The sequence below is a fragment of the Pistacia vera genome, unplaced genomic scaffold, assembly GCF_008641045.1.
Source record: "Pistacia vera cultivar Batoury unplaced genomic scaffold, PisVer_v2 Contig266, whole genome shotgun sequence".
In the NCBI taxonomy this organism is placed as follows: Eukaryota; Viridiplantae; Streptophyta; class Magnoliopsida; order Sapindales; family Anacardiaceae; genus Pistacia; species Pistacia vera.
Genome location: NW_022196075.1, coordinates 463420 through 535508, shown reverse-complemented (window position 1 = coordinate 535508; position 72089 = coordinate 463420). Strand labels below are relative to the sequence as shown.

The following is a 72089-nucleotide window of genomic DNA, read 5'->3' as shown; positions in this document are numbered from 1 at the left end:
ATACTCTCTTCCACCCTCCATCTCACCCTGACTGTTTCTACTCAACTCAAAATCTGACATTGGGTATTCAAATGTTGAACTTCTTACACCACAATCGGCTCGATCTGACAGACCGATTGGATGGTCGAATCAACTTTCATTGCGAAGAAGTTATATGTAATAACTGCTTCATACTAGGGTACTCATAGAAATACATCAAGTAAAATGCATTTATATTAGCAAAAGTAAATGGGCCCAAAATTTTCTTTTAATACATATAATCATTCTTTATACAAAATAAGGTATCATTTGTAAAAGTTATCAAAAACAATGGACAGTATAGCTATTGCTCCTTGCTTGCCGACGCCCATTCGACCGCGTCCTTACCTAGATCCTGCAAACACAAAGAGAAACAACGGGGTGAGCACAAAATAATGCTCAGTAAGTAAATCCTCTACTCGTTTGTCCCCGTAACTCTTTCTCTTAATTCTTTCCTTATACTCATCTCATCTCATTTATTTTCTCTTTTTGTTTCTCTTTCACATAGCTCTTTTCTATTAACTTTCTGTCGTATGTCACGGCCTCATCTTACCGGAGGCATGGCTGAGTGGAGATCACAAAGCACCCATCCACTCTTCGTGACTTCTACTCATTCTCTCCCTCTATTCTTTCTCATATTTTCTCATTCTTTCTCACTTGAATGTCACGGCCTCATCTTACCGGAGACACGGCCGAGTGGAGTTCACAAAGCACCAACCCACTCTTCGTGACTTTTGGGTGGAGTTCACTAAGCACCAACCCATTCTTCATAACTTCCAGGTGGAAGTTCACAAAACACCAACCCATTCTTCATAACTTCTGGGTGGAGTTCACAAAGCACCAACCCATTCTTAGATTTTTCTCATTCTCTTTACTTTTAGAGTAGCTCATTCACAAAGTTCTCTGCTCTTTCTCAAACCACTTCTCAATGCACAATTAATGCATAAGGATGGTTCATGCTTAAAGTTTCTTACTTAATGCACTTATGAAATGCACAAATGCAATATTGCATCAAGATAGTCATTCTGCAGAGGTCACACTCAAGAAGACATAACTTGAGTTATGAACATTGGATTGATATGGTTTTGGTCTAGTTTTAAAGCTTAGAGATAGGGCTACAACTTTTATGTTTTGGTCTAAACCCAGTTCAATCTGTAAGATGCCCAAAAATCACTCAGAAAGTCATGGCTGTGATAGGACAGTTTGGTAACATGTTTTCACTTAGGCATTTCATCAAACATTAGTTGTGCATAAACAAACCCTAATTCAATTATCATTCTATTTATTTCTTAAACCATCCAAAATGAGAGAAAAACTCTCTTGTAGCATCACATACCTACATGGCAAACACACTCCCAAAAATTTTCTCCAATTCTTCCAATTTCAACCCATCATCAAATCATCACATATACTTCTCATATTCAAATACATCCAACAACAAACATAATTCATCATCAATCTCATCTCAATTTCTCAATAATCACAACATATGCATATTTAAAAGAAATCTCTACTCACTTAAATTCTTAAATTTTAGCTTGAGTTGGATTTTGAGTGGAATTTACTTACCTTGTGCTTGAATATTCTCTTCTAAGCTCTCTACTCTTGTTGGATTCCAATCTTCTCTTAACCCTAAGCATAAACTTCATAAGAACTTAACTTTTACACAAATAAAACATAGATAAAGAGCATGAATTCTCACCTTTTGATGCCTTGAATCAAAACCCTATGAAAATCTACTCAAAAGCCCTCAAATTCCTTGGAGAAGTGAATGAAAATTTGAGAGAAAAAAGGAGGAGGAGTGTGGGGGGGTGGAATGAACGAAAATAAGGGTTTCAAACCCTTAACACTTTAATTTATAACCACACTTCCCCATTTTGCCCTTGCTCTTTCTTGGAAATTTCATCTATATCCCTTAGTCAATTACAATAATGCCCTCATTTTTAATGCCTCTATGAAATTCTATCTCTTTTCACTCCCCACATTTCAACTAATTTTGAGTGAAAAGACCATTTTACCCCTAATGAAAGTTTACGGGATTTTCTTCACATTTCTCTCAGAATAACTTTAACAAAAATTCAACTAAGGGCCAACCAACCAATATTAACGATATATCAACCCAAATAAAAACAAAACAATAAACATTCAAGCAATACACCATAACTTAGCTACGTACCTCAAGTGGGGCGTTACACTACAGTAACTCCAGAAGTTATCACTCGACCCGGACAGGCACCGCGGGCATGCCAAGTGGAGATGGTGAGCAAATCGACTTTTTCTTCTTTCACCCACAAACCAAACTCCCAAAATTTCTAGACACTTTCCTAGCAACACCCGTGCTTCTAAACCAAATCCTTTAAAGCCCTTTTCCAAAACTTCTAAAAAACTTAACAAAGATTGTCCCAAAAAACTGGTCCTAGCCTTGGAATCTAGCCAGATCTAAAGATATCATCACAAACCTACGAGAACTCCACTAAATTCCAAAAAAACCAAAAAGAAAAATCAGCATTTCAAACTACCCAAAGGAAAACGATCCTAAAACGCGCCTAAACTACTTGGAAAACTGAAGGAAAGTAGAAGCGAAAGAAAGAAATCGATTTCTGTGAAGGAAAAGAGATTTACCATGAACAAATCGTTGAAAACTCTAGAAGAAGCTTCTATGGCAACTGAAAAAAGTTTTTAGAGGAGTCGAGAACGAAATGAAAACAAAGATGAATAGTCGCCAAAACAACCTCCCCTTTTAATCACCCAACCTGTCAGGACAACATGTGGCAGCGACTCTTCAAATTTCCGCTTAAAAGAAAGAAGAAATCCTAATCACACATATGTCATATGATAGGATCGCCTCGAGAACCATAATGTCTCGTCTCCTGCTCAAAACACATGAAACCCTACAGTACATGCGTCCCGTTCTCCTAATGCCACCCTATTACACTTGGACGACTCGCCTAAGCTAATCGACTCGACTCCCAATCCGAGGAATAGACAAGACTTACTTTTCAGAGTAAAGAACGCACAAACACTCGGCCTGACTGGTCGATTGAACTCTATAAAGGGTGGTGCCTCATACCCTATCATTTAGTTCAATTTAGTTGACCCGATGGACTCAACTTCAAGGGTTGCTTCTTACACCCAATCGCTCGACTCAGTCAACTGAGTGGACACAACTACAGGGATTGCGCCTCTCATCTTAGCGCTCTACTCGATCAACCAAGAGGACTCAACTACATAAGGTTGCAAAAATATAACCAACAGTCTTCTCGTAGCTTTCGCCAAGACAAGACAACTTATTCAATCAAAAAGAATACTCGACCAACCTGGCAGGCTGCCTTCCAGCGAGGTTAGCTCCTTTTCAGACCAGCTACTCTCCAAGCCAAATACTTTTTAGCTTAGAGAGTGGGGGGCTAACTGTAGGGGTCAAAAATCACCCGGGGCCTTATGAGGCTCGAACAGGCATGTTCCACCACAGCGGCCCAAGCTTATGATCCAATTTCGGTTGGGTCAGCATCGGAGCTCATGGCTTGGGCAAAGACACGATCCCTAGATCCAACCTTCTTCTAGAATGGGCGACACCAGCGGCCCATCTAAGGCCAAACCTTCTAGACCAAAGTAAGTAGCACTCTTCCTATTTGATTCTATCCTGATTCACCTAAGATTTCATTTTCTAGGCAAATTAGGACTCCTGCTACTATTAAGTCAAGTGAATCAGGACCTTTCCTATTCACGAGACCTCCTCCCTTGAGGATTCAGAGTCTTAAAACTACTATATAAACAAGGGTCACTCATTTGTTTAGGCATTTAGCCTTAATATCTTCTATCAACACCCAAGCTCTTACTCTTAAGAACTATACTACCACACTGTGGTTCTAGTTTCTGACTTGACCTTTGATAACCCTTCATTCCCTTACCTTTACTAAATTGCCTTATTCAACCTTACTGACTTGAGCGTCGGAGTGCCTACACTAGACACCGAACTGGTGTCCAAGTAAGCTCCACGATTGTTTGCTTTGTGTGCAGGTGCTGCAGATTGTCAGTGGCCTCAACCTCATAGGATCAGACCATACTTCCGCAACCGTAGATTTTAGCATCTACATTACTAACACTATGTTCATTTTCCTTGTTTATAGGAACATCAACTAAAGATAACACTGTCGAGATGTCTAATATTCTTGTAAAGTCGACATCAAATTCAAAGGTAACTTCTAAGCAATCTACCAAGTTTGATATGTGGCAACATTTTGAAAAAAATTGTTAATGAGACAACCAATAAGACTGAACAAATGAAGTGTTATTGTGAGAAGGAGTTGATGTACAATATGGCTAATGGTACTTCTGCAATGTGCAAGCATTTGTCATGTTGTAAGCAATACCCTCAAGATGTAGATAAAAACCCTAAACTTCTCTCATCTTTCAAGACCAACAACAAAGGAGGAGGAGGGGATAATAGTTCTCTAACCACTTGGAGTTTTAATCAAGAGTATTATAGGTCTATTCATTGCAAATTTACAGCATGAAACATGAAACATGAAACATGACAATCTTGCAAAGTTGAAAATTGGGGTTGATGTTTTATTTTGATTTTATTTGGCAATGTTACGTTGTTTGTGTGATTCAAATTTATGAATTATGACTAAGACAAATGAATTATGACTAAGACAATTTCTTGTTATTTGAAATATTTGTAATTTTAATTTTGTGAATAGTACAGGGATATATTTGTAATTTTAATTATGTGGACACTAAAGAGTATATTTGTAATTTTAATTATATGAACAGTCTTAGCCTTGAAATTTACCAGTATTTGGTTAATTTTAAAAAATATCCTTGATGAATTACCTCAATGCCCTAGAATTGGTAAAATAATTTCACAGTGTTAGTGATGAAGGTTATTTTTGATGAGTTTTTGTAATTTTAATTATGTGAACAGACTCAGCCCTAAAATTTACCTGTATTTGGTTCATTTTAAGAAAATTTCCTTGATTAATTACCTCAATGCCCTGGAACTGGTAAAATAATTTAACAGTGATGAGGGGTATTTTTGATGATTTTTTCATTTTTTTGCATAGTCTCCATTAAGGTCAGTGTTAACAAAACCTCAGTGGTAGATTTTGAAATTTCCCCTATTCTTTTTGACCTTTCTGAAAATGCTTGATGCGTCTAAACCTAATCTTTTAGTGGGCCAATAAGAGTTATAGGGCCAATAATGGGCTTTCAACAATTAGTATAAATACACTGCATTTCCCCTCCTAGCGTCCTTGAGAATTGAGAATACGAGAAATTAAAAATATACAGAAATGGAAGAACTGAGAAAGCTGGAACAAGTACAGAGAACGTTGTCATTCATGCAAACTCGTGGCTTTGTTTCTAACGATCAAGATTCCGATCGCTTTCTGGCCAATCTCATTCTCCTCTTGGTATACAATTTTAACTTCAACTTTTCTTTGCTTTCTCTCTTATACATTATGTGTTTATACTAAATACTAATTAATTCAAGGTACAACCCTGTGGAGAACTCAACTTTGACAAGAAGTGCAGCTTGATTTCAAAACACTTGCCCAGCGTCAGTGTTTCTTTTCCTTTTTAATTACTTGTGCTTATGTTACTATAAAGTTTGATGAAACGTCACTTATGTCTTTAGGAGAAGTTTATCTCGTTTTTAGGAAGGTTATTTTGATGAATTTTGTAATTAGTTACGGTGTGTTAGGAATAGATTTTTTTTCCTTTAATTTTTTTTTTTTTTTTTTTTTGGCAGCTTTCAGCTTCTTTCTTGAGGAAGCATCACTGTGGCTGGTCAGGATGGTATATGAATAGTGCTTGTTTATTGCATTCGCTGGATGAAGTGTTAAAAGTATGAATAAAACTTCACTTTCTTGCAGGCACTCAACAAAACTGTATTCCAAGTAGTATTGTAGAAGAGAGTGAGTGCGATTGTTGCCAAGTAATTAGATGACAGACCTATGGTTGGACTTGCTATGCAGCGAGCGAATTCTACGCTTGAGGATTTTGTATGCACTTATTTGTTCTTACAAAATATGCTTGATTTATTTAGCTTAGTTGAAATCTATAATTCTTTATTAAGTAGATTCTATGAACCGTTTCATAATCTGACTGAATGGATTGATAAATGTAACAATCAAACTGAACCTTGCTAATTTAGTAATGAACTTGAATGGATAACAGTGCAGATCTTATCTCATGTTTCATGGAATGGAGCTAGCAGTCCCAAGCAATATTCAAATATTTGCCGGTGCTGTCATTCACAGAAAGTTATATATATCAGGTAATAATTGAATAAATATATTGAGTGATAACCCTTTTAATAACATGAAGACATTGGGAAATAATTTATTGATTTTGTCAGTGTATTATGGCTGCCAAAACACTTTTTTCTAAAGCAAGCAAATGAGCTGTGCATGGCCTGTGCTTAAACCTTTTTTCTGGAAAACAAAACGAACATTCTAATGTTAGAATGAATTTATTTCTCAACTTTTGCACCAGTAAATCTTTGATATTAGTATCATGCTTTTTTATCTTTTTACCTCTCAGCAGTCTTAATGAAGCTGATTAGTTTGTGGAATAATTCTTGATGTGCCAACAGTGGACCCTAGCTGCTTTTTTTTTCCTTTTACCCCTAACGTTTTTTTTTTCTTCATGCAGCTGGATACGTTGAATGAAAAAATTCTTGATGTGCCAACCAAGGATTACTAGAGGATCTGAGGTCTAATTCTTCAGACTTTGGGCGTTCAACCACAAAAACCTTGTAGTTGTTAATCAACTGTAACCTAACCTATGTGGTTTACCTTTATGATGCAGGCAATAAATCATAAACGGTTTCAAAGTTAAGGATGTGTTCAAAACTGTTCCATTCAAACAACTTGTTGGTCTGCTAGAACATCATGGCCTTTTGACAGGAGGTAAAATTACTCACTCTGAATGTATTCTTTTGCAAATAGAAAGGAGTTCAAGTCTGAATCTGAATTTTGTTGATATTATCTTTGCTTCATGGATGAAGGATCAGAGAAGAATTAAGATTTGGAGAAGAGTATTGGGCTCTGGAAAGAAAGTATGTTGGGAATTGATGAGCAAAAAGCAAGTAGTATGTTAGTGGGGTCATTTCTGATCAATGATTATATGTTCATGCTATTTATACATATTCTCTTTTTGCCACAGTTCCTTACTTAATAATTGCTTAAGGTAGGATACTTATGAGACACTCCATAGGAAAGTTTGTTGAGCCTTGATAGGTAGTCATTTGCAAAAGTCATTCTGTTCTGTACTTTTAACTTTAACTTTTTCATTGTAGATTTGAGTTACTGGGTTTTAATATTAATTTCAAATGTCTATATATTGCCTAAAAAAGGAGTGTCTGCAAGATGTCATCTTCATGAATTGGGACTCTAAATTCTTATTTTCCTGTTAATGCACTTTGAGTTTGTGAAGTTATTAGTTCATGTGCTTCGCGGAACTAGTAAATTTCTTTTTTTTTTTTCTTTTGTTCTCTGTTTGTTCTTTACTTTTTGTGTTAGAGAGACATGATTAACTAACTCAAATATGGCAAGAATAAAGTTTATTTTCTAAATTTTAGCGATTTATTGTTGTCAACACAATCCTTGACCCTAAGAATAGGTTGTGCTAAAACACTTCGCGTGTTGCAAACAATTCCAAATCATACATGAATCTTGGAGTTGCTGAAGATAAGCATGATTGAATTAGTCTGGCAAGTTGTCTAGTCCTTTCTAACAATCTACTTTGCAAACACCATGAAATTGGTGTCCACTCCACATCTTATTAACCAGAGATAGTCCATATAAAAGAAACGTGAACATTACAAACTGTTTTAATAATATGATTTTTGTGTTGATTGAATTGCTGTCATGAACACTCTTTCATGTACATTTTTTTTTTCTCTGTTTAGTTAAAGTCTATGGCGTAAGATATTGATATTTGTTCAGTTAATCGAATGGATTCTTTTCTCTTTTTTTTTTCTCTCTCAAATGTGAAGAACTTGTGTTATCGTAAAGCCTTGGCATGCTCAAGAATAATAGTTTGATTAAAAACTGAAATCTTTTTCAGGTATCTATTGAAAATGTTATGAGGGCACATCTAAATCATTTGATTATCGGGTGCTGAATCTTCTGTTGTATCAGTTGAGAGGAGAAAGGTGATTTTTGTTTGCATTATATCTCTAGTGGATATATTTTTGTTTTACGAAAATTTTATATCACAGTGCATAAACATTTCCTGTAATTTAATGAGATGTACATGATTTGTTGAAAAAAATAAAACTGAATCTAGTGTGAAACTACACATTCCATCATAATTGAGTCTGAGCCTAACCTAACGTAGGAATAATTCTACCTATTTTACACTCCCAGCACCGATTGGATTCCAACACTCCGCCAAGTGTGGAGCATATAAGTATATGCACCAACTGGGACAAAGAAACCACGAGAACCCTGAGAGAGGACGGGGAGGCGAGCAACTGGTGCGTGGGACGGACACGAGGGCAAGTCCCCAATAAGAGACTTTCTCTCGACAACAGTGACATATACAGCCGATGTTTTAGTCCTCTCATGAAACCTGGATTGAAGCAATATAAAGGGTAGCGGGACACAGGGTAACTTCTTTGTGATACTTCGACAAACTCAACTCTGAATTAGTTGTTTTAACAAAACCCAAGCCCAAATGGGCCATCAGCCTGCACATATCTTGCTTCAGCACTGACCTTGTAACAACGCTTGTTCTCTTACTTTCCAGAAACTAGGTTCCTCCAACAAGGACACAAAAACCTGAGGTGCAACGTCTATCAGATTGGAATCTGCCCATCGTCATCTGAATAATACGTTATATGTATGACCTTAGTTTAATACCGTAAGCCTCTCACTGGTGCTCCCTTGATATACCTAAAATCCGACAACTGCCATCCCAGATGGACATTACAGTGGATTGCACGGAACTGACTTACAACACTGATAGAAGAAAAAATCTCATGGCTCGGTGATAGTAAGAGGTTAATTTTCCAAAAGTCTTCGCATACCTTCCAAGATCAGTAAGAGGCTCACCCTTGGTCGGTGAGAGTTTTAAATTATGAGTCATAAGAGGAAATCATTGGGTTAATCAACTCCTTGTTCCCTAGAAATCCCAATGCATACTGTCCTCTAGGATAGACACCATAACCAGATTGGACTGTACGACTTTTATGCCAAGAACGTATTTGAGCTAGCTAAGTCTTCGCGACACGTGTTTGAACAAGTTTGCTTACAACTGCCAATGCATGATTGACTCACTACTCTGTAGGGACAATATCATCGACATAGAACAGATAGATAAATTGCTTCGCTAACTCGGTGATGTATGTCTAAGAAAACGAGTGATCATACTCACATCGAGTAACTACCAAACTAATGATAACGTTACTAATCGTCCAACCAATCAGAGGAGACTGTTTGAGCTCTAATAGAGACACGAGAAGTTTACATACCAAACCAGACTACCCCTGAAACCAAAAACCAGGGAGTTGCTCCATGATAAATGCTTGTGAGTTCACCATGAAGAAAACATCTTTTCCATACACTGATGCATAGGCCAATGTCGAATGTGCAGCCAATCAAAAGCTGAACAACCGGACGACGAAGACTCTTAGAACAGGGAAGAAAAAAATGTAAAATGTATATCCCATAATCTGAGTGCTCCTTGGGCCCTAAATAGTTTTCAAGCCGATCAACCTTACACATCTGGCCAACCTTCCCCAGTAAAATCACCGCAAACCAACGTCCGAAAATGGACCAGGAGTACGGAAACTAACTCCAGTATGATATGATGCAAATTGAGCATTTCATCAACCATTGCCTGACGCCCACTTAGGTGAGAAAGTGCCTCTGAACAGTGCCATGACAGAAAACAGAAGATAGGGTGGATACAAGGGCATATTATGAATATAAACAGGATGAAACTCAAAAAAATTGTAGATGGCTGATGGTTGCCATGTAGACCGCATACTTTTACGAATACAATAGGGAAAAGTGATCAAACTTGATATAGGACGCGTGGCATTGGAGGAATCGGGCAGCCTCCGCGTTATAGGGATCTCAGGAACGACAACGGGACACTCAGGGATCACCTTAAAAGGAACAAACTATTATCGACCGTGAAGGTGGTATGAGATAGATTGAGGTACTCGAAACAGAGAAGGTGGGGAAAGCAAACGTATAGAATATGAGTGATGAACTCTACTATTGTAGACTCCAGGGGGATAAGCAAAAAATGGAGACGACTTAAGAACATAACCATTAGTCAGAGATGAAGTAGCGATGTGTTGCGGAGGAATAAACCCTTGTGCCCTTCGGAAGACGTGCAATACCTAAGAAAATACATTTCGTTACGACCTGGCCGCAAGTTTATCCTGGACCCAGAGAGAGAGAAAAGTGTGAACAAAACAGGTGCTCCCAAAGACACGCGGTTGGGAAGAGATCAAATAAACTGGAGTACTGCGAGGGAATACATATGCGTGTGGAACTCTGGTCTTGCAAGACAAAGAAAGCATGCATTTCATTAAGTAACAGCTTAGAACCGCGTCAGCCCAAAAAAACGCGACAGGGGGAGGAGTGGCCTATGTAAGAGAGAAGAGTGCGAACAGTTCAATGGAGGTGTCTATTTTCACGCTCAGCAATGCCTCTTCGTTGGGGACTAAAGCACAAGAGAACTGGATCAAGATATTCCTTTGAGATGGTCATCATGTATGTAAAGGAATCAGAGAAATCTCTATAGCCATTATACTCTATGTACGTAACAATGCGTCGTATTGTGGTTCTTAATTGATTCAGAACAAAATGATTGAAAATGGAAATAATCGACGAAGCCGAGAGCGCAAAAAAATAACCAACGTACAACGAATAGTCATGCAACTAATGTAACAAAATATTTAAATCCCAATAAGTTAACACGACAAACACTACACATTATCGAATGCACTACTCAAATGGGGATGCAGCCCGTTTATTGACACGCGTTGAAAAAGAACTACGATATGCTTTCCAGATGACACGCCTCACAACTCAGAACGATTAATTTGATAGACCTGGGATCATTTTCGAGTTTGGAAGACTAGGATGGCTCAAACGATTATGAAGGAGATCGTAGAATCGGAACAATGGCATGTTGTAGATGGGATATGGAGATAGAGACCTTGTGACTCAACGCCCTGTGCCAACTATCCATCCCGTGTCGCTCGGTGATATAACACAGAGTTTAGTATCAACCGAATAGAGCACATTTAAGGAGGGGTAAGTTATGACATAACACTGAGATTAATGGACATTGTGGAATATAAAGCACAGAGTTCTAATGCTAAGAGGGGAGGGGTTTGTGCATAGCCAATAGCTTGAAACATGGGCTTTAGACCCATTGTGCTAAATACAGATGGTTAAAAGATTACAGGATATTTTGTAATGCTGAGTAAGTAAGAGGGTTACCAGGAATATGATCAGGCCTGATTAGGAAAAACCCAGGTCCTAAATCGAAGAGAGAAGGAAGCAACTGAATACCCGTTTGACGCGAAAGGCAATAAGATGAAAGACTGCTTACTTGCCTGATACTGTAGTAGTCATCAAATCAGTACTGTGCAGAGTTAGGAGGGCTGTGATCCGGCACTCTAGAGGATCGTGAATGCAGATCAAACAGTGATCAGCCTCGGCAATATAGAGCTCGGGTAGGGTCGACAGCGAACCTTAAAACATTGCTCTCTGTATGTCCCCACCGATGACAGTAACGACACTTGGGCCGATTTCCTCTGCCAGTTCGAGCGCGGCCGTGATCTCTAAAAGTGTGGGACTCGGCGAAAAAGGACCGAAGGTCACTTGGGGAATGCACAGTAGTAGGGGAGGAGAACCCAAGTAAGCTGGAAACAACTTCAATCAAGGAAGCCCACGGTGAATCCAGAAGAATTTGATCTTGAACAGAATGTAAGACTGGACAAAGGTCAAAGTGTAAGGAACATAAAGATTGTCCCCATGAGCCAATCCTTCTGTCGCTGTTTACCAAGCTGGTAACGCAGTTGAAGTTTGTCTTAAGGGAAGCCCTCCTACCAAGGAAGTCCGACATATCATATCCTGTTGGTTTGAGATAACTAGGTGGACACAACAGAATATAAATGTTGAATGTCCATTGTATAGTAGAAGTCTGAAGCCTGTACTCCAATCATCACAACAAGTGCGATAAAGAATTTGTAGAATAGGGTGAAGGGGGGGATCAATAGTTTAGCCATACAACATGCCACTACCGACCATACATCAATTTTCAGTCAAGAAGGACGTCATCTTACGCCATAATATCACACAACCTTGGTGGCCAGTCCATCCTCAGACCTGTCAACCCATCCCTTAGATCGACAAGGCAGCCCAATGATGAATAATTAGGCAAGTCCAATTCATCGCTCCAGTGTGATGGGGAGGGAGAGATAAAAAGAAAAAAAACCACTTGGTCGAATGCAGAGGCGTTTTTGAGAGAATCCATAAGTTCTTGAAACTGACAGAAAAAAATAAAAACTTACGCTTGCCGAAAAAAAACTTGAACACGTTCGTCGAAAAAAACAGACACTCGCCGAAAAAAACAGATCGGACTAGACGCTGCGGAAAACACCTTGCAGGGGTTTGCCGTCGAGGTGGAGAGGAACAAGAGCTGACGGTGTCGGTGAGAACTCAGCTCGCTGGAAAAGCAATTGGAGGACGGGGCTTGCTGAAAAAAAACATCGGACGCGTGAGAGCGCGTGCACGTCGCAGTCGACGACGAAAACACTCGGGTTAGACGACGGAGAGACATCAAGGTTGGTGGATTAGACTAGCTTCTGATGCTGTTGCTGGAGAACAGTGCGAAAAAAAAAAAAAAAAAATCGACACGAGAAAGCAGAGAATTTTTTTTTTTGAAATTCAGAGCCAAGCTTTGATACCATGTAAAGAAATATTTCTTGTACATTCATAAGGAGAGTACAATTAATTTATAGCAAAACAAAAAAACTAATCTAGAAGAAAAGAAAATATTACATTCCTTTTAATTGCTCTGATTCCTAACCTAATATAGCGATAATCTTATTTCCTATTTTACACTTCAACAACATCATTAACTTTCTCCTTAGATTTTTATCTGAAGCCTTTGTTTTTTGAACTTGTACCTTTTAATAAAACTTCAAATTTCTACTTGTGTGACAACTACACCATGTCATCATAATATGTTGTTGTCTCTGTTTCATAGTTACATAACCACTTCTCTTTGTCTTCTCAAATTGCCATGACATTACTTTTATTGTTATTAGCATTTTTAGTTCATTTGCCTTTTACCAATGTTTCTCAATCAACATTTAGATCTGATACTCTAGTAGTAGTAGTGCAATTTAGTTCCGTAATGACACTCTTCTTTTACTGAAATGCTGCTTTTGTTGTTATTTCTGGTGTGACATTAGTGTTCCATACTTTTATTGAAGTCTACTGGAACTGGTATATTTCATTAGGCTAAATGTATTTTCTTTGAAGCTACTGTGAAGGTGAATGACTTGCACATGGAATTTCTTTCAATCTCGAATTTCTAGTAGAAATATCTGATGATCTGTAAGTATGTTTCTTTTGTTTCTCCACTGATTTTTCCATAGTTCCATGTAAACAAGGGTTTAAGCGATAACCATTTAGTTTGTAAAATCTTCTGACTCTTTATCATATACATTATTTATATTCTAATCATGTGGCAAGCATGATTATTTTAGTACAGAGTTGCAATGTTGATGCTGCAGGTTTGACTATGAGGTTAGTTCATTGATTGACAAGGTTATAGCTACTACCGTCCTATTCAATAAAACCATATCTGACTCATAGTCATGGTATTTCTCTAGGATGATGTTTTGGAGAACAATTTAACATTTTGCGGATGTTGTCAGAATATATGGACCATCAACAGGCCCAAACATGCTTGTGAGTACATCAATCTGTTCATTTTGTTTCTATTTAATTGTTATTCCTATAAGAACTGAATTGTCCACTGTTTCTGCTTCCTTTGAATAAATCTGAACCATTATCCCCGAGGGTTGGTTTCAGTGATTAAGGCCTTTTTCGTTTTCTTAAAAAATCAAGAGGTTCAACACTCCTTGGAGACACTTATTTTAACTATTCCCTGAGTTTCCTGACTACAAAGGTTGTAGGGTATAAGTCATTTAAGCTATTGAATATATGGTAACAGTCAGGGAGTTTTTGCCAACAAAAAAATAAAAATTGAAGAAAAGCATCAAGTTGTTTGTTCTAATATTATAGCCTAACACTATCATTTTGTTTAAAATAATGTTTTGCTTTAGGCAAAATGCATTACCGAGCTGAGAAAAGTACCAGCTTTACTGAATATTAGACCCGAACTATCAATTAATACACAGAGAAGATGCGAAGAAGCTACTAAGAGGGTAATTTTTGGAATCCAATATAATGTGAAATTAGATTTTTTTTTTTTTCTCCTTTAAATCCTGGTTGACATTCGAGTTATTGCTTGGCAGGTGGATGATATATGGACATCCTCCGGCACATGGAGTATACCCCCCATAATAGCAGACGAGGAATCATATAGATCCAACTTGTCAAATTTGAAATGAGCGATTCTTCCTCTAAATTGATTCTTCTGATGTTTACGCATCAGGTTACTAGTTCATCTAAACATGGCAACAGCTCAATATACATTTGGATTTGGTTTTGAGACATCAATAGTTTTAGTTTCTGCGTGCAGTTGTTAGAAAGGCTGTGCGATAACTAAAAACAGGCAGGTTATTTAGGGATGAAGAATAAAAAGCGGTGTATCATTAAGCTCAAGGCTGTTTTGTTTCAGTTTTGGGAATACTACTTTAGTATTCCCCAAAAAGTTAAATAGGAAATACCCAACACTCAGATTTTGGGAATATACTCCCATATATTATTCAAATTTTTAAACCTTTAAATTTGATAATTTAATTAAATAACCTTAAATATTTTTTTTAAAAGACAAAAACACCCCAATATCACATTAGCAGATTTGGGCCACCCCCACGGACGGAAAATGACCAAAATCTGGTAGGATGGCGGGCACTACGCGGTAATCTGGCGGGGGGTATGGCGCCGATCTAGCTTTTTGTGTCAGATCTACGGTGGATCTGGCTGGAAAAGGCAGATCTTTGGCGTACAGTCTGTCACGACGGCCACAAACGGTCGCGGTGACCATCAACACGACCGTTGTTGACCGTCGTTGAGAGCAAATACGGCATCTACGGTGGATTGGCTGAAAAAGGCCAAACTAAGCCAAAGATCTGGGCCTTGTGAAGGCCAGATCTTTGGTCGTCAACAGTTGGTCGACGGCCACAAACGGTCGTCGTTGACCATCAACGACGATCGTTTGTTGGCCGTCGTTGAGAGCAATACGGCCAGATCTGGCAAGTTGCGGTCAGTCAGATCTGGCTGTAGATTGGCCTTTGTCGGCCAGACACCGTGGATCTGGCCAGAAAAGGCCAATCGGCGATGACGGCAAGATCCAGCGTCACTGATCCATACAGGTGACTTCAGGCACCTCGTGGGGGTGGTGGCTGACTGGGGGTGTTTGAGGGGGGATTAATTAGGGGATTTGTGGTTAACTTTTAATGTTGTTAAGGGGGTATTTGTAAAAAAATAAATATAGAGAGTATTTTATTTTATAAATCTACATCGTAATACCTGTTTAATTTAACTTTTTTTAAAAAAAAATTGTCTTGAAAACCCCAAATTTTCACCAAACGGAGACCAAGCGTTTTAGCAGGAGTTTTAACTTTTAACTTTCCTTAAAAATCTGCTGGAGTACTTTCAGTCCATTTAAGGACCCAAAATCGAGACAGCCATCCAGGTGTTTCAGGTCATTTCAGCTTTTTCGTTTTCAGCATTTGTACTAGTTTGTCTTCACTTCTTTCCTCTCTCTCTCTCTCTCGCCTCTCTGCCTTCCCTTTGGACTGTCCAGCGCACCGAATTCTATTTGTTGCTTATTGCCATTTTATTTATCTAATTGCCTTCACCCACCCAAAAAAAGACAAAATCGCTCTTCTTTTAGTTTCTTGTAGATGTCATTTCTGTCTTCTGCGATAAAAGGTATAGATAGATGGGTAAGACGAGAGCTTAATGAGTTGTGGCAATCCTCATGCAAACTGCACTTTTGTGAAATAATGTTTAGTTTTTAATTCGTAAGTCGAGCAACGCACTGAATAAGAAAAAGTAGTGAATTAATGTTTTGGGATTTTATGAATTATATGTATCACATAATGTAGTGATTTTATTTTTAAAAAGGTCAAGATTAAATTTCAGTATTGGCAATAATTGAGGACAGAAAATAGCATTTTAATGATTAATGTGGTCAAAAGGCTAGAATATGCCTAAAGGATTTGTTAAAACCACGCAAAAATTATCTGCATTTGTATGAGGATATGTATTCTTGTGCAGGTTTGCTAGAACTAACAACGGAACAATCTGCCAGATTTAACCCGTACTAGCCTTAATACAGCTTCCTTTAAAATTTATTTATTTATTATTGCTAATTTATAATATCAATTATATATTATATATATATAAAATATATCTATATATAACTAAGATATATAGTATATAGATTAATTGTGGTTCATGTTCTGAGTAATGTTATTGTACCAATTAAAACTCATGACTAATTCAAGAGTAAGTAATAATCATATTAATTCAAGTTATTAAATTAAAATTTTGAACTTTTTTTTTTTATTTTATAGTTTTTAGGAAAACTGACGTGACAATATAAAAGGTTTGTCACATCAATTAGTATTGGATTAGTATGGGTTTGGGTTTGTGTAGCCATCATTATTCTTATATTCTTGCCATGATAAATGAATGGATGACAGAAATTTATACCATATGAGCACGATACGAAAGCAGAAATAGAATGAGACGCAAAACGTTGTGGATGTGCCGCGTAGAATGAAGACGGCCATATATATATTTCACGCTCATACAATAATTCATTCTTTGCTTTCATTTATTTGTATTTTGTATGGTACTAACTGGCTTCATCTCTCTTCCAAACTTCAAATATTGATATTCTTCACATTTTTTATTCATACAAATCTAAGGCCATAATCCAGGGTTAATGAAATTCAATATTTATGATTTAATGATCCAAACTGGTTATGTTTATAAGATATGATAATGGGTTGGTGTAAACTATTGACTCAGAATAAGTATAAACTTTTTATCGTTTGAATTCCATAGTTTGAATGGCTTTTGTATGCTTTGTTAAAGATATTCTATGATTTTAAGTATACAATAAGAATACACGTTATATTCATCCAATCTTGATATATGTTGTTGGATGGTAAATTTATGCAAGTTGAATAAACGCCACGTGTTCCCAAGGTGCCTATCATTAGAACGTGTGTCAACTCCTTAAAAGACAATTTCTTTAAGAAGTGAGCTGCCTCTCAAAAGTCATATGTCCGTTCGTATGAGAAAATCTTCACCGTTAAAGTTGCAAGTTGTCCTCCAAGCTACGTATTAATTCACATGTGGACTACTTCATTCATAAGCCAAAGAATGCAGTGTCATATGTCAGGTTGTACTTGGATTACTTCATATTTAATATCACTCTCGGAACACTATAAATAAGGGTCTCTCATCCCAAATCAATGATCAATCTTCTGATTTTCTAAATAGATATAGAGCAATTATCTCTATAGAGCAAATATCTTTTGTAAACACATAAATAAAATAACAATAGACGTAGGAATTGCGCTTTGCATTTGAACTATTTTAAAATCTGTTTTTGTCTATTCTTTCATTTGTTTTCACGCACTATTTTTATTATCACTTATAGGTTTAACATCATATTTCGTTTCTTAGTCTCTCATAGGCTCATTGCGTAATCCTTTTTAAAGCTAGTGTACCTCTCATTGGTGTGAGAATCCACGTCAACATATGTATTATATATGGCATTAACATATAAATAAAATGGTTACACATTAAATGATGTCTATGTAGATTTTATTATTTTATTACAATTTATGATATAGAATTAATATTTTAATATTTAAGCCTGTTGTAGATATTGTGTTCAAAATAGAAGTCTACTAATTTATCAAAGTATCAAGATTTTATTTTTATCTTCTGTGAAAATAATAATATGATAAATGGCTATAGTATCAATGACATTATCAAGGTTATTACTATATGTAATATGAAAGTATAAATTAGTAACATCATATCATAATACGTAATATGAAAGGATAAATTTTTGACACATTAAAAGTAAAACTAAAATCCATGTTATAATATTTAAAATGTAATATGAAAAATAAAAATTTAATTTTATACAATTAATATTACTATAAGTAGTAATTAGTAATATTGAAATAGAATATGCATGTGACTTTAAAAATAAAACAAATTTGCCAACAATTAGTGCAATTTACCGTATTAATATCCTTCACCAGATCTCGGTACAGCACAAGAATATACGAAAGATTATTTAATTTGTGACCGGCAGTATAACCATAGCACCATACGATTCTGCATCTGCCACGTGACACCATTTAATTTACAACAAAACACCATTGAACGTTGTTGGAGTTTAAGACCAACCGAATCATAAAAGTGACACTTACACCCCTCACATTGATGTTATAATAGTATTGATAATACTACACTCACAAACCTTTTTTATTAACTATCTCTCACAAACGTGATATGTCAGCTCATAATTAGTCAGCTCACAATGGGTCCAGCCTGCCCAACAATGAATCTTGTCTGACTAAATGCGAGCTAACTAATTGCAAGCTATCACGTCAATGTTTGTAAGAAAAAGTTGTGAGAAGTGTTTATCAACATATTTTTATTCTAATAGTGTTTCAAAATACTATTCATGGTGTCTGTTACTTTTAATTTAATAGGTGGTAGTTTTTTTATTTGAACTCATTGGTGGCTATTATGAGATTGGCAGTTTCAAAGTAATTGGAGCTATTATAATATTTATAAATTGTAGTAATTTGTCTGTTACTATATTAATTCTTGGGAGAGTAACATCTAAATATTTTTGTGTATAAAAGGACTGATTCCTTTTCATTTGAGAATACACTCCAATTATTATAGCTCCCATTTTCATATTATGTCAAAACACCTTTTAGCTCTTATGTTGATATCATATCATCACTGTTTGGTTATTTCTCTATTACTATTCTAAACCTCTGTTAGAGTGTGCACTCTAAAAGGAGTTTCGTCATTATATCCTGGAGGTCAGTTCACTGTTGAGCCTTTTTGCACCATGAAAATTCTTCCAATAGGGGCAGAATTCTGATCTTAAGGACAATGCTTTTGCACGCCTTGACATTGTTGTTTTTGTTGTAGTTTTCCTACTGTTTTCCTGCTGTTCTTCCACTATTTTGCTACTAGATTTTCTACTATTTTTCCTGCTATTTTGCTACTAATTTGTAATAAATTTCAACAATCTTAAGATAAAAAATAAGTGAAATATGCTGAAATGGACGCTACAATTATCACCGCCAAGTCTCTTCCTGACATCTCCAAAATTGAGCCCTTTGTCGAAGCTCATTTCGTGAGGTGGCAAGAAAAAGTGTTCGACTCCCTGGACGTGCTCGGTTTTGTAGAGTACCTCACATTAGAATAACCAAAACCTGGAGTGGACAATTTTGATCAAAAACTTGACACACGAAAGAAAGGAAATAAGGTATGTCACCATACTATCCTTAGTACATTATCGAATGAGTTTTATGATGTTTATTGCGCTTATAAGACTACACATGAGATATGGACAACACTAAAAAGGAAATATGTTGTTGAGGATACTAGATCACAAAAATATGCCATAAAAAATTTCCTAGATTTTAAAATGGTAGAAGAAAAAGAGGTATCCATGCAAGTCCATGATTATCACTTACTAATAGATGACTTGAAAATGAAGAAATAATTCTCCCTAAAACTTTTGTAGCTGGATGTTTAATTGAGAAACTTCCAGATTCATGGAAAGTTTATAAGAACAGTATGAAACATAAGCAAAAGCAAATGAGCTTAGAAGATGTGATAGTATATATTAGGATTGAGGAGACAAATAGGCTTAGAGATAAAGCTGATAAGGCCAAGGAATTGACATCCAAGGCTAATGTTGTTGAAAACCAAGTGGTTCCTCCTCAACCTAAGAACAAGAAACCGCAACATTTGAAGAACAATAACAAGAAATGTTTTAACAAAAAGAAGCCCAATGCTTTCAAAAAGAAGGTTATTGTTTTGTGTGTGGGAAAATTGGACATTTTGCTAGCCAATGCAGATACAAAAAAACTAGAGACAACAAAAATCCTCCTAAAGCCAATCTAGCTGAGGGAGACGATGTTATTGCTGTTGTGGTTGTCTCACAAGTGAACATGGTTACTGAAAAGAAAGAATGAATAATTGATTCTGGGGCCACAAAGCATTTTTGTGGAGATAGAAACTCTTTCTATGAATACATACGAGTGAGGGATGGAGAAGAATGTGTTCACGTTGGTAATTCCCGCTCTACTCCTGTTTTGGGAAAGGGGAAAATTCTTCTCAAACTTACTTTTGGGAAAACCCTCTCACTAAGTAATGTTTTACATGTTCCAAACATTTTGAAATAATCTTGTATCTGTTTATGTATTGAGAAGGCTGGAGTAAAAGTCTCGTTTGAGGGTGACAAAATTGTAATGTCCAAAAATGGGGCTTTTGTTGGGAAGGGGTATTGCTCTGGAGAGTTACTTAAACTCAATGTATTTAATATTATTATGAATTAAAATTCATCTTCTTCTACTTATGTTATTGATTCAATAGATTTATGGTATGGTAGATTAGGTCATGTGAATCATGGTTATCTGAAAAAGATGAAAGAACTTGGTTTATTATCAAATGTCAATATTTCAAATATTGAATAATGTGATGTCTGTGTGGAATCTAAATCTACTAAAAAGACTTGTAAACCAGTTCTAGAACGAGAAAATGAGCTTTTAGGTTTAATTCACAGTGATCTTAGAGATTTGAAACAAACCATGACTAGAAGAGGAAAAAAGTTTTATATAACTTTTACTGATGATCACTCTAGATATACTAAAGTATGCCTATTGAGAAGTAAAGATGAAGCAATTAAAATGTTTTAACTTATAAAAATGAAGTTGAAAATCAACTCAATAAGAAAATTAAAAGGTTAAGAACAGATAGAAGAGGCGAATATGAGTCAAATAACTTTGATTCCTTTTGTAGAGATCATGGTATTATACATGAGACTACACCTCCTTATTCTCCACAGTCTAATAGAGTTGTTGAGAAGAAAAACAAAACTTTAAAAGAAATGATGAATGCTATGTTGATTAGTTCTAGAGCACCTTTGAATTTGTGAGGTGAAGCTATGCTTTCGACTTGTTACATACAAAACATGATTCTTTTTAAAAAAAAAAAACAGGCAAAACACCATATGAACTATGGAAAGGTCATGTACCTAACCAGAAATATTTTAAAGTGTGAGTGTGTTTTGCCAAAGTCCTGATTCTTGAACCTAAAAGGAAAAGGTTAGGACCCATGATTGTTGATTTATGTTTATAGGTTATGCTCAAAACAATGCTGCTTATAGATTCATGGTAATAAAGCAAGAGGTTGGTTTGTATGATGCAAACACAATCATTGAATCTAAAAATGCAGATTTCTTTGAGAATTTTTTTCCTAAGAAAATCAATTGTGAAAAGGCTTAATCTCAAAATGAAACTTTTGAGAGTTCTCCTCAAAATGAAACTCTTCATAATTCTTCTGAAAGTTCAAGCTTAGAAATAAGGAGAAGTAAGAGAGTAAGAAAAGCCAAAAATTTTGGTGATGATTACTATGTCTTTCTTACAGAGAATGATCTTCAGACTTATGAAGAAGCAATGACTTCTCATGATACATCCCTTTGGAATGAGACAGTAAATAATGAAATTGAGTCCATTATGAGTAATCATACATGAGAAGTACTTAATTTGCCTCTAGGAACTAAACCAACAAGGTGCAAATGGATAGTTGAAAAGAAATTAAAGACTAATGGATCAATTGATAAATACAAGGTAAGACTGGTTGCCAAAGGTTATAGACAAAAGAAAGATACAGATTATTTTGACACTTATGCTCCTGTAACAAGAATAGCATCAACTAGAGTGTTAATTGCTTTAGCTGCAATTTACAAATTACATATACATCAAATGGATGTAAAGACAACTTTTCTTAATGGAGACCTGGATGAAGAAATTTATATGAAACAACCATAAGGTTGTGTTATCCCAGGTAATGAGCATAAAGTGCGCAAACTGGTAAAGTCTCTTTATAGACTTAAACAGGCACCAAAACAATGGCATGAGAAGTTTGTCCAAGTGTTAGTCTCAAATGGTTATACAATTAATGATTCAGATAAGTGTGTATATTCTAAATCATTTGAAGACAATACTTATGTGATAATATGTATCTATATTGATGACATGTTAGTATTTGGTGCTAATATGGATGTGATAATTAATACTAAAGAGATTTTTGCCTCAAATATTGATATCAAAGATATGGGAGAGTTAAATGTTATTCTTGGGATTAAAATCATTAAGATAAATGATGGTCTTAAGTTATCAAAATAACACTATGTTGAAAATTTATTAAGGAAATATGGGTATTTAGATAGTAAACCCGTCTCAACTCCTTATGATGGAAATACTCAACTTAAGAAAAATACATAACACAGTGTGAGTCAAAATAGATATGCCCAAATTATTGGTAGCCTTATGTTTTAAATGAATAGTACGAGGCCTGATATTGCTTATGTTGTCACTAGATTGAGTAGGTATACTCATAATCCTAATAAGAATCACTAGATAGCATTAGACAGAGTTGCTAGATATTTGAAGGGCACCATTGATTATGGGCTAACGTTTGAAAATACACTACTTGTTTTAAAAGGATATTTCGATGCCAAATGAATATCATATTTAGATGAAATAAAATCCACAAGTGGTTATATCTTTACACTTGGTGAATGTGTTGTGTCATAGAAGTCTTCCAAACAAACTTGCATAGTTCGGTCTACCATGGAGTTTGAGCTTATCACCTTAGAAAAGGCATGTTTTGAGGCTGAGTGGTTAAAAAATCTCTTAGCAAATCTTCCCATTGAAACTCACCCTCCTGTTTTAGTATAATCCATTATGATTGTCAGGTCGCAATAGCGAGAGCAAAGAGCAAAATTTATAATGGGAAAAACAGACATATCCGGATAAGACATACCATTATAAAGTAGTTGCTAGAATATGGGGTAGTGAGCCTAAACTTTGTGAAGTCATAGTTAATTTTGGTTGATCCTCTGACTAAACCACTAAGTAGGAGGTTAGTGGAATATATGTCGAGGGGGATGAGACTTATGTCTAATGCATAAGGCAAGAGTTATGGTAACCTTACCTATATGATTGGAGATCCCAAGAAGTAGGTTCATAAGGGTAATAACAAGTCACTTGTTGTCTTGATAAGTATTATCGAATTTTATATCTATAGAAATTCCTCCCTATGGCGAGATAATACTGATTGTAATGAATAAGGTTGAGTAAAATTACTCTTAATGAAATCCATAGCCAACATAAAATGGTGGTGTAGAAAAAACTACAATACACACCTTATGGAAATTCACCTATGTGAGTGTGGAATTTGGTCGATTCCTATGAGAGTTAGGCAGGCATCTCTAGAGCATTCAAGAAATCTAGGTTGGCACAGGGCCATAAAGTGTCAAACCGCATAACAGTATATAATGCAGAGAATTTAGTGTGAGGAACTAAGCCTCTGAATTACATAAAGAAATTTTGGTTCATAGAAACTTAGTTTCTCCAAATTTCTGTAATTCAAGTTTAGTTACTCAGTGATTGGTTCATAGTCTGAAAGACACTAATTCATAAACATTAAATTCTATAATCAATGATGATTGACTATTTTGAAATATGTGGGGGATTGTTATAATAGTATTTCAAAATACCATTCATGGGTGGCTGTTACTTTTAATTTAACAGGTGACAGTTTTTTTATTTGAATTCATTGGTGCCTATTATGAGATTAGCAGTTTCAAAGTATTTAGAGCTATTATAATATTAATAAATTGGAGTAATTTGGCTGTTACAATATTAATTCTTGGAAGAGTAACATCCAAATATTTTTGTGTATAAAAGGATTGATTCCTTTTCATTTGAGAATACACTCCAATTATTTTATCTCCCATTTTCATATTATGTCAAAACACCTTTTAGCTCTCATGTTGATTTCATATCATCACTGCTCAGTTACTTCTATATTATTGTTCTAACCTTCTGTTAGAGTGTGCAATCTAAAAGGAGGTTTGTCAGTGTATCCTGGAGATCAGTCTGTTGTTGAGCCTTTTTGTATCACAAAGATTCCTCCAGTAAGGGTGAAATTCTGATCTCAAGGACAGTGCTTTTGCACTCCTTGACATTGATGTTTTAGCTGCTGTTCTTCCATTGTTTTGCTGCTAGATTTTCAGCTATTTTTCATGTTGTTTTGCTACTAATTTGTAATAAATTTCAACAATTGATGCCTGCTAACTGCTAATTACATCTCCAGTACAAAAACAAGTATACCATCACTTGTTTTATCCTTAACCTTTTTTACATATATAAAATTTAAAAACCAAAACTAAAGTTTATATAGTTCATTCGAATGCCAAATGATAAATCTTAGTCGAAAACATGATTTGTATAAAAGAAATACACACTCATAAAGACACTTGTGTTTAACTCAAATGGCTTGTAAAGGCTAACGATGACGAATATAACATTGTAAGGAATGCAAGTGTTACTTTTAGAAACAGGTGGGCTTAAAATACTATTAATTTATTAACTAAAATTATTAGTTAATTAAATATAATAATTCAACATTCTGTTTTCAAAGATTAAGTAAACTGTCGACAAATTCTTTTAACCACAATTATTTGTGGTGGTCAATCATCTTCTTATGAAAACTTGCAATAACTTGAGATACTCAATCGACCTTGACGGAATTGAGTAGGATGTAAGCATGATCTCTAAGGATCAGCAATAAATTGAATTGAATTGAATAAGCAAATAAAAACAAAAGATGATTTTTAAGGTGGTTCGTGTTCACTCAAGCTTACATCCACTATTCTTTTATTAATTTTCCTTTAAAAAATAAGCTCTCTCTCTCTCTCTATAATTTTGCTAACCCCTTTACCATGAGATTAAGGGGGTTTATATAACATGTCATGAATAATGGTTACGAGAGAAAAAACAGGGATATGGGCTTGATTTTAGGGAGTATATCCCATGATTGAAGGTGTTGTTGCAAAACCGAAACTATAAGGAGTAATACCGAGATTTTCTCCTTGATTCTTGGGGATAACTGATCTGTTTCTATTAGCTTAGAGTGAGTTAAAACACTTTCAAATAGCTTCAACAACAACAAAACTCAAATCTACAGCAATTTCTCCTTATATGAACTATATCGACAACCCAACAACAAGCAAATAAACACACAAGCACAACAAGATAACAACTCATAAACAATTGTCAAACAATCCAAGGCCTAAAGGGAATCCACTAGCCAAAGAATCCACCACCAATCCTTGACAAAGATTGGATAAAGGAAAAACAAAGCAACTCTCTAAGAGTTCAATTTTCATTCAACAAGTCTACTTTTTTTACAATGGAGAATGTGGCCTTATATATGGCCCTTCAAAATATCTAAACAAAATGTAATCTAAACCGTACAAGTGACATTCCATTTGACAAAACGTAATCTAAGCTTACATGTGGCAGCCAAGATTTAAACAAGTCAAACACAATTAACAAGATTACATGGAAAAGATAAAAGGCTATTCTAATAGGACAATGCTATTTAGATAAGTTGATCTAGATCAAAAACTTTTTTGGGAAGGTAAATTTACAAATTTACCCTTTAGTAAAATAAATTTATTTTTGGCTCCTAAACCTTACCTTTGGAGGGAAAACAATTCCCTCCATTGACATTATGGAAGGATGAGAGAGAAGTAATGATTACTTCGACTGTGTTTGGTAGAGTATTTAGAATAGTATTTTTGAAAAAAGTTGATTTGAGTTGAGTTTGGTTGTTATTACGAGAATAAGATTTGAATTTGGAAATTTGTTTGGTAAATTTTTGGAAAACATTTTCTAAAAATATTTAGATTATTTTTTAACCCCCTACATTTGTTAATTTAGCTAAACACCCTCTACAATAAAAGTTTTAAAATTAACAAAAACACCCTCACCCACCCACTAAATGTCGACAGCCAGCCACCACCACTGGATGGTGGTTGAAAGTCGCCGGAATGGCGCATGACCGGATGTATCTGGTCGATAGTGTGTCGATTTGGACCTTTCTAGCCAGATCTATGACCAAAGATCTGGCCGTTGACGACGGCCATATCTTGGCTGTCGTTTGGCTATCAACGATGGCCAAGATATGGTCGTCTTTAATGACCAGATTTGGCTATCAATGACCATATTTTTTGCTTAAGGCCAGATCGGCGCACAACCAGCCATATCCAGTTGGTCGTGTGCTATTCTTATAGATTACGACGGTGGTGGTCGGCTATTGGCAATATATGGGTAGGTGGGGGTGTTTTTGTCAATTTATAAACTTTTATTGTTGTGGGTGTTAGTTAAATTAACAAACCTAGGGGGCTAAAAAAATCTAATTATTTTAAGTTGAATAGAATATGATTGAATTTTAAGAATATTGAAACAAATATGTATTTTGATAGAATTGGATAGCGTAGTAGGATATGATAGGGTTTGAATAAGGAAACAAACACAGACTTCAATATTTCCAAGAATAGAAGTTGGAAAGTTGGAATTAATTTATTGAAACAATTAATAAAAAACATGTAAACTCTTTCTTGTTCTATATCTTGCTCTTCATCTTTACGACTCAAAAAAAAAAATAAAAATAAAAATAAAAAGGTAAACTCCAATTGTTCATTACAATAGAAGGTGGAAAAAATGAGATGAATGAATCTACGAGTTTTGGAGTACTACATTTAAAGTTTTAAAAAGTGAATCCCCATCCAATACTAAAACTAAACAAAAGCACACAACATATAAAACAATTTTCCTTTATCATTTTTCTTCTTTTCTTGATAGCCTAATGGATCAAACACCTACTAAAGGAAGAATTCCACAAACACCTTCCCACTAGCTTTCGTTGTAGAATTAAATTAATTTAAGTATGAGAAAGAAAGTTGGGCCACGTAACATATGATCCATGCATTATTAACTTAAAATGTGAACAACAAGACAATCATGGTTAATGACGTTGCTGTGATGATTGATGATAACAGTTATGTAAAAATTGCATATTAACAGTCATGTTTGTTGTTAGGTTTAGGTGTTTCATCTTTAACACTATGATAATGAAAATATTGTTTACAAATCTAGAAGTAATGTCGCAATCTATTCTAATTTTCTAAACTTTTATTCTGCCTACTCATTTTCTATTTTTATTTTTTCTTTTTAAATTATATATTTCTTCATCGATTATTAGTCTTCGTAATTAGTATCCATGTATTTCAAAGAATAAATAAATCAATTATTAAAACCTTTTAATTAGAAAAAAATAATAAAATATGAGAGGACCTTATATTACAAGCCTGGTACAATTGAGAGAGATAAAAAAAATCATAAGATAGCCTCACACATTATATACATTTGTTCTTATAGCAGGTTAAACGAGATTTGAATAAGATAATTTTATAAGATTCTTAAAGGCACCCGTTTTTAATAAATTTAAGTCACCCATTTTTAATAAATTTTAGTTGAAGTATTTACTAATTAATTCCATTTCACCTTTGTATTAGATTTTCTACCTAGTCTTATCTCTTTCAATCCAATGATATATCTTAAAAGTTGCGTATTGCAATTTATTTTAATTATATAAAAAAAAAAAAAAACATCATTGCTCTTAGAGTTCAAAAGGAAGTAGAAATTGACTCAATTATGTTGGTAAATTTAATTGATAAATAAAAGGTTGCCTAGATGATTTCAAATTGATAAATAAAAGTGTGTAGTTTGTGCTGCAGTAAAAGGGAACTTTCAAACTTATTTTAGATAGATTTATTATAACATTTAAATCTTTTTGGTAACAAATATAATATTTTACAACAAATCCAAGATTTTGAAAATATCTTCTTGGAATTTGATTTCCAGACTTAATGATAAGAGAAATTTCATTTCATTCTCTATCTCACCATTAAATCACTTTTTTACTTCTTAATTTATCAAGGGCAAATATGTCTTTTTATACATGGATCACCTATAAAGAGTCAAACATATCCCTATTTGATCCGGATCCATTGATCCAACTAGCATTTTCGATTCTAATAATCACTAAACTAAACAAAATAGGGATTATCAATATTCTTTGACTTTTTCAAAGAAGAAAGGGACAATGAGCTGCCAAGAGGAGATTACCTTGATTTTGCCTAAAATAAAAACATTGAGCCACCTTTGTCATAACCTTGTCTACTTGCATTAATTGCTTCCATGTGCTAGCATTGATTCTCCCTTGATTTTCCCTCCCAAATAACTTATTTGCATCCCATAAAACCAAGTTATACTCAAAAATTGGATTTAGGCTCAAAAACTCACCAATTAAAGGAGTGGGGTAGATTGGGCTCAAATTGGACTTCCAAAACCCATCTTGTATAACTTCTTCTCCTTGGGTCGATCCATTGGACTTACAAAGAAGTTTGGTGGCTTGTTTCGTATCATCCTCCATAGGTTAAAGAGGATTTGACCTCAAATCTGTAGTGTTGTTATCTTCCAAGTATGAGGACAAATCACCAATGTTGAATGTGACCGAAACACCTCCAAAATCACTTGGCAAGTTTATCTTGTAAGCATTATCCCCAATTCATTCAAGAACCTCGAATGGGCCATCAGCTCTAGGTACAAGCTTAATCTTTCTCTTAGATGGAAACCTCTCATTTCTTAAGTGAACCCAAATCATGCCTCCTGGTTGGAAGTGGGCTAGTTTCTTATGTTTGTTGGCCTACCTCTCAATTTGACCCTAATGGACTCATGCAACTTCTTCATGGTTGTAGCCTTTTCCTTATCATCCAAACTCACTTGAACATCAATTGGTAAGGAAGATAATTCAATTGGAGTGATGAGATTAATACCATATACTACCTCAAATAGAGAGTGACTAGTTTTGGAACTAGGAGACTAGTTGTAAGCAAATTTTGCATTTGCAAGCTGGACATCCCAATCCTTCAATTTCTTGTTCACCATGGTTTTAAGAAGAGTCCCTAATGTTTGGTTTGTCACTTTGGTTTGGCCATTAGTTTGGGGATGGTGAGATGTGCTAAGCAATAACTTGGTACAAAACTTGCTCCACAAAGTCCTCCAAAAATGGCTAAGGAACTTTGTATCTCGATCTAACACTATGCTTCTTGGAATCTCATGCAATCTTACTATCTCTTTGAAAAACAAATCTGCCACACTTTATGCTTCTTTGGTTTTGTGACAAGGGATGAAATGAGCTATCTTGGAGAATCTATCAACCACAACCATAATTGCATCTTTGTCCCTTTGAGTTTGGCAAAGCTACCTCAAAACCCATGCTTAAGTCCTCCCAAGGCTACTCTGAAATAGACAATGGAGTGTATAGACCTAGCTTGAAATGAATTTTGCCTCGTTGACATGCTCCACATCTAGTAACTATAGCTTGGACATCCTTTTTCATATTCGGGCAATATAAGTGTTTCTTAAGGACCTTCAAAGTTTTATGAACCCCAAAATGACCATCAAGGCCTCCTCTATGTGTTTCCCTTACAATCAACTCCTTATAACTTACTTTTAGCGCACAAATCTTATCACCCTTAAAGAGAAACCCATCTTGGATTTGAATAATCCTCAAAACTGCCCTTAGTCCATTCAACAATAATCAAACTCATCTCTACATCATTAGAATAACTATACCCACTCCATTTGCATCGCACTCAACTTCAAAGACTTGGTTGAAATCAGGTAAGGCTAAAATGCGTGCCTCACATAGTTTCTTCTTGATCACACCAAAAGCTTCATTGGCTGTCGAACTCCACTCAAAGTTACCATTATTCATGTACTTAGTGATGGGTGCCATAATGGTGCTAAAGTTAGGCACAAACCGCCAATAGAAAAAAGTCAACCCATGGAAACTTTTAACTTTGGCTATTGTTTTGGGTTGGGACCAACACATAATTGTGTCCACCTTAGTTTAATCCACCATAATACCCTCCTTGGAGACAACATAGCTAAGAAATACAATCCAAGGTGAGAAAAATTCACGTTTCTCCAATTTTGCCGTATAGCTTCTTTTCCCTCAAAACTCTAAATACTTGTCTCAAATGCTCCAAATGGTCTTCTTCACATCTACTATACACCAAGAAGTCATCAAAATAAACTACAACAAGCCTCCCTAAAAATGGCTTTAACACCTCGTTCATAAGCCTCAAAAAGGTGCTAGGTCCATTGGACAACCCAAATGGCATGACCATCCACTCAAATAACCCTCACTTGGTCTTGAATGTTGTCTTGCACTCATCACCCTCCCTCATTTGAATCTGGTGGTATCCACTCCTAAGGTCAATCTTTGAAAAGATTGTTGAACCATACAATCCATGCAGCATTTCATCAAGCCTAGAGATTGGGTACCTATATTCGATGATAATATTATTTATGGCTCTACTATCAACACACACTACCTTATAGGTTCCATCCTTTTTGGGCACTAACAATGTCGACACTGAACACGGACTCATGATCTCCCTTACATAGCTACAACTCACTTACTCATCAACCTGCCTTTGTAATTCTTTAGACTCCTCCAGTTACATCTATAGGCTAGTCTATTAGATAAAGGTACGCCGGGAACAAGGTCAATTTAGTGTTCTATGCCTCTCAAAGGTGGTAGTCCGGGTGGTAATTCATTTGGGAAAACATCATTGAATTTTTTATGTAAGGGTTGGATTAATAGGTGTGGGTTACCCTCATGCTCATTCTCTTTTCTGTTGGTTATGAGTAACGCAATGACTAGTTTGTGTTTAAGTAAGGTTCATTCAATTTTGTGAAGTAAGGTTCATTCAATTTTGTGACCACTCAAAAACAAGTTTTCCTTTTTGTTTTCTGCCTTAGGCATGGTTTTATGTAAATGGGATGGTTTCAAGGGTGCTAAGGTTATGGTTTTCTCCTTCAACCTAAAGAAATAAGTGTTATTTCTACCATCATGCATAACTCCCCTATCAAATTGTCATGGTCTACCCAACAATAAATGGCATGCATCCATCGAAATCACATCACAAACTACCTCATCAACATAACTAGTGCCAATAAAGAAATGAATTATAACATGCTTGGTGACTTGAAGTTTGCTCCCATTACTTAACCATTAGAGATTGTAAGGTTATGCATGGGCTAAGGTGGGTAGGCTCAATTTCTCCACAAGTGTTGATGATGCCACATTCGTGCAACTTCCACAATCAACTATTACCAAGCACACTCGACCCTTGATGGTGCACCTAGTTTGGAAAAGATTTTTCCTTTGTTCTTCATTTGGGCTAAATTGAGCATTCAAAACTTTTCTTATAACTAGCATGTTTCCATTATCTGCTTCCTCCACTACTTCATCCCCACTCTCGGTTTCATCTTTCGCACTATCTTCCTCGTAAGCTCCTTCAATCTCCTCGATTTCTTTTAACGTCATCACTCGCTTTAGCTTGAAAATGCCCATAACCATGGCATTTGAAACGCTATTTTTGGGTAAGTAAAAAAAAGGTCGTACCACTGCTTCATTCCCAGTCTCGGTGTCATCTTATCCCATCTTCCTCGTAATGTTCCTTCAATCTCCTGATTTCTTTTAAACGTCATCACTCGCTTAGCTTGAAAATGCCCAAACCATGGCATTTGAAACTCTATTTTTGGGTAAGTAAAAAAAAAGGTCTTACCACATGCTCTTGCCTCACAAACTAGGCTTAGTATTGGCTATTTCTTCCACCTTTTCCTTTCCCTTCTCCTTAGTGGATGTTTCGGCCTTTTGTGTAAGAGGAACCCTCTTTGAAAATGAGTTTCCCCTATTGAAATTATTAGGTGTCACTGCCTTCATTGCCTTCTTTTGCTTTTCCACCATAATGGCCAACTTGCATATATCTTCAAAGGTGCAAAAAGATTGCATTCCACCATATGATCAATCTCTTGATTCAAACCTCCCAAAAACCTTGAAATGGTTTGCTCTTTAAGTTCGGGCATCACTTCTCTCATCAATCTCTCAAACTCCCTAATATACTCTTATACACTCTTATCCCCTTGCTTAAGAGTGTGCAACTTCAAGTAAATGTCTCACTTGTGGTTTTCAAGCAAGAACCTCTTCTTCATCAATTTCTTCACTTTCCCACGATCTAACCTTATATTTCCCTTCTTTGTCCATTTGCTTCCTAAGGTTTCCCACCACAAAAAGGCATAATTTTTTAAATTTCAGAATTGCCACTTTGCACTTCTTGACATCCGAATACGACTTGAACTACTCTCCCAATCTCATTAAGCCAACCTAAGAAATCATCTGGATTCAACCCTCTTCGAATTCAAGTATATCAACTATAAGCCCCCTATCATTATCATTGTTTCTCCTCCTCCTCCTATTCACTTCGGATCCACTAGATTCATGATAAGAGTGTAATTTATATATTGTATTCCTTCCGTATTATGTTTTTTGTTAGTTTTATGCCTATTTGAGTTATTAGAGTTTATTTTGTGGTTTGGCATAGTTGGTAACTTTAGGAAATAAGTGATAAAAGATTAGGAAATTCCAGAATTTTTGTTATTCTAACCAGTGTTGCGTTTTTCAGGTTTTTCATGGAGTTAGATTTCTCGATTGCAAAAGTGTTCTTCAGAGAAATTAATTAAACGATCAAGCTTTTCAAGAAGGTATTATGGGAAAGAATCCGAGTTCGTTTGTGTCTTCATTAGTTGTTGCAAAACCGACCTGGAATCCTAGTCGCGGAAGGATTTCCTGGCTAATTATGAATCTTCGAACGGGCCAACTGGAGCGTCAGATATCGAAAGCGGGTGATTCAAAGCCCAAATTCGTCTAAACATCCTGGCCTACAAGTTTTATGAAGTGACCGAGCCTAGAAAGATCTTTTACATTGCGAGAATCGGGGTGCAGCTGGAGACGAATTCTGTTTTCCATATCTGATAGATTTTGACAAATCTAGAGTCTATCTCTAGGAAACGTCTAGGAAAGAAATTCCGTGATTCTTGGGTAGAATTAGAGGAACACATGTTATTTATTGATGGGTTTGTTAGGTTAACAAGGGGGGAGAAAGAAACAGCAGTGGTTTTGGAGTTTTTTTCGGTTTTCTTTTACTTTTTACATCAAGATGTGAGGCTGATCTTTCTTCGTAGTTCAGGGGATTTTGAAGCCTAAATTCATGTCATTGGTGTAACCTAACTTCAGTAATATTGTTTTAATCTCGTTTTTATTGGAATTGTTTATGTTATTCTGTTTTAATTATTTATAATTTTTTGTTTGGGTGATTTAGTAATGGCCTGCTGAATTATTTTATCGGAATTTTATCTGTTAAATTAGAATTGTGATCCGTAATTGTCCTTTTTCTATCAATGGGTAACACATGATGATAGATGATTATGACAGTTTTCATTCTGTCGTTTGAATAACATAACCTAATTAAATAATCCGAGCTTGTGTGATTGTTGCTTAGATTGATCTATATCTTTAATTCTTAAGGCTGCCATTGAATTAAACTTAGAGAGCTTATTCTAGGTTGTTCAAGGGTTAGAATCTTCTTGAAGAGCTTATTTCAGTAGTGACGATTAATGGAGAATTCGGTAACAGGGCTTGTTGTTTCCTAGGGTCAGTAGTTCCATAATAATGAGATAGAATGTATTACGGTTAGTTCGTGTCAATGCATGTTTAGGTGGATCTTGAACGCGACTGATTGTTTTTACCTGTTTTTTTCTCATTAGAGACTTCTTTGTTTTACTTTAGTTTGCCTTGATTACAAACCCCTTTTATTACTCTGTTGTGTTGTCCTGTTCTCATTGTGGCTATTGGCATAAAATATAGACTTAATCGAATCATTCCCTGTGGGATCACCCTTGCTCACCCATATACATTTAGTAGTTAGGTAGTAGGTTAATTAATTTGGTGCATTCAGCACGCTATCAATTCACACTAGTTTCAATTTCTTCTATAGTAATGCTGCTGAGGAGGAGTTTCTAGGTTGTGGGGAAGGTCTTTGTTGGTGACAGTATGGTTCATCGTTGGGAGTGTGTGTCCTAGTTGGCTTGGTTCTAGTTTTGGTTTAAAGTCTTAAGAGTTGAGAACTTCGACCATTTGTCCATTAGTTCATCTATTCCCCCCTCAACTAAATTGTAGCAAACTCTCATGGTGGAGGTGTGGAGGATGAGCTAGTTTTGTTGACATTTTGGTGGAAAAGCTTGGAAAGTGTAATAAGGTGTTTGGGACAGGTTCGTAAAATGGTTTTGGTGGTTTGATTTTAGATTTGTGGTATGTGTTAATGGGTAAGTGTTTAGTGGTAAGGATGGTAGTATTTAGTGTAAAATATGTGTTTTGACACTTAAATGGTGTTGAAGAGCTGAAATGTAAATTGCATAATAGAGTTTTTGTGGCCAAACTAATGCAAAACCGGCAAGAAGAAAATAATAAGATGAAAAGAAAACTCACTCACCAACCCAAGCTCTGATACCACTTGTCCATTTCTATTAGCTTAGAGTGAGCTAAAACACTTTCAAATAGCTTCAACCACAACAATTCAAATCGGCAGCAATTTCTCCTTATATGAACTAAATCGGCAACCAAACAACAAGTGAATAGAGACACAACCACAAGAAGATAACAACTCGCAAACAATTGCCAAACAATCCAAGGCCTAAAGGGATCCACCACCATCCTTGGCAAAGGTTGGATAAAGCAAAACAAAGCAACTCTCCAAGAGTTCAATTTTCATTCAATAAGTCTACCCTTTTACAATGGAAAGATGTGCCTTATTAATGGCCCTTCAAATATCTAAACAAATGTAATCTAAACCGTACAAGTAGCATTCCATTTGACAAAATGTAATCTAAGCCAATGTGGCGGCCAAATTTAAATAAGTCAAACACCATTACAAATTACATGGAAAAGATAAGTGCAATTCTAATAATCATTAAACTAAACAAAATATGGATTAATATTCTTTGGCTTTTCCTCTTAGCTTTCCCAAAGAAAAGGTAATGAGCCCTAAGAGGAGACAACCTTGTTTTTGTTGAAATGCAAACGCATGGATTCACGTTTGTCATAACCTTGTCTCCTTGTATTAATTGCTCTCATGTGCTAGAATTGATTCTCCCTTGATTTCCCTCCCAAATAACTTATTTGCATCCCATAAAACCATTTATACCCAAAAGTTGGATTTGGGCTCCAAAGCTCCACCATTAAAGGAGTGGGGTGGATTGGGCTCGAATTGGACTTTCAAAACCCATCTTGTATAATGTTTTCTCCTTGGGCCGATCCATTGGACTTACAAAGAAGCTGGTGGCTTGTTTCGTATCAATAACAACCATTTATAGAATAAGACTTTCCTGATTTAGAGGGTAACTACCAATAGTTCGTCTACTTTAGACATAGCTCGCTTCAATGTAATCACTGTTCACTCCAATCCACCGCACTCACTCCAATTTGGTTATTGCCTCCAAGTTATCCCGAGCTAACTCGCTCCAAGCTACTGCTTGCTCCGAGCAAGTCCCACGTCTCGAACAACAATATCCATTGACATTGTAGGATTGTTGTGATTGTTAGAAGGTATCTATGAAATATTGTTAGCATATCAATTACCAATACATCATTTTTCTATAATGAAAATTAAAGATCTAATAGATTTTCTCAATTTTCTGGGCTGAAGCAATATATATGATAAATTGTATATCGGAATGGTAATGGATCTTTGAAGAATATTCTAGTGCTATAACAACTGTTCCGTCAAACATGTCCCAGAGACAACAACCAACGACTTGATTATTATCACAGTTTTATGCAACATTCCATCAATTACTTTTTTTAATTTTATTTACAATAATGCTATGCTTACTCACGAACTTACTAACCTTTGTAAATATAAAGAATATATGGGTACCATAAGCATAGTACGGATACCATATATATTTTAACAAAGATGAATAAAGTGGTTAGTAAGTCGTGAGTAAGTATAACATTACTCTTTATTTTAATGATTTACTGTTTTACTTTCTAAAACGTATAGCAATTTAATAAACTTTATCACACATGTTAGGTTTTATATAAATTGATGGTTTTTCAATAAATATAACCTGTAACAATCTTAGGTTATAGTAACATAGTTGGGGGTAAACCAAATTTGCCCTTATCAATCACCATAAATGGATATAAAATCATAGAAAATCATTAAAAACCTAGCCTATAACGGTCAAATATCTCCCTTGAATATAAGGATCGCAATTAAGCCAACGAATAATTGGGTGGTCATATATATATCCATCTAATGGGATTGAGATGGATATCTACATTTACTAATCGGTTGGACGCAGTCCACAACAATTAAGTACGGGGATGGATAAAAATTCGCGAAACCATACCGAACTAAAAAATCGAATGGTTCATTGCAAATATGGTATGGATTTTTAGTCAAAAAATTATTTTCAGTTTTTTTTTTTCCTAAGAATGTGAGGTACAATACAAAATTTTCAGTTTTGGTTTATTCGAATCAAATCAAATAATTAATTTTTGTTTTTTAATTCTTTTTAAAATATCCCTTGAAATTACAAAAACCCCATAGAAAATATCATAAATCCTTGTAAAAATATTTTAAAAAAACCGATAGAACCGAACTGTATCAAACCATTGAACTAATACGTTATGATGCGGTCTCAAATTTCCTAATAAGGTACGGTTCAGTTCAAAAGTGAATCTCAGTTTAGCTTAGATTACAACATACCTTCCATAAGTTAATTGCACTACCTACTGCTAGCAAATTTCAAAAGGCAAATAATAAGTGGTAACCCCACGTATTTTGGGCAGGTACAGAATCAATCTGCTGCAAAAACATCTTGCTCTTTTATAGCATAAAGTAAATAGGTTATCAGTGATTAGAACGGAATAGGAATAGCCCCCTTCCTACCCTCTTTCAACCTTCTCTTTTTTGTGACTAACATTAATAAGTGAAAATTCTGCAGAAATGTTTGTATTTCTTTCCTTTATTATTCGTACTCACTATCACTTTTCTCAATCTGATGTTGATTCAGCGTGACTAATAAATCTCAGCTACATTCGGAAACATCGAAAAGGAAACTTAAAAAGTTAACCCCTTCTTGTTATAAATTAATGCTCAGTTTTAATTCAAGCACTCACAAAACAATTTCATGCATCAGGTAAAACTTCGCTTTATCAGAACTTTTAAGCCTTTTTTCAACTCTTTGAATGGACTCTTCTTCAGCTATTATGATTCTCTAATTTAACCTACCATTCTATCACATTGTTATTAATTAGATAATTGACATCATTAATTTGTTAAGAATACTTCAAAAGATGGTTCTAATAAATTTCAGGTGCACTCTTTAGAAAAGAAATCATAATTAAAAGTAATCCTATTCATAGTTTATTTTATATACCCTTTTTGTGAGATTGTTTAATTGAAGCATACTCAGAGTGTTCCAAATCGTCGAAAACCCTTTTATGATTATTAAACACACCTTTTAAGATTACAAGATGACGTTGATCTATTCACTAATATATAACCTGAGTGTTGATTTTGTTGTACATAATAATGTTAAATCAATCGCAGTCAAGGTCCATACTCCAAAAATCTGAACACTGAAAGAAAAGTGAGTCTGTGGTAATAAATGCTGGTTTAACTACTACCTTTATTTTATATTAATTTTTATTTTTACCAAAATCAATCCTTTCACTTCCTCACAGCTACTATAACACACAGACTATGGTCCTTTCTCTCAATGTGCAATCTCCGAATCTGTTTTCCCATTCGGTCTTGTTCCTTTCACTCTTCTGTTTCTCTCATATTGAGGAACAGATCACCCACCACCACCACCCACCATTTATGATCTTCAACCCCTTCTCTCTCTCTCTCTCTCTCCCTTTCTTTATTCGACCCACAGTAACATTTTAACCTAATATTATTCTCCACTCTTTCACTTCCTTCTTGCTTAAATGAGATGCTTTCATGACCCATTATGACTTCATTAGCTCTCTTTCTTTGCCCCACTTACACTCTTCTCTTAATTGCAGTTTTCATCTTCTTTTCTCTCCTGTCTCTCCAAGGGTAGGGCCTTTTCGTGCTCATTCACATATAATAACATATTTTTGCTTATAATACATTCATTTGGATGTTTTTGTGTAGGGCTTGTTATTTGAAGAGAAAACAAGGCTGGGTTCAATCCCACCTAGTTGCTACAACAACAGTGTAACCAGTGCCACCCATGCATGGCGGTTCAAGTGCCGACTCTACGAGCCACAAACTAGCCCAAGCGGGTCGTCCCCTGGAGTTTTTTGACCCATCATGCACTTTGGGTAAAAGTACTCAAATTACAAGCCTCTGGTTTAAATGTCGCTGTAATGGCCATCTTTTACAATCCTTAACTCATATTTCAGATCAAAATGGTAATGGTTTTGTCACTGGAAAATTTTATTTTCTTACTTTTCAGTGTTTTTTAAATTAAGTCTAATAGGATCCTCGGATTCCTTTTGACATGTTTGTGTCAGCAAGGTGATATATAGGTTGAAGTTTTATACAATATTGTACAGAAATCTTTCTAAAAGATCTTTTAATTCTAGATATTTTCTTGTTGCTACCTCTTTAATTGGAATTTTTGCTACTTATTGGTGCGTGCTCAGAGTCCTCGGATTCTGATTTTCTTTCTTTTACTTTTTTTGTTTTTTCAATTTCTTGCTTCTCCCTTTTTTTCTTCTGCCGGTTAGATGAAGGGATGTTGATGGAAACCCATGGGTATGGCCGTATGGGCCGCCGGGACTGGCCCGAATGGATGGATTTATAAATTACAACCCACCCCAGGTTTTGGACATGTGCGTATGGCTATATTAAGCACAAGTATTAACAAAGTGACTGCTATATAGATCGGGATTCTTTACAAAAGAAGAGTGTATTTTACATTTATCATCAGTTCTTCTTTTACATATTTTGATGCTTGTGCATGAACTAATCAACAAATTGAACAAATTGATGATAATGATATTAGTATACCCCCAATTGGCTGACACCACGAGGTTTCTTTTTTTTATTGAAAAGTTGGATGAAATTAAAAAACTGAATGTGAACCGAAAACCAGGATTCAATTTTTACACCAAATTTTTTCCTTCCAAGAATATATAGTTTGAATTGGTGTTCGGTTCTTGTTTTGCTCAAACCCCCCAAAACAGTGTTGTGTAAAAAAATATAATTGCCACCTCTACCAAGATTTAGTATTTACATTATTATATCTAGTGACTACACCAAAAAAAAAAAAAAAAAAAGGCCTTAAAGCCCTTTTTCAATCATTGAGTATTTACATTATTATACATTTAGTATTAATTGTTGTTTGATCACTTCGATGTAATGAAACATTTACTTAAAAATGACAAAAAGAATTTTGGTTTCCAAGTACTATATTTATTGGGTTCATCTCATTATACTAAAATCATATTTTATAATTTATATCCAATGGTAATAAATACTAAAAAAACAAATGAGATCTGCATTATAAAAAATGTAAAATTCTATTTTTCAGATGTGTATCATGCACAAAAACAAATAATTCATATATATAATGAGACTTTAAAAATGAAAAAAACACAAATATATTGTTCATTTTTATGGGTATGTTGTTTTTCGAATTTGGCATACTCTTTTCATTTTTCTTGTTTTAGTATTTGTGAAAGTTTGCTCATCATTTTATTGAAATTTTATTGAAGAATGATGAAATATGAATGTCATGATTGTGCTAATCATTAAGATTACGACAATCACCCAAAATCACTCAATCAATCAATTTTCTGATTGAATACAATTACATTATTTTGTTTCTTTATTGTATAGCTAAACTTTTTATAAATATACGATATATTCATAATTCAAAATAATTCAATATGATACAATTGAATTCATCTAAAGATATCTCTCAGACATACTTCGATCTTTTAGTTGTTTTTTTTACCTTCTTAAAAATATCTCTCGAGCATACTCTAGCTTTTTTTCAAATTGACTCTCTGCCCTCTCAATTCTGACATGGTATTAAAGCATCCATGTTGAATCAACTTTCGTCCAGGTAGCCTTTCCTTTCCGTCCCTGCAATTTAAATAGATACTCGGTTAGTTTTTTTTTTTTTTTTTTTCCTTCCAATGGTAATCTCCAAGCTTTGCCAACCCACTTTAGCCTAAGTTTAGGACAGTGAGTAGTTAGTTATATGGTTATATACATGTCTAAGAAAATTCTGACAACAAGACGATAAAAGTCTAAGGAGACTAGGTTTTAAGTGGGACCTTTTTTGAATCTCTAGTGTTTCTTGGGACTTTTCTTAGTGCATATTGAATCATTTTCAGTACTTACTACTATCCTAGGTTATCGAGTTGTTCTGCTAATCAACCCACACATAGGCATTCGGGTTAGATAACTTCTTCCATAATCAAGTTTCCGCTAATCAACCCACTCTAGCCTTAACCCTTAAGTTCTGCTTCAGCCTGCAAGACACATAGGCACTTGGGAATATTGCACAATGGTCATTATGCTTGTCCACGTGGTTTACCCAAGTATAAGCGATGAGACTGTTCGGGATTTTCCTCCAGGTTATGGACGGTTTGTCTTGCAAACAAACACCTCCACCAACAACCGAAATCTTTTTGTTAACTCTCATTCTGGAGACTCTTCACCATCTTCCCTAGTTTCCTTCCTAGGAGATAGTCCTTCAGTGACGATCCTCCCGTCTCACTTGACCTCTCATTCGGATAGTTGACAATGTCTATCCAACCATTCAAGCTCCCTCTTCAGGTACTACTTATCTCATATCTAATAGCAAACAATATTCGCATCCACTACGCAAACTTGAAGTTTATGACTTATACAAACCACAAGCTTGAGGGGGAGTGATGAAATATGAATGCTATGATTGTGGCTGATAACTAAGATTCTCAATCCATTCTCTGATTGAGTGTAATTACATGATTATGATTGGCAATCATCCAAAATCATTTAATCAATCAATCAATTCTCTGATGGAGTATAATTACATTATTTTGTTTCCTTATTGTATAGATAAACTTTTGTATAAATATGTGATGCATTCACACACAATACAATTAAATTCATCTAAAGATATCTCTCGGACATACTTCGACCTTTCAGTTATCTATGTTGTCCTCTCAAAGATTTCTCTTAGGTAGGGGTGAGTGGTTCCGGGTACCCTACATTTTCCGGGGGAACTGGAACCGGAACCGCACAGTGCAGGTTCCCAAAAAAAGGAACCGGAACCGGAACCGCACAGTGCAGGTTCTTCAATTCAAGGAACCGGAACCTAAAATGCAGGTTCTGATTCCTTTCCAGGGTACCCTGTAAAAAATCAATTACTCCCCTATTAGTTTAAAAAATAACAAAAACACCTTATAAGTTTACAAATACACCCCTAACAAATTTTCATTATTCATTCATTTGTGTCCAATGTAACTCCATAACTTGTAATCTCAAGCAACACTTGAATTTAATTAATTCTCACAATCACCATAAAATTCGTCAATCAAAACCAAAATACAAACAATTATTCATCACAATTCACATAAAATAAATTATTAATAATTAATTTATTAATTTAATGTTATAATTGGTCAATTGGGTATTTATAATATACCAAATATATTTAGTAAATTTAATATTATAAACTAGTAATGTTTAATTAAATAAGTGATCATACTACAATACAAATTATAATATTATAATTAATTAAATGATCATACTACAATGTAAATTGAATGTTTATAATTAATTAAGTAATACTATTAATTATAATGTAATATTATATTAATTAAATTTTTAATAATTTAATTAAGTTTGTAAATTGTTTATAATAGATGTTATAATTAATTAAATAATCATACATAATTTATATATAATGTTGTAATTAATAAAATTATAATATTTTGATTAAATATTGTGTAAATTATAAATTACTAATGTTTATAAATAATGTCATATCATTAAGTGACATTAATTATGTTAATGTTTATTAATTATTATCATACTATAATGTATAATGTTAATGTTATAATGAATTAAGTAATCATACTATAAATCTATAATTTAATATTATAATTAATTAAATTTCAAATCTTTGTTAATATACTAATTTTATAATTGAATGTTATAATTGATTAAGTAATCTATTATAAATTATAAGGTATGTTTAAATTAATTAAATTTTTAATCGTTTAATTAGTAATGTAATAATATAGTAAATTAGTAAATTACTAGTGTTTATAATGTAATGTTATAAATTCTAACTAATTATGTATTATGTAATCATTAACTACTTGTAATGCTATAATTAAGTAAGTGATCATAATACTAATGTAATATAATAATATTATAATTTATTTGAGTATTATTACATAATGTAATGCTTAATTAAAATGAAATGTTTATAAGGTAATGTTTAATTAATTAAATTTCTTATCATTTATTAATTTGTTGATGTTTATGTAGTAAATTAGTAATTCTAATGTTTAAAACATAATACTCATAACTCATAATCAATTAAGTAATCATTTAATTATGTAATGTTATATTAATTATATGATCATATTATAATAGTATAATGTAAGTTATAATAAATTAAGTATCATACTATAAATCTATAATTTAATATTAATAATTAAATTTCAAATCATTTGATAATATACTAAGGTTTATAATAGAATGTATAATTGATTAAGTAATCATATTATAAATATATAAAGTAATGTTATAATTAATTAATTTTAATCGTTTAATTAAGTAATGTAATAATATGTAAATTAGTAAATTACTAATGTTTATATTGTAATGTTATTTCATAACTAATTATGCAATCATTTAACTATGTAATGCTATAATTAAGTAAGTGATCATAGTTATAATGTAATATAATAAATTATAATTTAATTGATTAATTATTTAACTATATTTAATGCTTAATTATGTTTTAATGAAATGTTTATAAGTAATGTTATAATTAATTAAATTTCTTATCATTTAATTAATTATTATGCTAATGTTTATGTAGTAAATTAGTATTACAATATTTATATATAATGACATAATCAATTAAGTAATTATTTATTATGTATGTTATAATTAATTATATAATCATACTATATTATAATGTTATAGTGAATTAACTATTAAGTAACTACTATAAATTTTTAATGTAATATTATATTAATTAAATTTTAATCATTTAATTAAGTTTGTACTAATGTTATAATAAATGTTATAATTGATTAGTAATTGTACTATAAATCTATAACGTAATGCTATATTAATTAATTTCTAATTTAAGTCAATTAATAACTATTTAATTATGTTATAACTTTAGTCAATTAATTAAATAGTAATCAATTAATGTAATGCTATAATTAATTATACATAAATCATTAAGTAATGTTATAAAATTATAATTAATTAAGTATTAATTAACTATAATGTAATGTTATAATTGATATTATAATAAATCTAGTAATTAAATTTATTAATGTTTATCAATTTATCATATATAATTAATTAATTACTAATTTATTATAGATATACTTAAACTTGATAATTAAAGTAGTAACTAAATATATTATTACTCAATCAAATATACTATTTTATTCAAAAATAATTCGTTTAATACATTAAAAATGTAAAACACTTTAATTGGATCATAATTCCAATTATTCACTTATTGATCTAGGGTTTAGGGTTTAGGGTTTAAGGTTAGATAACAATTAATCTTAAGAAATTGCTGGAAAAAGCTACGCAAAGGGTCTTCACTTTGTTGAATTTTTTGTAAACAAGTGATATCCGTCCAAGACTGAAGGTGGAAAGATTTTTTCATTTAACACAAAAACGAAAATAAACCATTGTTGAAACCATTTTGGAAATGTTTTGGACACTTTTGTCAAAAATGAAAAACCAGGAGTGTGTTGTATGAGTTAAACAGAAATTATGAAACCATGCCTTTTGATAATCTTTATAAGAAAATTCTTGGGGAATGAATGATTGAGAAAATGGACTTTTTTGATAAATTCCAGTGCGCCAGTCTTGAGGTCTTAAAACCTTTTTAATTTTGCATTTTGAAAAAGCAATTCTATTGGGATCATTTCTTCAGGATTAGGGTAATCTCTATTGATCAGTATCAACTAAATAAATTCATAAAATGTTCTTTGTTTTAAAAATCATCAGGAATAAAAATAAAATCTGGGGAAAATTTTGATAAGTTTCTTGCATTTTGTCCCCATATTCGGGTTCAACAATGCAAATTGATTGAGTTATATCTTTTTCAATGTATTGAAAGTGGATTAATGTCACCGTTTTGATGGGGAAGGTGTATAGTTGGTGGTATGGTAAGGGCTTGTTGGTAGTTTCTTGTGTGAGATGAAGAAACAGATTCTTCATCAAGAGATGTATCCGGTTTGGTTGGGTGATAATATTTTTCTGTTTATTGGTTTTGATCTTGATTGTGAAGTTTTGTTGTGGGGTAATAGGTTGTGTGAGGTGTAGCATCGCATACGATGCCTTTGATTTTGGATCGTTTTTGGTTTGATGGGATTGCCCATCTTTTCCTCACTCTCACTCTTTCCTAATAAATCTCTTTCCTGTAAGGTGTTGTGTGAAGAGAGACTATTAGAAGAAAAGTTTTTTATTTTTGGCATTTGGTCGAAAATATATTTAAACTTTTGAAATCTTAATGCAAAATTGAAAACAAGTTTTTGTAATGCAGCATCCAAATTTTGTGATAATCGAGCCATTCTTTGGTAGGGACAATTCCAAACTTTTTAATTTGGTAATATTGTTTACCCTAGATATTGAAATATTTTTTAATTTACTAATATCCTTATTAATGTGGGATTGACAAATTCAATGTTACTTCTTGTCCTAAAATATTTGTTGTAATTCCCTTATTGGTTACACTGAAAGGGTAAATTTGAGTAATAAAAGGTGTACCATAAACGTCTTGATCTAATCTTTTGCTAAAATAAAAGTACTTTTAATACAAAAATTTTGTATCAAATATGAGTATTAGATAATTTGTAATTAATGTTAAATTGTTGACCATTTGCTCCATTAATCTTTCTTTTGTCTTTTCATAATATTTTGTTGGAATTAACATCCTTCTCTTATACAGTTTTGATCTGCTCCATTGTCAACTAGGGCTTGTGTAATAATATCTAATTCATGATTAATATTGATCCTAATGTAACATGCCATTTTTGAAATTGAATTCTAGAAATTTCATTAATAATGCTTCTTTAGTTTCTTTAATCTAATCCTGATTTTGAGTTGATGATGTCCTACAGTTTCTTTGGAGGCTTTTAACATAATATCTGTCTTGATTTCATATTATCATTTTGCAATTCTTAACTTGATTTTTCAGAATATTGATTTCTTCTTGTAAATCACTTAAAGTACCTTGTGTTGGTTTGTCAAATCTTTTTAATATTCTTTTAAGTTATAAGAATCTACATCTTTTTGTTTTTCTTCGGATAAAATTAATTCTTTGAGTTTTAATAATATTCTCTTTTAATGCTTCATCCTGTATTTTGTCAATAATATCTATAAAAATTCTTTTGTTTGGTAATAACATTTATTGACTTAGGTCTAAATGTTGATATCATATTTATTGATTTCATTGCACAGTAGCATGGCCCCATGCAATCACATCATCAGAGTCTTGTTTCGACTCACTCATTGATTCAGAAGAATTTTCTTGAATTTGATAATCATGTCTTCATTATCTGTATTGTAACTAGATTCTTCTTCAGAGTCTGTTTGTAAATTTTTAATAATTGTTGTTTTAATTCTGAATCTATTTCTAATTTTTTGATTTGATTTTTCATAGGACACTTAGTTGCGTAATGACCTTGTTGTTTACATTTCCAACAGGTGATAGGGTTTTTTGATATTTTCTTGTTAGAGATTTTTTCTTTTTATAAGGTTTGTCATAAGATTTTTGTTCATATTTGTAATCTCTTTTATAATAGGTTTTCTATATTTTTTCTGTTTTTTATCTTTTTTGTACTTAATAGAGGGGGGTAATATTTTTCATAACCATATTGACTACAAAATCCACTTAATTCTGTTTTCTTATGTTTTAATTCATTTTTAATTTAGCTTTTAATTTTAAATCAGTGCAAATTATTAAAGCTTCGTTGTTAATAAAACTAATTAAATCTCCGTAGGTTAAATCTTCATAAGGTATATTGCCATCGTGCTTTTTGTATAATGCATTCTTGACAGTTTGACTAAATAATCTAGGTAGACCAGGAACCTTTCTTTCCAATAGGTTTCCTACAGTCTGTTCTTGTGAATACTTTTGTAAAAACATATCTTTATACCATCTAAAATCTGCCATAGTTTGGACATCTTAAGTTAGCTAATATTTCTTGTGATTTTTTCTGAAAGCTGTTGGGTCTCCTACAAAGTTTTTGGTTATTGCATAAATTAATGTGGCTACAGCATCTCCTTCATCATGTTCATATTCTACTTGCCTAGTACCTTCTATTTGACTTTCCTAGTCTTTTTTGTTGCGTGTATATGTTGATGTTTATGTGATTCTGGTAAATCATTATCCCACCAATTTTTTAACATTCCTGTAAATCCTGAGACTCATATTTTTGCGATTTGATGGTCAGTGTTGTCATGTGATTTATGAGCTAATGCTGCCATAGTCATTTCTTGTAAAATATTAATATTGATGTTCAGCTAATCCGTCTATATTCCATTCATCTATTCCGGTTCCAGTGTAGAAGATCTTGCTAGTTGTGATTATCTTCATATTGCATATCTGGCAAAGAAGGTCTTGGATAATAGTTTCGAGTTTTAGGATTCTCATATTATTTCTCATTTTATTAATAGATAAGTTTTGAAAATTTTTATTTAATTCTTCTATTGGGTCGGATTCGGTAGGACATTATGTTTGATTTAGAGGATGATAATTCACTAAGTTTTTTACTAATTTTCTAAAATAGTATTGTGATTATTGAGTTTATAATTTCTTCTCTTGGAATGTCAAAGGGTCTAAAAATGGTTTAACATATTTTTGTGAATAAAGGGGTTTTGAAGTTGATGTTAAAGTTGATGTTGAATTTCCTAAAGTTGGTGAATTTGTTGAATTTTATTATCTCCTCCCGGGGGTTTAGGTTTAGGGTTTAGGGTTTAGCTTTAATATTAATGTATTATAATATATAAAGCTTTTAATATGGTGTAATTTATATGAATAAGTATAATTGTATTCGTATATTTATTAATTAGGTTATTCTAAAAATTAACTTTTTTCTATTTTAATTTTTTTATATGTAAAAATAGAAACTCCCCCATTTTATATTTCACAAATATTTCATTATAGTCCAGTTCCAAAATAGGCTCTAAACAGGTTCCAAAACAGGTTCCAAAACAGATTCCAAGCAGGTTCCACAGGTTTCAAATAGGTTCCAAAACAGGTTCCAAACAGGTTCTAAACAGGTTCCAAAGCAGGTTTCAAATAGGTTCCAAAACAGGTTCCAAACAGGTTCCAAAACGGTTCCAACCGGGTACCCCTATAGGTTCTAAACGGTACCCTTTTTACAGGTTCCGGTTCCTCCACTGCAGAACCGGACCGAACCGCAGTAGGGTTCCAAAAATTGGAACCGAACCTATCCGCACAGTGCAGGTTCTGGGTAGTTTCGGTTCCGGTTCCGGTTCTTATCCTCGGTTCTGGTTCACCCGCTACCCTGCTCACCCCTACTCTTAGGCATACTCGTCTTTCTTTAGATGTCCTTTTGTCCTCTCAATTAAAATGAGAAATCGGTGATAAGGAGAGAGAATATTATTGACTTTTTATATAAAAATTTAAAATTTTGACTAAAAAAGTCTCTTTATCTTTTTATATTTTCTTTTCTCTTTCTTAAAATAAAATCTTTCATTTTAAATAAAGATTTTTAACGCAAAACTACGAATGAGAATAAAAAAAATGTATATATGTAAGACAAAGTTTTCAAGATGAATAAAATAAATGGTATTTTGAAAAGATTATTTCTGTTGGGTAGATAATAAATTTTACATTTTTATTCTTTTATTCGTGTTTTCAAACCAACACGTTTTCATTTTTAACGTTTTTAAATATTAATTTTAGACTAAAATACTGAATGTCTTTTTATTCTACACAGTTCCAATATATTTAATATTTTTAAAAATACAAGAAATGGATATACAAAAAATAAACAAATAAAAAAAAATAAACGCATACTTTCCAACTTATTCCGTTATTTGTTCAAATTAGGCCAGCAAATGAATCGAACACGAACGAACGCCCTCATTCGAAACTCGTTTGATAAGCACAAAGGGGTGTTCAAAATCGTGTTCAAACTCGAACGAACACAGAATGGCTATTCGAGTTCATTCGATTAACCAAACGAGCAGTTCGTGATGATTCGATTAACTCGTTCGTATAGCTTGTAAATATCTGTTCGAATAACTTATGGCTGTTCGAATTCGTTCAATTAACCAAATTACGGTTGTGACTGAATTGGATTTGGATTTTGGGCCGGGTAAGGGAAAATATGGAATTGGGTTTGGATTTTTGTTTGAAAAATTTGGTTGGGCCGGGTTAATTTGTTGGTTATTGGGTTATATATATATACAAAAAAAAAAATTATTATCATACATATATTAATCATAGATTAAATATGTTTAATATATTATTAAATTACCAAAATTATAGGTTATCATATATACATTATCATTACATAAATTATCATAAATATTTTAAATATCTACATATATATTTTGTATCAACACCCATAAATTCATAATGGAATTGGGGTTTATTATAATATATGATCAATACATATGTGTGATCAATTTGTTATATATATATATATATATTATCATTACTGTCTGCATATGTATTTTGTATCAACACCTATAAATTCACAATGGTATGAGGGTCTATTGTAATATATGATCAATACAAATGTGTGATTAATTTATGTTTAATTAAGTTATTATGTTATTAAATTTGTCATGTTCTATATCACTTGTTATACAATATGTTATGTTCATAAATTTGCCATATTATATTTAATTAAGCTATTATATTATTAAATTTGTTATGCTATATATCACTTGATTGTACAATATGTAATGTTCATCAATTTACCATACTATATTTAATTAAGCTATTATGTTATTAAATTTGTCATGTTATATATCACTTGATTATACAATATGTTATGTTTATCAATTTACCATACTATATTTATTATTTATTAATTGAAATGTTATTTCGTAATATTTAATTATTGATTACATTTGGAAAAATATGAAGGCATTATGTTATTAGATTTGTTATGTTATATATTACTTGATTATACAATCTATTATATTATTAAATTTGTCATGCTATGTATCATAATAATTTATTATTTTTTAATTAAAATACTATATACTTATATATTTAATTATTGATGACATTTGAAAAAAAAAATTCAAATATATTATAGTAGAATCTCTCTATAGTAATACTCTATATAGGAATAATCTCTATATAATCATAAAAAATTATGGTCCTAACTTGGGTCAGCTATAAATAAGAATAAATTTCACATTGTAATAAGTTATAATTTTTCTAGGTCCCGTTTTAAAGAACTTGCCTCTGCATAGTAATAATTATATGTATATTAAAAAAAAAAAAAAAAAAAAAAAAAACATATGCTATGTTACATTAAAGGTTTAAGATGAAATACAATATTTATCTAAAGTTATTTGAGACAGTAATTTATGTTTTATAGTTGTTATTATATCTTTTATCTTACGGATATGTAATAAGTCATCAGCATGGACACCTTATTGTTGAAGCTTAAATATTTATAGCTTCTTAAGTATGTTTAGAGTTTCTTGACACGAAATTTTTGGTATTTTCGTACTATCATCCTCAATATTATCTTCTTCCTCTTCTTGTCTAATTCCAATGATAATTTCTTCTTCCGTTAAAACATACACAACTTGTTACTCATTTGGATGATTAAGGAAGACATTAATATCCATTTAATTAGTGTAGTGAAATTGTTGAATTTGTTCACTCAATTTATTTGTACTCTTGAAACATGAATTATAAAATAAGAAATCAAAACAATAATTCTTGTAACTACACCTCTATTAAGTTATAACCTCCTCATAATAATAAATTTAGTTGATCCCAACATTATGACTATAAAAATGTTCTACTGTATATATATAAGAAAAACAAAAGCATCATAATATTTTATTATTGATTACTATTAAAAAAAATTCATCAAAACTAAACCAAACATAATATAAAAAAGAAAAAATATAAATATATATAATAATATATACCATGTTTTTAGAACATAAATGAACGAATAATTGAATAGATTGTTCGTGAACGGATGAATTAGTCGAACGCAGTATGTTTGCGAACATAATCAAACGAACATTCTATGTTCAAATTCGAATCAAACATATTATCAAACGAATATCAAACTATTTACGAATAATTTATTATCAAGTCGAATCAAACATTTATCGAGCAAACATCGAGCCGTTGGCGAACAGCTCGGTTCGTTTGCAGCTTTGGTTTAAATTCAAGTTTCCGAATTTTAAAAATAAAATAGTCCCACCCACCCATGCCGGAAATAAGACTGTGTTACCCTTAATGTTGCATTAAATTACAGAAAACTAGTAAAGGTTTGCTCATTACTCCGATCATCCTCACTAAACTTGCTTGGCCACTGCCAGAATCGGCGTTTGGTAGAACAAGTCACAACAGAAACGACGTCGTCATCTCCCTAAATTCCCGATAGTTGTGCGTCGTTCGTCACAGGTTCCACCTCTAGACTAACTGTTATTTCTTTAATTTCTATTCATTTATATCTTTGTGTTTTATTTGATTTTCGAGGGTTTTAACTCAACTTAATTGGGTTTTTATTAGAATCCATGTTTTGAATTTATTTGAATAGTGTTTTCTAAAGCCTTTTAGTTCTCTGATTTGATCCATCTAAATTTAGTTGTTTTTTTCATTTACAAATTCTGGACCAAATTAGGACTTAATACAGTTGATTTTATATTGCTATGTTATAGATGAAAATATGCATTCTTGTGGACTCTTTGTTCAATGAATTATTATGAAACTTAACATAGTGGGGCTTGTTTGTGCTGAGCCAAAAATGAGGTTGAGCCTTAGGGAAACCCCACTGTTTTATTTTTATTTTCTTTGTTTTATTTTTATTTTGTTCTTGTTTGATTTCAGTTGTTTGATAAATACTGTTGCTCAAAATGTCTATTGTCTTTGGCAATTCAGGCTCTATGTGCATCAAAAACTTTTGAGATGAACTAAAAGTTTATTTTGATGGAGTGCATCGTGCAAGGAATTATAGAGACACAGGTAAGTTACATAAACACAGAGAATGTTTTTTAGCTTTATTTAAATCATGCAGATTCTAATATATATATATGCACACACAATTGCACAATGGTAAGATTTTTGAGTGTTAAATTTATTGAGGACGGCCCATCTTGCTTTTAGTTTTGTTTGTGTGAGTTTGATTGTGGTACCCTATCTGAAGTGGACTAAGGAGAATTAGTAGCGTGGGAGAAAATGGTGTCGGTGTTGATTTTTGAATGAAATTTGACTACTGATTTTCAAAACTGAGATATTTCTCAAAAATGATTACAGTGATATGAAACTTTTATTGTTATATTGGGACACAAAACCAAGTCTAATTTATGTCATATATGCTGTTGGGTATTATGCTTTACTTTAAGATTTTGTGGACTTTAGAAATTAAGTGATAAAAAGAGTGGGAGCTTTTAAAAATTGGCACTGCCATTTCCATGTTTCTTTTCCTTGTATGTTGACTGTTTCATTGGGATAGAGTTTGCTTATTTTTCAATCTTGGTGTTTAATTTAGTTGTGTCAGAATTTTACCAAATAATACTGTACAATTATTATGGACTAAGTTGTACTTGCCGGACTCTTTGGTGAGAGGTACTCAATAGTGTAGTTTCTGCTACTGCTTTATAATGCTTGGTCATTATGTCTAAATGTGTGTATGTCATGGACTTGAGTGCTTCCAAGCACATGTTCATTAGATGTATGTACAAAAGTAAGTTTTTGATTCATTTGTCAAGCTTTAACAAACCTTGAGATGTTTTAGCAACCCACATTGTAGTTCATTAATGTTTTCAAATCCAAAGTACTTAATCTTTTGATTTTTGAAGTTTGGCTCAGTATTGCTATGCTGTCTTGCTGTTTGTCTTAGTTAACTACTTCGTTTAGTATCTTATGTTTCCATTGCCCGGTCACACTTGGTACTTATTGGTCTCAATTGATTTTGTCATTAGGGTAGAAATGATGTAAAAACATTAGCTCAATTAGTCATTACATGCTCAAAAATATCATTTATGATAATCAGTTTCGTTTTTTTCTTCTGTTTCTCACCTGATAAACTTATTTTCTTCCTTTCTAAAGACAAAAGGGAAAAAAAAAAAAAAACATAAATTTTTTCTTTTCTTTTTATTTATGTGAAGATGGTGTTGGTAGGAATTTCTTTAATATATAGTTCTTATCTTGCAGCATGTGGAGGCCCTTGAGATTCTTCTTCAGGGACTATGTGGTGTTCATAGAGAACGCTTGAGGATCCATGAAATTTGCTTAAAAAATTCTCCCAACCTTGGTAAGTATTTAGATCTTCTGTAATTTAAGCTTCATAGAAGGATGATGCACAAAATTTTAGAGCATGGGTAAATTAGGATGAAGATGAAACTTGTATGGTTTTAATATTGACTCATCTAGAATCTTATTTTGGTGCTATACACAATTGCCGGCTCAAATAACTGGCAGTCTTCTTTTAGCCAATTCTCTTTTTATATATTTTACAATTATATTGCTGTTGAAGAAGAAAAATAAGATTGTCACCCCATCTTATTCATTGATTCATTCTTATTTCGCATTTGACTCTCACATTAAGTTCACATTAACCAGTTACCCTGATTTTCTCGTTAGTTTAATTAACCAGTTGAGTTTTTCGGAAGCTAAATTTATGACTATAACCTAGAATGCATCAGATATTTTATCATCAATCATGCTTTGCTTACTGGATATATAGAATGATCATCATAAACCTTATTCATCCAAATATTACATGGATATATGTTAGATTACATGTTTAATACTTCTCATTATACGTAACCTAATGGTACTTCATATTTAGAGACATTTTCAACTCCCATATCTATATTTTCACTCAGAAAGCCTAGTGCTGATTATATATAATCTGGTCATTTTACTTTTTGCTGACATGTAAGCTCATGAACTTCATTTTCCAGGGAATGTTGCTTCAGAGATTAGACTCTTATGTGATCTTGAGCAGACTGAACCCATGTGGTAAAAATTGGAATTTTTTCTTTTAGGTGTAAAATTTCGTGTGTTTTATGTGGTTGAGAAATTTTATTTGTGCTGTAGGACTGTTAAACATGTTGGGGGTGCAATGAGGGGTGCTGGTGCAGAGCAAATCTCTGTTCTTGTAAGAACTACGGTGGAAAGCAAAGTAAGCAAGAATGTGCTTCGTCTATTCTATGCACTTGGCTACAAGTTGGATCATGAGCTGCTGAGAGTGGGCTTTGCCTTCCATTTTTTAAGGGGTGCTCAGATTACAGTTACTGTGTCATCTATTAATAAGATGCTAAAATTACATGCAACCGATGAGGCTGTGCCAGTGACTCCTGGAATACAAGTAGTTGAAGTGACAGCACCTGCAACCTCTGAAAATTATACTGAAGTGGCTGCTGCAATGTCATCATTTTGCGAATATCTTGCACCGTAAGAACTTTTGTTCATTCTCAAGACATATTTAGAAATCCTGTTATGACTAGTTTTGAGTAATCCAATTGTATGTCATATGCCAAAAATTAAAATTTCTGTGCTTGAAACTTGTCACTGTGCTATATCCTGTGCTTCACATCAAGTTACCTTGTGATCCAACTGTTGTGGATATCAGAAAGGCTTGACTGGTTAGTCATGCTTGTAAGGCTGTATAAATAAATGTATAATACTGCTGCATGTATTAAAATATTTTGAATACATAGTTATGATTATATTGGTACGATTAATTATGTTCAGAATCAAATGAAGGTCGAAGTTGTATTTCATGAAACTTGGTTCACTATTGATTCTATTTAAGAACTAATATGTAATCTTCTTGCTTTTGCTTTGCAGGCTTCTACATTTGTCAAAACCAGGTGTTTCAACAGGGGTTGTTGCCACTGCTGCTGCCGCCGCTGCATCTCTTATGTCAGATGGTGGAGGCACAACTTTGTAGCCAGGTTGTAAGATTGCTAGGTGTTAGATACATTTTATTAATACTCGCTTAATTATCGATTTCTGCTTTTAAATCATCGCTCAAGATGCCTCTGCTGTAACCACTTCAGAACGGCTGATATAGTTGTTTTCATTAACTTAAAACAAGATATGAAGTGGATATGGAAGAGTATGATGTTATTCAGGGCTTTACCTTTCAAAGCTCAATTTTCTGTAGATTTTCTTCATGCACAGGCGTAAGGAAAGAGTTAAGCGTTGGATTGACTGGCTGAGCCTGGAATGAGAAATTTTAACTGTGACAGCTTGACAGAATTGCTTGCAAATGAAGAAAAAGAGGAAAAAGCATGGTTGTTGAATGTGAGGGACACATATTGGCATAAATCTTAAAATGGTTCTTGTGGAGTAGGTATCTTTTTCTGTCTTAAATATTTTCCAGGCTTGAACCAAAAGAAGGTTTCATTGTAAGACGTTCCACAATGGTTCTACGGTATTGGTTCAGGCTTATTATATGCACGACATGGGTTAATACTCTTGATTGAAAGATCAAATACTTCATGTCGATGTATTGTTTATGCTCTTGGTATCTAGCTTCACTCCAAGAGTTAGGATTAAGACCTATATACTGCTGTACTGTGATTGAACTTGAAATTTATCTCAAGTCTTGCATTTTTAGAATATGTTTTACAATTGTAAGAATTTAGTCTTTATCCAAAATAATTGCATAATTTTTGGAAGACAAGACTGATGGTATATATTATATGCTGGATCATGAAGTGCCTTTTCTTTCGAAGTTGGATCTTTGGACATCATATCATGCGAGACTAAATTAATTTACTGAATTTTTGAAAAAGTGTAAACAATAGAGGGGATGAGCTGAAATAAACTCCTTTTGACATTCATATGATCATGGTAGAGTTGCTCTACTAAATTAGAGGTTTAAAGGGTTTATTTCATTCACTCTCGTGAAGGGTTTGTTTGATTTATTCTCGTGAGAGATAGTTAAGTTGCCACAGCAATACTCTTGATCATGGGGTATTCTTAATATATGTGTAGGGTGTTTTTTGATATCTATAAGGGATTTTTTTTTTTTTTTTTTTTTTTTTTTTTTTTTTTTTTTTTAAATCTTGAAGGGGTTTAATTATATTTAAGTGTTGGTTTTTGATAATTTGGGGAAGTATCTAATACATTGCTCAAGAGAAATGAAACTAACACATGTAGAATCTTAACTATCTTCTCAGGGTGAAAGAAGTTAACCCATGGTTTAAAACCATACTTTGTGAGTATCATTATTCATGATAACTACAATTCTGATAAGTAGTTTCACCTGTTTTAGCTATTGGATTTGGATCATGTCTCAATTTAACATAAAAGGTTGTGTATCTGAACAAGGTGGTCTAGAGCCCAACATGACAACGCTGACATAAGCCGAGTTGAAGCTGCTTTGCTTCTCAACGGTCTTCAAATCCGTTTTAACTACCTCAGTCGCCTACCACCACACAAGTTTAACCCGCCACATCTGACTCACTGAAAAACACACACACAATCCACATAAAATTTCTACACAAACAAACTCATGGCCTCTCTGATGATCCTCTCTCAAACTACTCTCTTGCATTCTTTTCTTCTACCAAAACTTCTTCTCTTACTCTTAATCCTCTCTTTACAGACCAATCTCTCTCTTTCAAACCCTACAGAAAATCTCTATCTTTATCTACAAAAACATTTTCAGTCTCAGCTTCTTCACAGTCTCTTCAAGCTCTCATTTTTGACTGCGATGGAGTCATTCTTGAATCCGAACACTTACATCGCCAAGCTTACAACGATGCCTTTTCTCACTTCAACGTCCGTTGCGACTCTTCTTCTCAGCAACCCCTCAACTGGGGCTCTGAGTTTTATGATGTGCTACAGAATCAAATTGGTGGTGGCAAACCAAAAATGAGATGGTCTTTTTCTCAGCAAACTGTATTCATTTCATTTCTTCTATCTTAACTTTCTGCTGATTGGTTTTTGGGTATTTTAAGGTACTTTAAGGAGAATGGATGGCCATCTTCAACCATATGCGAGAAGCCCCCAGAAAACGATGACGACCGAAGCAAATTGATTGATACACTTCAGGTACAACAAATAAGCGTCGGTTTTCAGTTACTGTTTGGGTTAGTAGTTCTTAATTTATGTGTATGCTTATTGTTGTCAATTGATTTATAGATATTGAATTTTAGTTACTAAAGAGTGTTTTGTATACAACTGTGGTTTTGTAGGACTGGAAAACTGAAAGATACAAACAAATTATCAAATCTGGAACTGTAAGGAGAATTTTAAATTACTTTTATACAGATTTTCTTTTTCATTGTGGATTTTGTTGTGTATTGATTGAGTATTTGCTGGTGTGATGGCATTTTGACCAGGTGGAGCCTAGACCTGGAGTTCTTAGATTGATGGATGAAGCAAGGGCCAATGTAAGATAATACTTTATTGTTATTATTCAATTGTTGTATCATGGTACTTTGAAATTAGTCAGTCTTCATGTTCTCATCATCTGTTAGTTGGACTATGTGGTTTCTGTTTCTTTCTTCTAAGATCTTTTATTACATTTTTCTATTTTGTGATGATAATTTGTGATTTAATAGCTTTTATTCTGTTTTTTAATCACAGTTTCATATTTAATATATTCTTCTTGTAGTCATTTCTTTTTTCCTGCTTGCTATCACAGGGAAAAAAACTGGCTGTTTGTTCTGCAGCAACTAAAAGTTCAGTTATTCTTTGTCTTGAAAACCTTATAGGAATGGTAAATTCTTTCGCTAGCTATATGAAATGGAGGTGTTTTTCATCCACAAATGTTTGTTCATTTGTTATATGTTCCTTGTTACAGGAGCGGTTTCAAGGTCTTGATTGCTTCCTCGCGGGTTAGTCGATTAAATTTGAAATGTAATGTAGCTATGTAGTTTGCTAAAAGATGTGGCATACTCTTGCTGACAGTATGAATGCTTTATCTAAGTAGTTTACCCCTTATAGCTTCTGAACCTGGCGGGCATATAATATTATTTGGTGCGCTTGAGACTGTGAAGTCTCATGTCGTGATGACATACGGACTATAGCACATTGATGCCAAATGATTTTTGTTTCAATTTCTTTTAAATTAACCTTCTACAAACTTGTACATCCACAAACTGAGTTCACATATGCTACATCCTTTCATATTTCATTTCCAGATTAGCTCCCTTTAAGGTTGTTGCTTTCTGTTTGATCCAATTTTTTTTTTTGTTTGATTTTATTCTTAATGATTTTGACCTCATATATTAGCCTTGTTTTGCTTCTGTACTTGCAGGTGATGATGTAAAACAAAAGAAGCCTGATCCGTCTATTTATGTGACAGCAGCTAAGGTAGTTAATGTAACAATAGTATGAACTACAACTTGTTCGATGAAACCATAGAGTTCTGCATACCACTTGGTGTTTATTGTAAATTGATCTTAAAATTTATATTCCTTGCAGAGATTAGGCGTGTCAGAGAAAGACTGTTTGGTGGTTGAGGACAGTGTCATAGGGTTGCAAGTAAGTAATCTATTTGTTGGATTACATTATTTATTTGCGGCCATTTAAAACCTTGGAGAATCCTCTTTTCAGTTTCTATATCACTTTGAGCAGATCATGATTTTAGAAACACTAATGAGTACTTATATGTAATTAATTGGCCATTCAATCACAAATTTCAAGTCTTAGCTTCAATTTTATCATCTCTCAGTTTTGTTGGCCAGTTGCACATTAAAAACAAGTTCATTAACCATATTTAACCTCTAAAGTGAAGCAAGTTCATTTCTGCAGGCAGCAACAAGTGCTGGAATGTCATGTGTGATTACCTACACATCGTCAACGGCAGACCAGGTGAGGCCTTACCCTCCCACAGAGATGATCATAAATACGTGTTCAAACAATAAACACAAGATCGCCTCGAGAGATAACGATCCTATTTTTAATTAAATACAGGATTTCAAAGATGCTATAGCAATCTACCCTGATTTGAGTAATGTAAGGTAAGGTTTCCGAAAATTTATCAGCGGTACATATTGTTACTTTTCAGTTGACATTCTTCAAAAGCTTATCCTTGTCTCTGCAGATTGAAGGACTTAGAGTTATTGCTTCAAAATGTTGTTCCTGCCAGTTAGGGAATTCCGCATTTCCTTAGAACCAGCGATAAGAGCTTGTGTGCCTTTAAAGAAATTTTGGCTGCCTGCAGGTATTTGGTTAATGGCATTGATTCTTGTACAACTCATTTAAATGCATCGCCTAAAAATTCAAAGAATAAAATGTAACATTAATTACTAAGATGTGCTAATATATATATAGAATATTTTTGTATAAATTTTTTAATTAAAATAAGAAAAATCATTCCTATAAAATAATATATGACATAATTTTAAAAGTATAATACTCATATAATTGGTAAATTCATGTTTAATCTTTGATATTATAATTATAATATCAAACAAACCGAAATGAAATAGCTTTAGAATATGAAAGAACAAACTAATTCTTTCAAACTAATACAAATAGATTGAAGGGAAGAGAGTATCACACGCTAACTCAAATGCTAAACTACTTATCACTAGGTTCGTAATGAAACTCTTAAGTTTATAACTGTTCCACAATTGGATCAAGTGTCCAAACATATTTTAGTTTGAGTAATACTACACTTACAAAGATTTATACAAAGTCATCCATACAAAGTAACATAAATTCCCCTATCGTTAGTGAGCCATTAGTGTGTCGTTAGAAATTATAATATGACCGGTTAATGAATATTTAACTAATTGCCCATCTGTCATTTACTTTTAACACAACTTAACAGTTGGGGGATTTATGTTATTATTATAACTACAAGGGGACTTTGTTGTTTAATTATACCTAAGGGGGATTATTGTTATTAACCTTTTTAAAAAATATTTTTTTCTTTACTGATAAACACTAAAATAAAGAAAATATATACATAGGAACTTTTATCCATCCAAAAGAAAAAAATATATAACAGTATTTTCTTATATCACTTGCTATGATTTTGTTTTCCAATTTTACTAGTGCAAGCTAACAATTAAAAAAAAAAAAGCCTCGCATGCCCCACCTCCTCCCACCCCATGCCATCCCTCTACCCTTATTGTAAAACACTAATATGACAAATGCTCCTAGTGGGGGGGTGAATAGGAGATTAAAAAATTAATGCGGAATAAAAATGATTGATTGTTTAATTGATATTATTATTTGACCACCTTTAATGTTAATTAATTGATTGTGTGAGACAAGGTTAGGTAGACGCTATATGCCAACTTTGAATAGCTCTTTTGAATGAATGATTTGTATTTGTGCACACACCTTGTTGAATGCAAATTGGTTCTTTGTTACAACTGCTTCTTGTTCTTAATGGGTTTTTAATTATTAGACTACATGCCCTAGTCAGTTTAGTGTTAAAGATACTAGGTTAAATCCAGACGCCAAATGATAATACCTTAATAATGGAAGTAGAAACCCTTGAAATTGGATTGAGATAACAATGGATTGATTATTGATATAAAATTGGATTATTATAGTGAAATTGAATATCTATGTTTTGGTTCATTGGTTTTTAATTCAATTGAATATTGGTTTTCTGATAGTTTATTTAGTGTTAGTTTATTTTTATTTTAGTTATCAGTTCTTCAATTTTACTTGAATTTATTAGTTTAATTAAGGCATGTTATATTAGGATTAATTGAGTGTTTACAAATCTCTTTGGGATTGACCCGTGCATACTAGGATATCGATTTGTGCACTTACAAGGAACTAAAATTGTTCATCATGTGTTGGTTGGAAAAGCTGATGAATAAGCTAAATTTGAGGTGGAGCTCCGAGATAGCTTGAATTCAAGGTAGCTTGATATTCCATAAACCACAAAAAGAGCAGATGTTGAGGATCAAGTAGAGTTTGGGCAGATTCACATGGAAACATACCAAGTGCTCAAAGATAGAACAATGAAGACTTTTGAAACGACTCTGAGGTATGGTCATGCAGATCTCATTTCATGTGCATTGTCTTTTGCTAAAGAGATGGATGAAGATGGACCTGAAAGCTTTAAAGAGGCGGTGAGCTGTAGAAAGGAATCTTAGTGGTTGGGTTCCATGGTGGACTCATTGTTGAATGAGTCCTGCGTACTTGTAGCTAAACCACTAGACCAAATGAGTGGATTCTCAAGAAATTCGAGTGTTTTCCTAGAAGACAGAGATCATCTAGAAGTTAAGGATCTCCCAAGAAGAAGAAATCTCAATTTGTGTAGAAGATCGATATGGTGAAAGTAGAGGTAATGTAGGTGAGGTAGTGTAATGCCTGGAAGTAGTCACCTCGAAAGTTGTATCTCAGGTTTGATGATGAGTTTACGACCAGGAATAAGTATAGAAGAAGTATGAAACATTAGTTTGTGTTTATTTAAAGGTGATAGATAGTCATGTGGGAGTCTTTTTGCTTCTATATGTGAAAGACATGGTTATTGTATCCACTGGAAGTGGAGAGGTCTAAAAATTGGAAGAACAATTAAGGGACGTGAGATGAAGAATTTGAAAGCTACGAAGAAGATCTTAGGGATGGAAATTGAAAGGTGTCCAAAAACAAGAAATTAAAAGGTGTCCGAAAAACAGGAAATTGTTTATTTCTCATGAGAAGTATATCAACAACGTCTTAGAGAAGTTTGGTGTGGCAAGTTGTATACTAGTCTTGTCACCATTGGTAGCTTACTTTAAGTTATAATTAGATGAGTCGTTGAAGACAAATTCTTTATGCAAGTGTTATAGGTAGTTTTTTGTACTCTACGGAATTCAGTTTTTGCTGCAAGCTTGATGAAGTGGTTCATGTCTAAGTCTAGAAAATATTACTGGCAAGCTGTAAAATGGGTTCATTTATTTTAGAAGAAACTGTTTTGACGTACTCTATGAAATTGCTAGAGCGGATAGTGAGGAGCTTAGAGAATATGTTGGTTTTGAATTTGCAGGGGATCTTCATAAGAGAAGGTCTTTAACAGGTTACACATTTACACTATAAAAAACTTCTTCCTTCTTTATGTTCGCTTTCTTGGTTGTGCGATTGCCTTGTTGTGGCCAAATTCTATGTGCATTTGCCTTGTTTAACAACACTAATTTATAGGAATTTGAGTATTAACAAAAATCTGGGATGTATTGGTTCCTTTGAAGCAACCGAATTTTTTGTTTTGTGAAAGTCTTATTCCTTAAATACACATTTTAGCGATAGGTCCAAAGGGCTCATGTAGTGTGTATGTACCAGTTAACACTTTTCTACTAAGCATTATCTTTAAAGTTTTCTATTGATTTTAAGCATTATCTTTTCTATTGAACTTGTTGAGCCAATGTGACATTCAATTTTTCTACTGGGTTGTGAACCATTTTAAGATATGTAAATTTTACTTGACCCCACAAATTAAGTTAACGAGTTAAGTTCGGATAAGAAAATTTTAGCACGACAGCCGGCAAAATTTTCCCTCCTAATAAGCTCGCATCAATTATTATTGAGTCAAGATATAAACTAAAAAAATATGTAATTGTGGTACCCGAATTTCCCTAAGGGCATAATGATAAATTCTCTATATGATATTACTTGCCCATCAAGTAAAATATCAAATGGATATCCTTCAATATAAGATACAGAATTACAATTAAATAGGGAATCAAGGTGAATAGGAAATGAATGTGACAAGATATGATCCAAATAAGGAAAAGGATCCTACATCCTCCTAAAACTCCAAGAATCCTTCTGCAACCTAAAATCCTATAGAGACAAGGAAAGTAACTCTCTTAAACCCTATTCTATTTCTTAATGATATAATCAATATTCATACAAAAATTGCACTTAGAGCATTCTGGATTGAAGCTGACTGTCGCCATTGTGCCATTATTAGCCTCTATCCCTATTCTAACCCTCACAGTCCCGCAAAAAGCCTTTGTTGTTTTCTTACGAGGTAAAAATCAAGGTTTCGTTTGTTTCACTTTTGGGAATACTATTATTAGTATTCCCAAAAAAGTTAAACAGTAAAATGTCATTATTTCCAAAATATTATTCTATATTTTTCAATTTCTTTTAAACTTCTTAAATTTGTTAATTTAACTAAACACCCTCAAAAATTTTTTTTAGAAATTACAAAAACTATCCGGCCACCCTCCAGCGGTGGTGGTCGGCTATCCGTATTTAATGGATGGGTTAGGGGTGTTTTTGTTAACTTTTAATATTTTATTATAGGGGTGTTTAGTAAATAAACAAACATAGGGGATATTTTTGTTAATTTTTAAATCCTACATCGTAATACCCGCCTAATTTAACTTTTTTCAAAAGATTATTCTAAAAACTATCAGAATAATGAACCAAACAGATCGCAAGTTTTCTTATCGGGATAGAAATTGACGCTATAGTCAAAGGCAGGAAGTCAATGGATCGAGGGCAGAATTGTGAAGCCATTGTGTTCTGAAGGGCAAGACAATCAACCCCAGTTTGGTGCGAATTTGCCATTAACAATAATATTACTCAAACTCAAAATAATATTTAGTATTTAATATTATAACAAACTCTAAAACAATTGAAATCGTTAAATATGTACAGTAAAACATCTCTATAGTAATACTATATATAAAAATAACCTTTATGTAATCATAAAATATTCTAATCCCAACTTGGGATAATTATAAATAAGAGCAAATTTCACATTATAATAAATTATAATTTTTCTAATTCTTATCTTAAGAAAATTGCCTTCACATATATAGTAATAATTATTTGTATATTGCAAAAAAATTATATGTTATATTATATTAAGGATTTAAGATGAAGTAAAATATTTATCTAAAATTGTTTAGGATAATGATTCATGTTTTAGAGTTGTTACCACATCTTTTAACTTGAGAGTATGTAATAACTCGCTAGCATGGACACCTTCTTGTTGAAGCCAAAATATTTCTAGCTTTTCAAGCATGTTTAAGGCTTCTTGGCATGAAACTTTTTGTATTTCCATATTATCGTCCTCAAGATTATTTCTTTTTTCTTCTTGTCTAATTGTGTAGTGAAGTTGTCGAATCTAATCACTCAATTTTGTATTGACTCTATTATTATCCTCATCCACTTTATTTGTAACTTGTAATTCATCGACATCAGATATCTTAGATATTGCTGCTTATGATTCCTTAAGACCATGAGTATCTTCTAACCGCTTCACAAGATCTTTTTGCTTCAAGTTGAGGTTTGATTCTTTAATTTTGCACAACTCAACACGAATATTTTCAGTCAATTGAGATTGTGTATTAACTTTGGGTGGCATGGTTGATTTGCAAGAGGAAGAAGGAAAGGTATCACTTGAATTGGTTGAACATTTTATTGAAAATCTAATTGAATAAGTTTAAACATAACAAACCTATCTATAGTAGGCTAATAACCATAATTCTACTAAGAAAAGTAAATAAGAAATCATAATACTATTAAAATAATGAATTAAAATCATAATACTACTAAAATAGTAAAACTAAAAAATGAATTGAAATCGTAATACTACCAAAACATAAATTATAAAATAAGAAATAAAGTAATATTAAAAGTAAATAAGAAATCATAATACTACTAAAACAATGAATTAAAATCTTAATACATACTATTAAAACGTGAATTATAAAATAAGAAATTAAAACAATAATTTTTGTAACTCTACCTCTATTAAGTTATAATCTCTTTATAGTAATATATTAGTTTGATTCCACTGTTATGACTATAAAGAACACACAAATATGGTAATATGAAGTAATATTGTACTTTTCAATTGTTTTGTTTATTTCTCTTATTATTCAAAAAAGGCTACCTTTTGATTGCCGTAAATTGGATTTGAGTTATTTTTTAAATTTAACTTAAAGATTTTGTGTTAATTTAAAATTTCGCTAAACTTTGACGTGTACTTGTTTTAAGTATCCAATAAATGCAAAGACCTCGTAAAAGTCAAGGCAAATGGAAAATAATAATAATGGGTGCGTTTGATTTATTATTTTGGATAAGATTTTAGGGATAGTATTGGGTTGTTGGATAGAGGAGTATTACGAGGTAAATTTTAAAAATTTATGAAAAAGCCCTTAGGTTTACTAATTTAATTAAAGACCCTAATATGTAAAATGACAAAAACACCCCCAGAATTTTTCGTGCCAGATTCCGGCCACCACCGTCGGAATCTGGCCGAAAAATTTCGTTATGGCACAGATCGGTCGGATCTGTGCCGTAACACGTCGTTATGGCCTTTTCCGGCCAGATCTACCACGGATCTAACCGGAAAAGGCCAGATCTACTGTCTGTTATGGCCGTCGACGGTCGAAAAAGGCCAAACGACGGCCATCTTTGGCCGTCAGCGACGGCCAAAGATGTGGCCGTCGTTTTCGGTTAACGACGGCCAAGATTTGGCCTTCGTTGACCGTCAACGATGGCCATTTCTTTGACCGTTGGATCTGGCCGGAAAATGCCAGATCGGTGAACTTCCGATCATTTCTGGTCGAAAGTTAGGCCGTTCTACAAATTCCGGCTATCACCGACGGTGGTTGCCTGAATCTGACAAGTTAGGTTGATGGGGGTATTTTTGTTAATTTTTAAACTTTTTTCAGGGGGTATTTAGTGAAATTAATAACCTTATGGGGTCTAAAAGTAATTAAAAAAATTAGGGTAATATTTCTAGAATAATGTGCCAAACATTATTTGGAGAATAGAATCCAGAATATGGATAAAAATACTAAGCCAAACATAGTCAATAAGTGAGAGGATGTAGAATCTCTGGTTTGCTGGAGAGGGAGATTGGAATTTTACCCAAAAAAAAAAAAATAGTAAAAATTAGTAATATTGAGGAACTCTATCCCACCCACAAAAGAAATCGCTGTTTAGAAATTGTGTTTCAATTGACCTTTCTATATCCCTAAATGATATTAGTATTGTATCTATTTCTACTTTGTATTGTTAATATATTGCTCTTGATGTTAATATTACTATTATATTTGTTATTAATTCTATTCTAATTATGATGGAAGGAAGCCCGGAGGGTGTTTATGTCTGTACACTGAAGATTTGTTGAGATGACCCAAAATCTTCAACATTCGTCAACTTCAAGGAAGAATTTTTTATCTTTGGAAAAAGCTGTCCTTACCTGTAGTTGGAAAAACTACAGGCACTGAAATTTCCTTGCCCACAATGTCGTAACCAACCAAGACTCTAGTACCACAATAATTCTTAATTTTATGATGAGGACATAAAATGTAAAAATATAATATATGGACACCTAATTCCAGGTACTTTGGCAGGCAGTGTCCCAAACGGCATGGCAGCTCCACTACGCTGACAAATTGAACGAGCTTAGCTAAACATGACATGGTTCACTTGGTTCTACATCAACCACGTATTTATTTTAACCAACTTGGTTTACTTGCTAAATTCAAACTATCACTGTTTGTCTTCACCTCGCGAGAAAAAAAGAGATCCGCATATTTTCGAAACACTCCTGAGATGATTGATGGCGGCGCTATGATTAGCAACCCAATAAATCCATCACACACAGCCACTAAAGGCAGATCATGCTTATCTTGTTTCCAAATGTGGAAATCTTATATAACTTCAAAGCATTACCGATTGAAAGAATGATAAATCCTATATATATATATATATAATTTCATTTAATCTAGTCAACACACCTGTCTCTATTCCTCTAAATTTTCATATATGGACAAACTTAGAGGTGGGTAGTGAAGAGGAAAGAGAATTAGAAGAATCTTTGGATATTAGAAAAAAAAAATATATTAGAGTTGCTGTTATGATCAACAATCTTATAAACTAGGATATTTTGTTTATTTCCTTTCATCAAATTATTAACAACACTAAATAGTACTATTTATTATGTATTCAACTATCATAACCATAGTATAATAATTCCAACAAGTAAATAAATTATTTGATAATAATGATCAAAATTTACACAAGAAGATATCTATTTTCTCGTTCCGAAATAAGAAAAAGATTATATTATGAAAAACAAAATTCTCAATTGAAGTCTATCATATAGGATAAAAAAGAGTTCTGAAACTAAGCATGTGTTTTTACAGTTCCATTTGTTCTATAAGCATGTTACAATTACAAATTATCTATAATGGAAATTATAAATATAGAGATAAAAATGTAATAAGACATATATTTTGTTAAAAGGGAACAAATTACATAACCCGACTACACCGATTTCCCATATGATGGGGTAGCGACCTAGAAATACTCAACATACTGTAGTTAGTTGTGTATAAACTGACGTCTAAACTACTAAATATAAAATTATTGATACTCTGATGTTGAATCAACAAACAAATGAATTAATCAAATCAGCTACTTAAGTCTCCATAATTCTCGATATTGAATCCATACGAGAATTGCGTGATTCGATAAAGATGGAACCAAACCAAGAAACAAAAACCATCTAGTCTGTGTTCCATATCCATCTCAAGGCCATGTTACTCCATGATGCAACTAGCCAAACTTTTTCACTCAAGAGGTTTTCATATAACCTTTGTCAACACTGATAAATCACAGACGTTTAATCCGCTCCAAGGGTCCGGACTCCGTAAAGGCTTACCCGATTTCCGGTTTGAAACCATACCAGACGGACTGCCACCTTCTGATCGTGATGCAACTCAATATGTTCCGGGTTTGTGTGATTCTACACGAAAGAATTGCTTGGCTCCATTTTTAGAGCTGTTTCTAAGTTAAATTCATCAGCAGAAGTTCCCCCAGTTACTGGCATAATTTCGGATGGAGCATGAGCTTTGCTATTAAGGCCGGGGAACTATTTGGTTATACCGGAGATTCAGTTTTGGACAGCCTCGCCTGGGCTTCATGGGATATTGCAGTTTACTGAATTATCAAAAGAGGCATAGTTCCATTCAAAGTGTGTTTCATTTAAGATATCTACAATTTTTCTCATAACTTGTTCATGTAAATATTAATACTTTTGTTGGATCAGTAAGGGAAGAACTAGGATTTGGTTTGCTAACACCAAATATCACTTTTCTTTGCAAAAGAAAGGAGACAATAAGATTTAAAAAGAGGGTCATATATAAAAATCATGTCATTGCGAATTAGATTTCATTTCAATTTAGTCATATAATCATATAGTTGTTACTTCTACAGATGTTAAAATTATTATGTCATTATAACTTTCAAAATCTGATGCATAATAATATCTGATAGGCTCTGTTATGCTGGTATCTAAAACGCAAGTTTCTTTGATTCTGGGGATTAATTGGTTTCCCGGTCATATAACTTTATGTACCTCATTTTACTACTTAACAATTTATGGCCTACAAATATCTGACCCATCATTTCAAAATGATTGTAATTCAGATGAAAGATTCCTTAGTGATGGCACTCTAGAAACACATATTGATTGGGTACCTGGAATGAGCAACGTTCGGTTCAAGGACTTGCCAAGTTTTGCCAGAAACACTGATCTCAAAACGAGACTTGTCCGTTTCAGGGGGATCAGAAGCACAAAACTGTTTAAAATCTTCTGCAATTATATTCAACACTTTTGATGAGTTTGAACAAGAAGTATTAGAGGCTATTACCTCCAAATTCCCCAACATTTACACAATAGGTCCACTTCCCCTGCTCTGTAGGCACGTCCCTGATAGCAGTTTCAAGTCATTTACATCAAGCTTGTGGAAGGAAGACTCGGAATGTCTTAAATGGCTTGACAAAAGGGAACCAAATTCAGTTGTATACGTTAATTATGGTAGCGTGACTGTGATGACTGACCAACACTTGAAAGAATTCGCATGGGGTCTGGCAAATAGTAAGCACCCATTTTTATGGATTGTTAGGCCGGATGTGGTGATGGGTGATTCTGCTGTTTTACCTGAAGAATATTTTGAAGAGATCAAAGATAGAGGACTTATAGCAAGTTGGTGTTCTCAAGAACAGGTGCTCACACACCCATCAGTTGGTGTTTTTCTAACACATTGTGGGTGGAATTCTACAGTAGAAAGCGTATGTGTCGGCGTGCCTGTGATTTGTTGGCCTTTCTTCGCTGACCAACAAACGAATTGTCGCTATGCTTGCACAACTTGGGGCATTGGAATGGAAGTCAATGAAGATGTAAAGCGTGATGACATTGAGGCTCTTGTTAAAGAAATGATGCAAGGAGATAAAGGAAAGCAAATGAGGCAAAAGGCTCAAGATTGGAAACAGAAAGCAGAAGCAACAACAGATATTGGAGGGAAATCTTATAATAATTTTAATAGATTGATTAAGGAGGCTCTCCATCATCGTAACTAACAAAACTACGTGGGCATGTCCTGGTTATACGCAATGAATGTGCACTGCTTTTTTGTGTCATCCGATGTATTATTATTCTCAAATTCACTCGTTTGTTGTGTTTCAAGACTTCCTATGTATTATTATGAAACCGAAGAATTGATAATAAGTACTAAATTGTGGGTGCATGCAAACTGGTGTATATTTATCAAGCGAATTCAATAGATTGTCTTTAAGATAGGGACAATCAAGGGCTGTGAGGTTGAGCCTCGGTATGCTCCCCCAACACAGCTTAACCCACGGTATGTTCCCTCAGTCAAGGGAGCATGCTGGAAATTTTAAATCTTGGTCAACTCAATTGGCGCATTCTTTAAAATTTTTATGTATTAATATTAAATTTAATAAAAACAAATTAAAAAAAATTAATGAGATTGATGCTTTATCCAGGGGTGGACAGTTTTGGGTACCTATCCTTTTTTTGGAGGAACAAGAACCGACCAATTCCTTTGATTTGGAACCAGAATCAGAACCGATGATTCCGGTTTCTAAAAACTTGGAATCAAAACTTGTTACAGGTTTCGGTTTCGGTTCTGAGTATCCGAAAAAATATCAATTACCCCCATTTTAAAAATAATAATAAATAAACCCTTATAAAATTACATGATCCCCCTAAAGTTTTTTTAAATGACAAATACACACTACAAACTTTACAAAAATTACAACTATTTCAATATCCATTTCAACCTCCCAAAATTAAAATTACATAACACTTTAAAACTTTAAATAACACAAGTACAACAACATAATAACATATAAACTATCAAGTTTCGTCCTCCCAAAATTTAAATGACATAAAACATTAAATAACACAATAACATCACATAATAAGTTAATAACATATCAATTTTCATCCTCCCAAAATTAAAATTACATAACATTTTAAATAACACAAGTACAACAATATGATAACATATCAAGTTTCATCCCCAAAATTTGCAGTGGTAATAGCAACTACAAAAAAGAAAAGAAAAAAAGAAGTCAATTAATCAATTAGTAATTTAGTATGTTAAAAAATAGAATAAAACCACATTAACTAAATGAAAATATAAGACATTGATATTAATAAGTTACCTAAATCATAAGTCTTTGCATCCACCAAGCAATCTTCAAAAGAAATAGGTGTGGGTGCACATCTTAACAAATCTTGTATACAAATTAACACTTGTACAACACCTAGAGATAAAAAAACTCTGAAATTGACCAAGTACACAACCCGATGTATTGAAAGTTGACTCGAAAGCAATTGTAAACACTAAAATTGCAAAAGACATCTCTTGTCATATGCTAGAGAACCTTATACTTTCCTTTATTTGCTTTCCAACAATCCAAGATACTCAACTCACACTTCAAGGGTTCATGTTTCTCCTCAAGGTACCGCTCTAACTCTGAGTTGTTAACATCAAGTACCCCTATATCCATCTCCTCCAAAAATGCGTCATTGATAAGGTGATACTTAACTGTACCATTAGAAGCAACAACACCATCTGAAGATTGATTAGTTCCCATTGGTGGAAAGGAACTAGAAGCTTGACCTTGTTCTACACTTGAGGCAAGTCGGTCATAAAATCCAAACAATCGTTCTAATACATCTCTCAAAATTGCAGTCATCATTTCAGCTTTTTCCAAGTCATTAGCATAAATCTTTTTATAGCACCAGCTCACATATATCATCTTATACCGAGGATCTAATATCATTGCAATCAGCATTATCACATTGGCTTTGTCAAGACTCTCATAATACTTGTCAAACTTCTCTCTCGTTTTCTTAAACATGTTGTGAAGACAAGGATTAGGGTCGTTCTCCCAATCATTCAAAGTAAAGACAGTGGAAACTATCTCATTAAAATAATTGTTAGAAGTTACATATTTCGTCCCCGACATCCTTTTAGTAGCTTTGTAAAACATTTCCAAGAATTTGGCAAACATAGTTGCTTTTTCCTAATTGTCAGATGAAAGAGTTTCATGTGACAAATCAATAGCTAAGTTGGGGTCCTCATCTTCCAACCTCTAAAAAGCTTTCCTGAATTTTATTGCAATATCTAACATGAGATAAGTGGAGTTCCATCTAGTGGCCACATCTAGACACACACCACCTTTATAAGTTATTCTTTCCTCTTTCACACATCTTTCAAATGCTAGGGCTCTACCAGGAGAATACTTCATATACTTAACTAAACTACGGATACGACTAATATTATCCTTTACCTCACTAAGACCATCCCTCACAATCAGATTCATAATATGAGCAATGCATCTCATATGAAAATACTGACCATCCATAATTAAGACATTCCTATCCACCAATCTATCCTTCAAGTAATTGATTGCCACATCATTAGCACTAGCATTATCCATCGTTAAAGTGGACACATGATCATCAATACCCCATTCAAGAATGCATTTCTCTTCCATTTTCCCTATCTCCCTACCTTTGTGACTACTAATGGTCACAAAACTCAGAATCCTCTTACGTAACTCCCAGTTCTCATTTATAAAGTGAGCAATGAGGCATAAATAGCTATAGTTCTAAATGGAAGTCCATATATAAGTCATTAGAGCAATCCTAAACTTCAGAGAACTTAACTGTTTTTTCAATGAAATCTTCTGACAATTGTAAATCTTCAAACAATCCCTAGCCACTGTATAACAGGATATATGCTTCCATAAAGGTTGCAATGAACTTACATATTTCCTAAAACCTAGCCTCTCCACCTTTGTAAATGGTTCTTCATCATTAGTTATCATCTCAGCAAGCAATTGCCTAGAGAACCCTTGACTAAATCTCCAAGTTCATTCCTTGTTATCTTATTTGCTTGTGCTTCTAAAAGATGAGAGAGTTGTCCTACTTTTATCAGCATTGTGGGGGGTATTTCTTACAACTTGATAAATGCTTCTGCATAGATGAAGTTTCATAAGTCACATTGTACGCCAACAACTTCTCACAATAGAAATACTTCATCTAGCAAAAGGCTTGCATAACACAGATAGCCAAATACTTGAAGGT

The 72089-nt window shown here is 33.4% G+C and overlaps 3 protein-coding genes across 6 annotated transcripts; all 3 read left to right on the top strand.

Moving 5' to 3' along the window:
* Positions 1 to 51170: 51170 nt before the first annotated feature.
* LOC116133183 (mediator of RNA polymerase II transcription subunit 18) lies at positions 51171 to 54782 on the top strand. Of its 4 annotated transcripts, none has more exons than XM_031418862.1 (6): positions 51171 to 51199; positions 51677 to 51760; positions 52952 to 53051; positions 53704 to 53761; positions 53840 to 54196; positions 54593 to 54780. In XM_031418862.1, the coding sequence occupies exons 2-6, from the start codon at positions 51725 to 51727 to the stop codon at positions 54693 to 54695; spliced, it is 654 nt and encodes a 217-aa protein (XP_031274722.1). In that variant the 5' UTR covers positions 51171 to 51199; positions 51677 to 51724; the 3' UTR covers positions 54696 to 54780. The 4 variants fall into 4 exon arrangements, with proteins under 4 accessions (XP_031274722.1, XP_031274721.1, XP_031274720.1 ...); XM_031418861.1 differs by having other exon boundaries at positions 51662 to 51760; positions 54593 to 54779; XM_031418860.1 differs by having other exon boundaries at positions 51172 to 51199; positions 51626 to 51760; positions 54593 to 54779.
* A 1484-nt stretch (positions 54783 to 56266) lies between these two features.
* LOC116133170 (haloacid dehalogenase-like hydrolase domain-containing protein At4g39970) lies at positions 56267 to 59053 on the top strand (the record flags this gene model as incomplete). The annotated part of the gene is made up of 11 exons (XM_031418837.1): positions 56267 to 56637; positions 56716 to 56809; positions 56953 to 56997; positions 57100 to 57150; positions 57405 to 57479; positions 57564 to 57597; positions 58020 to 58075; positions 58187 to 58246; positions 58517 to 58576; positions 58679 to 58725; positions 58809 to 59053. Coding segments are annotated over 11 exons (942 nt in total), but the record flags the coding sequence as incomplete, so codon positions are not given.
* An 8178-nt stretch (positions 59054 to 67231) lies between these two features.
* Positions 67232 to 69046, top strand: LOC116133169 (linamarin synthase 2-like). The gene is made up of 2 exons (XM_031418836.1): positions 67232 to 67418; positions 68247 to 69046. Exons 1-2 carry the CDS (start codon positions 67232 to 67234, stop codon positions 69044 to 69046), a joined length of 987 nt encoding a protein of 328 aa, XP_031274696.1.
* The last annotated feature ends 3043 nt before the right edge of the window (positions 69047 to 72089 follow it).

Coding starts and splice junctions, on each gene's coding strand:
- LOC116133183 (XM_031418863.1), top strand. CDS start 51,725: ATGGAGTGCATCGTGCAAGGAATTATAGAGACACAG. Junction 51,761..52,951: donor AAGGAATTATAGAGACACAG/GTAAGTTACATA, acceptor CTTATCTTGCAG/CATGTGGAGGCCCTTGAGAT. Junction 53,052..53,703: donor AAAAAATTCTCCCAACCTTG/GTAAGTATTTAG, acceptor TTCATTTTCCAG/GGAATGTTGCTTCAGAGATT.
- LOC116133169 (XM_031418836.1), top strand. CDS start 67,232: ATGATGCAACTAGCCAAACTTTTTCACTCAAGAGGTTTTCATATAACC. Junction 67,419..68,246: donor TGCAACTCAATATGTTCCGG/GTTTGTGTGATT, acceptor TGTCCGTTTCAG/GGGGATCAGAAGCACAAAAC.